Raw genomic sequence first — 72,089 nt, forward strand, 5'->3', positions numbered from 1 at the left:
CCATAAACAATGCATATTTACCCCTCGTAGATGTCATTTTTTTTAAATTATTTATTCCATTTGAGCTATGCGTAGAAAATAAAATACAATGAACTACGATGTTTTTTGTGGTTTATGATAACAATATAAATGTTATTACCATTTTATTCAGTCGTAACGCCGTGAAATCTTTCGATAATGGAAAATAATGAGGAAATCCTCTGAAAATGGATGAATATTCGATAAAAAAATTTCCTACAGATTTAAATTACAGTGAAAGCCGCTCATCTATTACCTGCGTATTATCCGTAAAATTCCACTATGAGAATTGTATAGTAATCTTGCGCTCCAAACAACCCATTGCCATGTTTGATGAGCGTTACGTCAGTCCTATATGTTTATGTGGTGCCAGTAGACTATTCTCTTCCAGACCTTAGGAATGCTAAGTAAATTGGCGTCAAATATATTCCGCTGTATTTTTCCAAAACTTTACATATTCCTATATTGCACCCGGTACACATTAAAAGCAATGAGCTTATGAAAATAGCTAAATAAAATACAAAACAAGCTCTAGATTCCTAGTGAACGAGATTGTGGACCTAATTTATCTTTCGCGGCTTCTCAAATTTGCGCCACGAAATCTTCATTGCCGGAGAAAAAATAAGTGATCATGACTTAATCTACCTTCAGAAAGTTCCCAGAATGCGCCTTTACGAAGTCAGAGTCTTCCGTTGCGCAATATGTAGGTATACCGTAAAATCTAAAATGCTAATCACAACTGTTTACGACACACTCTCCAAGTCATGAATCAATATCGCCGTTACTGTTTGTTATTGCCATAGAACGAATCTGATTACTCGAATTCTGACTTTACAGGGCGTTTTTGTAGAGCGAAAGAATTTTGTAATTTCGAACTTTGAAGCTCAGCAGCAACAAGAATATTGAGAATTATAAAGTCATATTTTGCATACGTTTATAAATTTAACTTTCCTATTGATGATGATACTCGTAAAAATACTATTTTAATTTTATGAGAGCACCCTATTGTATTACATTTCTTAAGAATCTCTATTCATGTTATATGAGCTCGAGCCGGATTTTATGACGAAGTGCTAGTCACATCTTAGAAAATAGATAGTCAGGTACACCGATGAGAACCCAAGGGTGGGCTCTTAGAAGGATACAACGCACCCGAGCCGGGACCCAGTAATTTAACTGACACCCCCGCGCTTCCGGGGAGGGGAGTGGAATGGGAAGGAAAGAGGATTAAGGTGCCGCCGCGATAGGAGCCCGACGAAGGCTCTGTGTAGGGATAGGTGTAGAAGGGTAGGATAGGGTGTACCCTCGGCGCTAGGAAAGGGACCTGGGGCCACTACTAGCGCAACCATAATTTATTGTGGAACGATTTTTGAAGATTTTACCATAAATAAATAAAATCCAAAAAACAAATCGTTGGATAGATAGATAGTGAGCACCAGGAAGTGCAATAATTTTATTTCCATAGTTAATATTTACTTAATAAGCGGGTCCAACAAGTTAGTAGTCACCCTTAGACACCATTATTCTTAGCTCCTAATTGATATGCACTCTTTTATATTATTCACGATTGAGAGGACTTTGCTCTCTTTATGCATCTTTAAATAAATTCCTCTATGAGTCTTTTGCTAAATTGATCAATCGAGCTTAAGCGGACGACATTGTGTGTACCACATCTACTTACGACCACAATACGATGGAAAAATTATTTTTTGCGCAGTGGCTAATGCAACATCACGGGCTGTGCACCAGCGTATAACACACCCGTCTGTCTACACTGAGTCCGGGCGTCAGCTGTATCCCATGGCGCACGCATCAACTCATGAATGAGCGAACCTGCGGTGTGTCTGCTTCCGCAGAGGGTGCGGAATATATGGTGACTGGTTGTGTCTGAATGTGTTTTAATAGCAGTTGGTGAAGGACTGGAGTTGAGGATAGGGATCGCTGGTGAGTTCTCGGAGGGTAGTCGCCGCAAGGAAGTGGGGCAAGGAGCGAGCGTACACGGAAGCGAGGCACAAGGCGAGGAAGTGATAGACAAGATTCGGTCCATGGTGGACCGGAGAAGTGGTGCATGCAATGGCTGCTACTCTTTTGTGGACTATTATAGCGGAGATCCCAGTCTCAAATTGAGGAGGGCCCACGAGTGCATCCCTTGCATCATAGAGGGGAATTTGCTCAGCACCTTATGGTGAATTTAAGCACACTGGTGTGAGATAAGAAGCCTGTCATTGACATCAAATTTGCAAAATTTAGTGCTAGGTCATCGAATTTGTATTTCTATTCATTTGTATTTATCTTTTTATATATTCTTTTTGTATTTGTATTAATCTGACAGTGTTAAAATGAAGTGTAGAGAATGTAAAATAATACTAAATATCAATATTTAAAATAACTATTGCGCAAGTGGACGCATAATGGACACTCTATATTTATGAAAAATATAATCAAATACCAAGGTGTATTCTCCAAAAGATGATAAACGTATTTTTTTTTATTGTAAATTTCGTATTTAAAAAAGCCTGTTCTTTAAATATAGACTATTTAATTTTTCTTTTCCATGCTTTAGCGGTGAACCATGTAATCGATTAATTAAAAATCGATGAAAAAAGACGATGGTTAGTGGGCATAAAGTCTATTTCTTCGATGTACCTCATTTATAAAGATTTTCGAATCATCATATTTAACAAAAAACACGAATACCTTCTTTGAAATTTTAACTCATTCAAACTGGAGCAAATGGTTCGTTGAAGCGACCTTATTACGTACATCTAGTCTTTTTTGAGAAAGCGACTGTCTTTAAGTAACGGTCTAGAGAATGCTGGAAAGAGAAGGACATCAAGATGATTTAAAATCAAGGGACAACAAAATGGTGAGAGAAAAAACTTGTCAAAGGACTCTTGGGATGAGATCTTTACCCATCAGGCTGATCTTAATCCTTGCGAATCAAGCAAAATAAAAAAATGAGCCATCGGCATTTTTCTACTTGCTCTTTTTTAAAGTTTTCAGTATTTTTATAAATTTTCAATAAATTTTTTTCGCATATCGATTTGGCGTGTGTGTAACTGCCTCTTCATGCGATCGTAATGTGCCCTCTGGATGACTATCCCGTGCTTCTGTTCACTGTCTCCCACCTCTTATATTTTTTTTCCATTTCCATGTACCTACTTCTCGCCTCTCCGATGGGAACAATTGGACGTTGGGGTGGGGTAGGCGGGGTATAAGCAAAGGCGCGGTGTATATGGGGTCGAGGCTATACTGCTCTCTCTCCCCCCTCCTTTGAATCGATTTTCGAGCGTTGACGGATAAATAAAACGAATAAAAACGGGACGTGTTGCTCATGAACATCGCAGCTCTCCGCCTTTCGTAGTGTCATCCCTCTCTGAATTCGCTCCGCTACACGTTAATTTGGAAAAATTCTGCTAAGCCCCTCTCCGCCACTAAAGAGCCTTGCATCGACTAATGCGCGATTCTGCTGATACGTTTTTTTCTTCGGTTTCTTTTATACCGTAGAGGGATTCATGGATGTTTTAAAAGGTAACAGCTTTAACGCGGGGGAAAATCTTTGTTTTCGTGCCATTCTTTTCATTGAGCATCTAACCCAGATAAGTCAAAGTGTCTATTTTTAAGGGTTGTCAATAGATATTATCTATTATGATATATTAGAATATACCGGTTTCGTGTTTTAAAATTTTGATGTATTCGATTAAATAAAAAAATTCGATAGCAAATAAAAAATATTTCTTGGAAATACAACATTAAAATTCTGGTAGGATCAAATTTAAATTCATAGCATTTTTACCGTTTTCTCATGAATTCAAATTTTAATGTTACTAGCTGACCCGGCGAACTTACAATAAGTACCGCTTTTAACAATCAATGAACTTACAGTTTAGTTACACAATTTATAAATCAAGAGCGGCTGTATCGTTTTTAATCATGATTAATTTATTATAATAAAAGAAAGATGTTTTCTTTATTGAATCTACATTGGGTGGATCGGAGCACGTTTACGCGGATTTTTTTCAATGAATTTTCTTACGTTTTAGCTTAGGAAATTTTGGGCATTGTATTTTTATAAAGCAGTTAATGAAATAAAAATTATACGGATTCAGTTGTTGGCTTTTTATTTATTAACCGTAAAAAAAATGCTTTTAGGTCCAAGTCTGTTGCATAAAATTGGCCCGTTCACGGGGCAGGTCAACACAACGCCAGACCGACGCATGACTGATGCACAAAATAGTGTAAGAAAAGCCCCTATGAAGCAGAATTTGTGTCAAACGACTTTAGGCGCGCCAGTTATAGTATCTCTGTTTGGAAAAAATGCACTGCGTAAACGTGCTGCATGCGTAAACGCACCACGGTGTGCCCTACACATTCGGATTTAATATCTTGCGTCAAGCACTTTCTGATAAACAACAGTTTTTGTTTTGTTATCAGGCGCAAGATAAAGCCGATGAAGCTAAATAAATATATCGAAGCGAGCCAGTGACGCAACGAGGGGGGTTTTGTGGGTTAAAAACCCCTCAAGAGTTCAGAGAATTTTTTTGTAAAAACTTTTGTTGCTAATATTAGGGGAACGGATGAGTAACAAACAGAACATATTTAACTATTCACACTGCCACAAAACCCACTATTTTGAACCATTAATCTTAAAAAATATCTGGGGGAGGGCCCCCACACCTCTCGCTTACCTTAGCGAGTTTTCTATACCCTACAGGCCCGAAGTATTAGCTGCGCCTAAAACCCCCCGCGAATAATATAATTCAGCGGATGGTTTACCGACTCGTGAATATACCACGTTTAGTTGACCATGAGAAAATCATGGGTTTTCATTAGCACAAGAGTACAAACATCACAAAAACTGAAAGACTGACCATGCGATTTGTTAATCGTTATCACGAATGCAACACGAATTGGAAATTGAATACGTTTAAGCTCAAAAGGGCATATAAGTTGGGATCATGGTATCTCAGGAATGAGAACTTCCTCATCTTTGAATTTTCCTTTGAGTAAAGTCGCGTGAATCATATTCATTATCAATTTTTTTAATCACCAAACGCGTTCCGTTGGATAGTTATGGTTGGTTTAGGTTTCGAGAGATCATGAACACAGAGCCTACATTTAGCTGTAAATCGTGCCTTGGTAACCCAGGTACGTCCTAGGGATAAAAATATTCAGATAGATAGTTGGTGATTTCGTCTTCGTTTGTTACACAGTTAAAAGATTTGAATTCATGCAGAGTACCAACTATTTCATCCTGATTTACCTAGTTTGAGTAATCCAGATCTTCGTTCTAGTCCGTCAAAATTGTTCGCTCAATCAACTATTTTTGATTTTTGTAGCGATCAATCATATTCTGGAGCACTTTGTTGATGAGCTCACTTTCCGATGAAACTAATTTGCCAACATTCTGAGGAAGTGTTCTTTTTTCTTGATTCCTCGACAGGAACACGGACATTACCGTTTGTCAACAAATGCTTCGAGATTTGTTTACAAACACGGTAATGAAGAGTAAACTCGAGCTGGGCTTTCAATTAGCTGGAATTTAATTTTTTTAATGCAATTTCAATATTTTGAATATATTTAGTAAATCAAATGTTATATTGCTACGAAGTTCAGTTATTAAATTGGTAAAAACAAAACAAATAATTTAATGCGTGGTTTTTACCGACTTATCAATTGGTTTTGCGTTAATAATTCCTAAAAACATATCACTGAGAAAGAGATGATTATTCTGTGAAATTATCCTTTTTTAATGTTCTTTATGTTATCCGGGGCTGAGACGAATCCAAAGAGCCTGATGCCACTAAAATCGGTGCAGCCGTTCTCGAGTTATAAGTGTTCTAACTAACACCATTTTCGACTTTCTTTAATATATATATATATATATATATATATATATATATATATATATATATATATATATATATATATATAGATTTGTCCTACGCCTAAACTTAGTAAATTTATCTTCATTATTTATCAAATGTAAAACAAGTTTAATATTAATGGGAAAATGCCCACAGAAAATTGATACATGATAGCACAATTTTTGAACGAGAAATTCGTCGCGAAAATAGACAAAATGCCGCCGGTCGAGCAAGTTAAATGCATCCTCTTGAATTATGGTGCCTTGACGTCCCCAGCCACAAGCCTATTGTGGGCCGACTTGCTGGACTGCGTTTAGATGTAGTAGGAGGCTGTTTCCAAACGATAGTTCTCTCCTTCGCACGAATGTATGTGTGAGGTCGAGTCTTCTCTTTTTGTGAAATTAGCATAGCATAACCTTCTCTCCCCACCCAGTGTTTGCGCACACCTCTAAGGAAAAGGTGGAGGGTTTGTTTGGAAAATTAGGGAGCAAGGAAGGCGAACCAGAAACATACTCAACTGAAGGAATTGGTATTTTTTCCCGCGGAGAAATTGACTTGTATGAAATGAATATTTTTTTATAATCTGAACACACTTATGCGCTCTTTAATTTTCCTTGATAATCATAGGGATGTATCATTTGTGGTCCTCTTTCGTGATGAGTTTCTGGCTTAATAATAACGCTATCATCGTCAAATTGCAGGAGTAGACCATCATTTGCCTTTATCCAAAATTTGGCTTTGTTATTTTCTGAAATGTAAAATATTCAGCATAGGTTAACGAGGAAGTGTTGAAAATGCTGTATTAAATGGGTACAGAAAATTAAAATATTATAGCAAAATTTTTAAACCATTAATTTGTCGCAAAATAAAAAGGACTCTACAAAATACGACCGTGCGATGCGATTCTAAAGTGAAGGTTCCTTAATGGCTATTGAGGGACAGCTTTCGGAATACTGTGTAGATGTAGTAGAAGTTTATTATTCCGAGGTATATTTTTCTGCCTCCGTAAGTATGTATGTACGGGGTTGAATATTTGCTGTGAACGCAGCGTGCATAGCAAAACCCACTCCCCATACTTAGTGCACACACCCAGAAGAAAAATGGAGGCTAGGGTACGGAAATAAGGGAAGCATGACATCGAGTAAGAGAGATACTTTAAAGGAATTAGAATTCGTTTTTCCTTAGGGCAGGAAGGAACTTATATAAAAAAATTAAGGACATAAACATAACTCTCATTTCGCACTCTTTAATTTTGCTTAGTGGTTGAAGGGACTGGGATCACTCTCTCTTCTTTGGTATTTTCTGATGACGAATTGCTTGCTTAATAATTATGATATCATCTTGGATTTGTTGGAGTAGCTATATTAGGTCTAGAGCATTTGCCTTTACCTAGAGTTTGATTTTGGTATCTCCTTAAATATGAAATATTCAGTCAAAATTTACGGAAAAATGTTGAAAATAGTGTTCTTAATTCACGTTGAAAATTTCAGTATGATATCATTCTATTCTAAGTAATTTATCGCGAAAAATACCTCTGTAAAAAATACGACCATACAAGCAAGAGTGATGCGTTGTGCCCTGACGGCACCTGCTACGCGGCTGTTGTGGTCCGGCTTGCGGGATTCTGTGTAGATGTAGTCGAAGGTTATGATTCCAAGCGATGTTTTTCTCCCTTCGCAAGTATGTATGTTCGAGGTTGAATATTGGCTTTGTGTGAGCGCAGCATACATAGCATAACCCTCCCTTCCCACACTCAGTCAGTACACACACCCAGAAGGCAAAGGGGAGTAGAGGGGCGAGAGGGATAATTAAAGAGGAGAGAGAGGGGGTAGAAAGTGAGGGTTTAAGGTTTGAGGTGGCCGGAATCCTTTTTTTGCGAACCACCCTGCGCAAACTGCGGACTCAGCCCTGCTCGGACCCCCGCGGACCGGTTGCTCTTGTGAAGGGGGAGGAAATTTAAAAGGAGAAGAGAGGGATACGGGTGGTGGGTGGGCGTAGGAGACTGTGTGGAGAGAAAAATGCCGTTGGGAGATGAAGGGCCTGAGGTTATGTATTCATGCGAGCGTGGACGTGGATAGGATGGTGCGAGGGCGGGGCAGGAAGGCTACAGTGTGCCGGGTATCACGCCCGAAGAGGCGGTTTTTTTTTCCAACCTTGTCCGAGGGGGAACAACGGTGTTCTTAGCCGCGAAAAGCGGAACGGCCTCCGGTAGAGTGTGTGCCTACCACCCATTCCCTTGAGGGGCTTTAAATCTTGCAGACTCGAGTTTTGGGTGCTAATGTGCCAATTAATGCTCCTTTTAATTTTCTCCCAGGTCTCATTGCCAGCTTTATGGCCGGGAATTTAAGTGTATATTGCTCGGGTGTTAGTACTTGACACTTTGATAGTAATTGAGGGCGTGACAAGGCAAGGGACACAAGTATTTCGCTGATCTCGTTTGTTTCCTTTACCAATTTCCCAAATTCTTTACCTGACTGTGTTTTTTAAAAATATCACTTGTACACCTTGGCATCTCACCCCTTCAATTGTAAGTAATTGTAGTCTCAGTTGCAAGGGGCTAAATTCCTCCCCTGCCAAACAGATGGCCCCGGATTCGAGTCTCGCCTGAGTGGGTTGCTCCTATTCACGTCATGGATGTTCCTGGACGCTTAAATGTTACATGCTATGAAAACGCCGCTCTAAAAGCCATTTTTTTCTGTTTTCGGTGGTCTTAAAATAGTAAAATAAAGAAAAACTGGTATAAATTACGTTATCGAAACTAAAATTTCTAGGTGCAGATTGTACACCATTTTTGACGTATTCCAGCGTCTGTATAACAAGAAACTACGTTTGAGAGAGTACTGAGGTTAATTTTTGAAATTGTAGATGCTGGAAATTGTTGTATAGCATCTACACTGAACATTTCAAGATTATAACGTGGTATTCAGCTTGAAACTAGTCGCAAAATGCCCCGTGCTGATTGGTTTGAGTTTCTGCTCGGTAGTTGGTATAGTCCATATTCTTAAAGTATGAGTATTTGCCATCAGTAAACCGAAGGAAAAATATCCTTCTATTCTGCTCCGTCAATGAACTTCCTGGAAGTAATGTGTTTTGGTCTGCTCAATTGCTATTGCATCTAATTATCTACGCGTGCCATAAATCTATGCTGCAGGGATCATGATCACTAGTTAAATTTCATTCAATGTTGACGTGTAACGAAGTTTTCACTCGCAACAATTTTTTTTTACTTCTTGCACAAGAAAAGCAAGTTATTTTGCGTTTTTAAACTTTAAAGTTTTTTTACGGGTGTAAATAATCGCTCGATTAGCGTTTCACGTACTTAGTTGTGATTCTTGAGGTTTATTTCAGTTTTCCTTCATTATTGTGAACCTAGCCATAATAGATTTTTTATGGAGGAAATTGAAAGACTCTTGTCCCGAGATTTTACCATTATAAATGTTGCCTACGAGCTACGGTGGAAACTTCAGAGCCACGCCTCGGAAACTTGGCGGAATTCCATTGGGACAATATCGTACCTGCACGAACCGCTTTCATCACTATCATTAACCAGCAATGCGCCGTTTTGTTTAACGCATCTCTTCTCTAAATTCATCTCTCTGCTCGTCTTTTAACACTTACTTAATTCTTCTATTCTTCATACTTCACTACTTGCTCTATGTATCTCATTCGAATATTTCCTCTGCCGTTTCTCTCTTCCGCTTATCTTCAACAATTATTTCCTTTTGACCATTCTGTCTCAGTTACTTGGCCAATTAAGTTTTTCTATCTTCTTCCCCAGGATTTCAAGAGACTTCTCTCCTATTTGTGTCGAAGAACCTACTCACTGACCTTATTTATCGATTTGATCATCATCTTTCTTCTTCAACTCAATATTTCGACAATTTACAACCTTGGTATCTCCACTGCTGCCATCGTCCAAGTAACAGGGCTACAAATGTAAGTCATAGAGAATTACACTTCATAGCGTGGTCACTTATTCGGCTTTGTTTTAAAAACGCACTATTTCTTTTGTTTTTATGGCAGATAATGTGCCATTACTTTCCTTTGCTGGACAATCTCTATTAGATTCATCCAATATCGGCCACCAAATTTTACTTTCTTTCTGGAATTTCTATGTGGAAGTTTTGGAATGAAAGGGTGGATCTCTCTGTGGCTCCTCAGAACTCCAATCGAACCTCATATTGATTACAGCCCCCGGTATACGTGGCTTTGTCACATATTCTTTACGTTTCCCAATTATGCGTGTATTAGTTTTTAAATCTTCAGGTACACGACGATTCTAAAAAAAAAACATTTAAATTAAGTACATGCTTCTTTTTTTAAAATAACGTGTCAAAACTTTCCAATATCCCTTTGGCATTGGGTTTAAAGTCTGAAATTCAAGTAAATGTCTCCACATTTGATTCAAAAACGAGTTTTACTTGTTTAATTTTCAAAAGACACCAATAACGGCCAAAAATCTTGATTGAATCTTCACAGAGGCAAGCTTCAGGAGCATGCTCCAGCGGCTAAATATCCTCTCATGATGATGGAATATTTTAATCCTTGCAATATAAGTATTCGCAATATCAACGCTCTGAAAAATAAAGGACTTAATCATAATGGAACTAAACAGCCAAATGTCTCCAACGCGCACCTTGTTCACTTATTTTTTTACGGCTGGTGTCTCAACACGCTCATTGAGGCGACTTCCTGGGTGGTATGTAGGTGAATATTTTATCGCAAAAATCTGTGAATACTTCCAACCCTCTGTAGTTTCGTCGTGCATCCGTCTGAATTGCCAACACTTCACGCATTAGCCACTCTAAAGAGTCGTTAAGGGAATTTCATCCTCGTTTACCGGTACTTTGCCCACCATCAATGCGGGAGAAACTGTGGTCGAGCGTGGTGAGACCAGCCAGCGTCCAAGCAAAGGAGTTACGGAGTATGAAGACTCGAGTGTGGTGACGGCTCGGACGATAATTCCATTCCCCCAAGGCCGACCCGAGGCGTGGCAGCAGCAACTCCCTTTTCCTCGCACTTCCTTCCTTCCCCTATCTGCATACCGACTTGCGAAGCTCCATCCCCGTTCCACTGTTCCCAAACCTTCAGAAAGCGCCATACTCCTACTCCTCCGTACAACCAGAGCAGCCAGCTCTACCTCGCTCCTTTTGTTTCCAGAGCGTCTGTATTTCCCGTCCCTTTTAAGCAGGGGCGGCAGCGTTCTCCTTTCCCAAACCCGGGCCAAACTGCCGAAAAACCCTCAGAACGCCCCCGTAGTACTTTTTATACTTCCACTATTGCACCCCTTCTCCACACAGTCTCCACCCCTTTCCCACGGAGCCGGCTCGGACAAACACCTTTGACTAAGGGGCGTATCTCGGCAAGTGTTCCGGCTTCTACCTCGCTCATACCGCCTCTTCTGTAAGCCTATCCTCCTCTCGCCTCAACCTTCTATGTTCTATCCTCCGTCTCTCCGCTACATTCTACACGCATGCTAAATCTCTTTTTGTCTATCCATGGTGGCGTCTAGCTGCATGAAAGAGGAGCCAGCTGTATCCCCTTTCATGGTGATGGAAACCGGAATGATATTTGCTGGAAAACTTTCTCGTCTGTGAAGAATCAATCGAGAGTTATGGCTCTTCATGGTGTTTTTAGAAAATGCATTTAGTAAAAATCGTTCTTGAATTTAGTGTGGAAAAATGTACTTGAATTACAGTAGTTAGATCCCGTGCCAAAGTGTTGTTGGAAATTTTTACAAATTATTAAAAAAGTAGATAATACTTAATTGTAATAATAATTTTTAGAAAATCGATGTATCAATGAAGAACTAATTAAGTTCCTTCTAATCTCTTCTTTATAATTTTAGGGTAACTCATTTTCCTGCACAATAATCAGAAAGGAATGCAAAATTAAAGTTAAAAAATTCAATTCTACTAATAATCCTTCTAATTGTACTAAAACCAAGTTTTAATCACATACTTTAAAAAATGTAATGCTTTATAGAGTTTATAATGTCTTCATTGCTCACCAAAATTCATTTTATTACTAAATACTTGAGGTCAAATAAGTCATGTAATCATTTATATGTGTACCGTAAATACTCAAATTTAGGATTAAAATCATGCTTTATAACTTGTTAAAGATCTAACAAAAGTCTCTTTCCGCAATGCAAAAGCGATGGGTCTGTAAAACTATTTGAATAAATGTTTGATGTTTATTTGCATGGAAATTTAGGTGAAAAAATTAAGAAGGTTATCCTTATGGAAGCTCAAAAATAAAGAGGGAGAATCGAAACACCTTACAATAATGAAGGTGTTTGAGTCAGATGCATTTTTTTCCGCCGGTGATGTAGGAGTAATTTTAAGGAAAAACGTTCGAAAAAAATCAACATGGTGTCGAATTGGTTTAGCCACTCAACTGCTATTCTGAGGTTTGAGATGTATATCTCAAGGATTGCACATTTTATGTCTTGCGTCTCCATTATTTTCTTTCTTAGCTGTTTTATGATCCGAGAGCACGAAAGTCTAGTCGGTAGACCGCCGGCGTAAAGGGTTCTTGGATTCGAATCCCGGTGAAGTATTCGGACACCCTCTTTGGAATCGGAATGCTAAAAGGAAGTAATACCTTAAAATTAAATTACGAATGGTGTTCATCCATGCGATATTTAGTGATAATATCATCATTCATCATTTGCAATGAAGAAACCTGTTAATCTCAACGCAGTTCACCCGTAGTTCCCCATTTTATCCAAAATAGGCCTCTCATGATTGTCTTTCACGAAAAATCATTACCAATTTTTGCAATTCCGTTGCATGGGTTTTGCAAGGATGATATTGCTGGATTATGAGTTAAAATATAAGAACTTTCCTCAGGAAACCAATCAATGAAAACTAAGACTCTAAATAACTTCATTTAAAATTGATGGTTTGAGACGTAACTTTGTGAAAGCGATTCATTATGAAAAATGAAAAAGAAGAAACTTCGTGCTTTTGCGTGAAAAGTTCATTCACACATTTGCACGACCATGGTTACAGCGTAAGACGTCATCATCTGGTGAACTCTACAGAGGTCCATCACATCATTTTATACCAGGCTTGGAGGGGGAGGGATGAATGTAACTAGATCGGATTGGTAAACAGAAATAAGGGAGGGGGGAAGAACTTGATCATACGGTAGAAAGAAGTTTGGGGGAGGATGTACCTTAGGGAGGGTGGAGGGGGGAGGTTCAGGTGAGAGAGAGGCCGAAGGGTTCGTCACATCGTTATCCCAGGAATTTAGGAGTGGGAGGTTTTAAAGAGAGGAGTGGGAGTCATGCAAAAAGTCATTAGCAATGTTTTCATTGGAATTGTATGTGCGTTCCAATGACAACATTGTTATGCAATCAACCTAAAGGTCAATAAAATATGTGCGTGGATATCGGCTGTTTAAGTATTAATATCGTAAAAACAGGATAGGATAAGTCACTTTGCCTGGGACCCCAATATGAATTCAATGCTCTGTACGTATCTTACCACCTTTCACATTATAGGGAATTAAAGTAAAGTTTACAGATAAGCATGAGCACCATATTTTGCCAACTAGCATGGCAAAATCTACTTCAAACGACACCAATTTATCTTTTTCTCAGAATGAAACATTATTTTAACTAATGGCGTCATAAATTTGAAAGGACAACAGAGGTTAAAGACTAGAGAGTGCGTAGAGCATTATAAAGAAGTTTATAGATCCTTGTAGAGTAAATGATAATCATATTTTGACAACTAACGTACCAAAATCAGCTTCAGACGTACACCAATTTCTCTCTTCCTCAGAATCGAACATTATTCCAACTAAGTGAGTCAGCAATTCGAAAGGACACCAGACGTTATCGAGTAGAGAGTATGTAGGGATTTATAACAAAGTTTACGGATCCACAGGGAGTACCATATTTTGACAATAATAATGCCAAAATCACCGTACACCAATTTATCTCATTCTCTGAATTAGACATTATTCCAACTAAGAGCGTGAGCAACTCGAAAGGACAACCAGTCGTTATAGGCTAGAGAACATGCTGGAGACGTGTAACAACAGTCAAAACGTTACAGAAAGATCAAAGCGAAAGGGAAAGGAAATAAGAGGAATATAAAAGTCAATTACTAACAGCAGGCGACCGGAAGGAGTAGTATGAGAGATGATTACGAGTCCGGGGGACTATGTATGATACCGAACGAGAGAGAATAAGGAGTGGGGGACAGGTTTGTGAGGACAGAAAAGGCACTACTGGGACCGCACAAACACATAAACTCCGGGAAGTGAAAGCTCTTTATGTTACGACCACTCTCTTTCAGTCTACGCATTTAATTTTTTTGCCTCGGGGAGAGGGAAAAGTAATGAACGGCTAAGTGTTAATAAATGAGGAATTAAGCAAGAGAGAGAGAGAGAACATACGACGTATAGAGAGAGGGCGGATGGAGGGATGTTAGAAAGGAGACGGAGGAAAAACGAAGGGAAGCGGGTTACGTAGCATTACAATATAACGCCGAATAAGCGAAAGTCAAGGGAGGCACGGAGAGGAGCCAAAGGGTGGGAAAAAAGATGGGGAGTTAAAAGGGACGATATTTATATGAAGGGGTAAAAAAAAAGGGTACGAGTAAGGGATAAAAATGGATAAGGGAAGCGAGAGAAGGGGATGAGGGAGTAAAAAAGGATTATTGCGCTTCTTCGTGGTGCAAAGAAAGGGAAGATGAAAATGAGGTAGGAAAATGAGAAGGAAGGGAAGAGGGATGTAGCAATAGGAGTTTTAGAGGAAACATAGCTCCCACTCAGCCAGTCAAATTTCGTGGCAGATTACTCATTTCATACTTATCTAACCGTTAAATTATCAGGGGTCTAGACTAGGCCCCTTTTCAACGATTGCCTGTATTTTAATTATTAAAAAAAATAACCTCAATATTCTCTCAAAAATTTTTTAGATCTACAGAAATGAAAAATGTGTCAAAAATGGTGTATACACATATGGTGTAATGATTTCCCATTTCAACGAATGCCTGTAGTTATTTTTAAAAAATGTTTAAAATAATTTTAAGTTCACGCAACATGAAAACATAATAGGTTAAACTTTTTACACTATTAATAATCATACCATATAACTTAATTCACTGATAATAAAATAAATTACCGAAACAGTCAAGGTCGGTTGAAAGTCACATACAAAATACTGTGCAAATTCATTATGCCGCTAACATCGACTATACCTGTCCGCGGAGCATTTCCTTTGGTGAGTTTATATTTGTGGAAAGAAAAAATTAGGATAAAGATAAAGACTAAGCGAATATTAGGCGGGATTGATCGGAACGGGGAATGGATTACGATATATAGCATGATAAGAGGAGATATTAATTTTAAAAAAGCCATTGATCTCAAAGCTGAGCACAATGGATAATTCCATCATGACGTTAATGCAACGAAATAAAAGTCGTGTAACGTTATCACGGATACAAGGCGCAAGTAGTGTATGCGATGTATCAAGTATCATACGATACATGAAGTATCATGTGTGAGGAATTTTTCAGCATTGAATACGTTACTTATGACCTTAGTTGCTTCATTTTTCGCATCAACACCGTAAAGTAACTTGGAAGCGAAATAGTTTTTTTTCCATTTTTGTCTTTTTGTATTCTGGGTGGACATAGCATATTCTCCGATTAAACTCACGTGGGATGAAATAAAATTTTTATCGTTCCTGTAGAAATACAAATGCGTATGATATTAGATTAATGGTCTCGGAGAACTCAATGGGGAGCCAATAACACTCCTGTGGGTGAACATATGGATATATAAATTTCAGTGACATTACAAAAGGTGAAGCAGGATAAAAAAATGTTCTTACTGTCACAAACAATTCCTCGATTGCCCCTATGTGTCTCGAGTGTTTTTCATGTATGTACGTAATAAAATCAGCTAGTGTTGGCAAGATAACCGTCCGCGTAATCCGAGATAATCCATCACTTTATTCTTCTCCTCATAAGCTCCCCTAGCCGTTTTAAAGATTTTCGCCGCTCCTCATTTCCTCTGCGACTTTCTTCTCTCCGCCTCTTCCACGGACCTTCCGCCTCTTCGAGTCTCTCTTCGCCGTCTTTTTGTTCCGAACTAGAATGGAGTGTTTACCGCCTGTGGAACCCCTTCCCCCCATCACGGGCGGTCCTTCCCTTGCGGTCCCTTGCATACATCTCGATATAGACGGGTTAAGGGCGGAGCTCTTTTCTGTTTGGCTTTCCTCTCTACCGTATCCTTTTAAAGAGCGGGGCTTGCTTTGTCGCTAATTCAAGGATATTTGAATTGCCTGGCGAGGAATGGAGTGCATAATCTTATAAATATTTGAGAGCTCTTTTGTGTCTATTTTTATTTTTGTAGCTATCTCCCTTTCAACCTGAGAACGTATTAATAACAAGCGAAAGAAAAGTTGTAGTGCTTTTGATAAAATAGCAAAAACTTCAACATGTTGTCTGGCCGAGGCATTTGAGTGATTTATTGAATTTACATTAGGAAAGAAATTGGGGAAAACTTCTGATGGAACCATTTTGAAATATCGTGATTCTATAGCTGATGCTCGACTATTATTTCAGAGTAGGAAGTAGTAGAGGGAGAGAAGGAAGAAGTATGATAGAGTGGGAATAGCTCTTCTTTTCTAACATTCATTTTAAATTTCTCTCTGGTTGCTTCTCTAATTATTTAAACATTTTTTCGCCAATTCCATTCTTTCTATATTCTTGTCGTGCTAGATTGTATATGGTGCTAGACAATATCATGTCTCCGAATCACCATTTCCGTTTGTTTATAATATATTGTAATTATTTTATAAAATGATCGTTTAGGGTTATAATTAAACCTCGTTCAGTACAAAGTAGCATATCCCATGGATTCAGATGTAATAAAGTGCGATTTATGCAAAAGATTGCAATAATTGTGCGACGCAATATATGTACCGTACATTTATATAATATGCGGTGAGTTGTTTGCCACGAAATGATTAATTGTACATAATTTCTTATTTGAACATAAATATTTATTAAGATCTGTCATTTTCTCCATGCCTCTATTCCTCTCGATCAAATTTATTGCGAGAGGTTACTTTCGGATCGGAATTTTCCGTCCAAATATCCTTCTTCACTTGATAATATTATTCAATATAAACGAATCGATTTATCTACATGCATCTGATTTCCTTGTAGCATGTCTTTCGAGCATCCACAACTACCGTAAACCACTAATTTTCACAGCTAGGTACTTGAGGAATAAGGCTAGGAGCTTTACTTGATAGGCTCTAGATTGCTTCAGAATAGGGTGGTTTCCTATTATTTTTTTATTGCCTTAATCGAAAGATTATTACTCCTGGAGTACGTATTTCACGCTTTTAGATTTTTAAATGATAATATCTATTTTTCGCGATTAAATGAAAAGTGAAAATTTTCAAGCGCGCGAAAACGCGACGCGTTAGTAGGAATGATGGGAAATCTCTCCGTACGTCGTATTTCTGGTTCCCCCTCCGCCCGGTGAGGTGACCTTGAGGCGAGGCTTAGCGCTGATACGTCGCAGGCTGCCAGCGGGTAGCCTAGTGCCCTGCCGCCTGGTAGCGCTTGGCTTAAATAAGGATTATTAATACCTTATCAAACGAGGAAAACTTTCCGACCTTAGCCAGTTTTAATAAGTGATTATTAAGACATGTTTCCCTGAGCTCTGCGCCTCATGCATGCATTGGTAACCTCAGACGATGTATAACTCCTATCTTCTCCTATAGAAACTAGGTCCCTGTGACGTCACGTGGAGTGGCATCGCATGGGCGCCAATCTGGCCCTTTTCAAATGAGGATAAAAATGGACCATTGCCATTCGTCTAAACCGGCATTTATAAAACGAAATAATTTGTATATTATGAATACACTAATGGTGGGTAACGAATCGCAATTATTGCCTTTTGTTTTCTTTGATGAAGGAAACTACCCTATTCAAGAACAAATATCTTTCAGAGCGACGCGGAGAGCATCGTTTTGAATCCTCGATGTGTCTCTATGTCCGAGAGAAAAAAATCAACAAAGGTAATTATTTTGCCGAACACATAGATGCACGAATTCTTTTTACCCCCGAACAGTAAGGACTTCAATAAATGATAGGTGGGACTTAGCTGTGAAATATCTCCAGTACACACCTTTTATTAATGTAAGTTAGTGCCCTTTAAACCCCCATAGAACTCCAGTTTAGGGGAGAATTTAGATGTAGATTTTCACTCTTTTACCCTTCCGGTGAGAATTAAAATCGCCTCTGCGCTACCTTACTCTTTCCTCCATCCACCCTTCAGTCAGCGAAACAGGCCCTTGGGCCTGCTCCCCGCCTTTGTCTCCCCGGCTGTTTCCGGTTCTCTCGCCTGGTTAGGGCGCTGCCTGCCAGCCAGCCAGTCCGCCTACCTTCAGGCCTTTGCCTTCAGATCTGCGAGCGTGTGGGGAAAAGTGATGGCCGTCTACATTCCCATTTTTACCCTTTCTCCTAAGTCTACACAAACTCTTCCACCTACTCCTTTTTTGAATGTGCCCAGAAAATAATGCTATGTCAGCGGGAAAGGGTTAGAAAGAGAATAGGATTTATTGGTAAAATGAAAGGGAGAAGGCCTTACAGGTCTGTATGTCGAATTAAAAAGGATAACTGTACTTTCTTCGAATTTGAGGAGTATAGCATTGAATATTAATCATCTCGATAGCCTTGTTTCAACTAATTTTAATATAACTCTTTGCATCTATGTTTGGAGTTGCGTTCTAGGTGTCAGCATCCCTCTTAGGTCGTAGGATTTGCTTTAAAATTATTATTAATATTGGACCTAATTTACAAACTTTACACGCGTTCATTAATCGATTGTGAAAATTCTTTAAAACTTTACTCTTTTAGTGCATTTCTGTATGCAGTGGATCAGGTTTATCTTTGATAATTCGTGCAGTTCTTAACTTACTCGTGGGTAAATGTTATATTGATCTTTATGCTCGTTATATTCCAATGAGAGATATCCTTGATGGCGTAAGCATCACTACGATGAAACCTATGCATTGAATTTTAAGTAGAAATATAATGGATTTATATAGAAATTTGTAGCACCCAAATTCACTATGTCCCATTTCGAGGTATCCATGATGGAGCAAGTATCATTACCATGGCTTAACTATGCATAGGAGAAACTATGGACACATCATTTGGGAGGGGAAACGGGCTGGTTAAATTCACAAAATTCTCCTAATAAACCTACCTTAATCCCTAGAAAACTCGGATTACATGAATGCACGAAACTTAATATCATGAAATTAAATTGAAACTGAGAAGCTTGAAGGGCTTCAAATTTGCAATTTCATAAAGTGTCTTTTATTGCTAATCATGAAATTATACTTTCTTCTATGTGCAATGATGAACAATCTGCAGGTATAATTCACGCTTAAATTAATTTCTGATAGCGTGAAATAATATTGCCCATCTATTTGTTTTAAAACTGTTCTAACTACGTATTGGAATTACCGCATTTAGATTCTTTTATACTTTAAAATACTGAAAAATATCAATCTTGCATTCGTTCCCATTGATCGTTTGATAAAAACTGATACAAATATTTGAACTCAGTTTTTTTTTTTTTTAATCGACCCTGGGTCAGTCCGAGAGTCCGGCATGGATTATAGCCTATCCTCTTTACACCAACCTTCTGGCTGAGTCACTGAAAGAGTGATGTTTTTGAGGGTTTTCATAACTTCATTTCGTTGCTCCCTCAATATATGACGTTCAGAATGTGTATGAAGACTCATTGCGAGATATTTGCGTGAAAATGAAAGTTTATAAGGGAAAACTGGGGAAAAAATTGGGAATCCCTCTGTTACTGAGTAGCCCCCCAGCCTATCCACCAGTATTTTCCAGCCACTCTCTCTTTCAACTCACTTTCCCTCTCCCTCTTTATCAGCTGCATTAAATGGATTCAGATGTGATAAAATCTAAGTAGGGCTTATTTAAATAAAATGTAACTGTATTTTTCTACAATTCCTTACTCCACATTCCAATATGCTGGCTATCAGTGACTAAGCGCTCTCTGTTCTACCGACTTTCCGTCCGGATAAATTCTCTCCCAACTGGCATTGATCCGTTTTCACGATCAGTTAAAAATTTGACTCACTTGGCATCATCTCATAATGACCGTATAACTTGCTAAATACTGAGGCCGTGTTCCCTTTAATCGATTTGTCGTGTTTGTTTTGTTACAGTTTTATTTCTAATTGTAATTATGCAATTTATTTCATTTCTATTTGTTATATGTGCACTTTAAATTATGAGTCTTGATTTATGTGGGCCATTTTATTTTTTTAAATAAAATAATTTTAATTTGTACCTACTTTGCGTGTTGACTCACAGAGGGTTCAGGGTTCTACTACCAGATGATGGCTCTGTGAGCCGAAACCCGTCTTGCGCATTGAATTGACTGTGGAAAAGTGCAATCACATTTTACATTAATTTAAAGCGTCTATATTCCTCTCTCAGTCACAATCCGCTCCGTTTCCCTGCAGCCTCTTCTTCACACCCCGTACCCCGGCTACCCTCCTCATTACTACGCTTCATAAATTCCGTTTCAGCCTCCGCCGCGCCATGTAGCGGCGTGATACTTCTTTATCCTTAGCCTCTACTCCCCAGCCTCGTTTTGCACCCCCTTGACATTTCTTTTTTCATTTTCCGCCCCATACAAGGCTCAAGCATGGTTATACTCAGTGCCTTTAGTCACAGAGATCTTTCTTTTATCTGCCTTCTGTCTCTAAGGCCCATTGCTGGTAAATGATATACTTCATCGTTCTCGAGTGACTTATGAAGTGGTGGTCTCAATCTGGTTAAGGCAGCTCAGGAGAATGAAAAGGAAACATTTTGGTGGAAATGAATGGAAAATGGAGATGCATGAGAATAAATGTAGGCACAATTGCACTTCTGTAGCCAGTGGATCAAATTTCTCTTTGATAATTCGTGCGGTGCTTTACTTACTCGTGCGTAAATGTTATATTTATCATCATGCTCTTTATTTCCTATTGAGGGATATACTTGATGGAGTGAGCATCGTTACGATGGCAAAAACTATGCATGGTCTTTTCAGTGGAAAATTGATGGATATTTGTAAAAATTTGCAACGCCCAAATTTTGTACATAAGCTCTTGTCCCAACATCTATTGCTTTTATTTTATCGTAAGGGCTCTCCATCAATAAGTTCTTTGATTTCCATGTTACTTGTTGTAAAGTTTCTTCAACGAAATAATTTTTTTGACAGTCTAAGAGAAATAATATCTCACGCATATGATAAAAGAGCCAAGATTAATAGGCATTCTTACTTTTATGGTTATGCAGAGTTCCTTATTTCCAGACCTTTTCTCTCAGTGATGCTCCATTCCAGCGAATGATGTTTTTTCTCTGCATGCCAATGAGCTGGTTTTGAACTACTTTGTATGAAATGGGGAACAAGAAAGAACATAAGTCTCGATGAAGTAAATGCCTCTCACCTCTACCATCTTGGAAATTGTACAACCCTAAGCAGCTATTTATAACTCCTTTTATTATATTATTTGTGTGCAAAATCGTAGGTCTTTATAGCACTCCAGCTATTTTTATTTATTGAATTTAGGTTCCTTATTACCTTGCGTGGGTAAACCGAGAGGAGAAAGAAATTGCAAAACAATTCAAGTGGAAGCGTTCTAATAAATCGCTATGACTACGCGATGATACCAAGGGTGAAAATTCGGTAAACATCTTGAGCATCGAAAACATCACGGGATGGTATTTTTCTCGTTCTCCGGGTTCGCGCTTTCACCGCGTAATATCAGTCCCGGAAGATTGTGGGGCTGCAGGCGCGGTGGAAAATATGGATGATGCTCCGATATGGAAGGGGCGGAGAATTTTCCCTCAAAGAAGGGAATCAACAGCCTTTTCTGCTACCAACTGTGAAATGTTATTCGGGCACGGGGATACAGACGGATGTTTATGATAAATTGAGCGTGAAAGAAATAGACGCTAGGGGGGTTGAGGAAGTACTTAAGGGTATATCAGTGAGAAGATAGGGTAGGGGTCACTGAGTATGTTATGGGAGGCGCCATCCGTGGACCCAAGGGGACTGCATAGAGGATGCCCTATACCATTCCATAGAAGGCTGATTTTTGCTGCCACTTCGGTCGCATTTAAATCGGCTTTCAAAAATGTCCGCTGCGCGGTGATGTGTACAATGTGATCCGCTTTTTTCCAATATTTTGCAGTATGGTCAATGCAATTGCGAGGAATAGCATTGAAGAGTTGTCAATTTGAATATATATATATATTTTATATGATCAAGAATTTAAATTTCGGTTAACACCATTAATTATACCTTAATTCCCCGAGAAACTCGGATCAATTTGTCCGTCAGCGACGCGAGTGGCGACTTCTGTTAACCCATTTAAATGCGCGGTGGGTCGCAACACTTTTAGAGGCCGACTTGAGGATACTCTTTTTTAATATCTGTGCTTATGCTTTTCGCGAATTTGGAGGAAACAATGGCGAATCAAGGTAGAGGTTCCGAGGAATGAGAAAACTGAAGAGGAAACTGAAGCGGAGGATATCAGGGAGAGTGAGTCTTTGCTGGAAGGAGAACGCTGTAAAGGACAAGTTGATTGGATGAAACTAAGAAAGAGGGCGGAGGGAAGTGCAACGTAAAGAAATTGCTAACGACAGATGCAATAGTATACTCCAAGGAGTTTTGAGTCAAGCATGCTCGAAGGGAAACATTGATGGAGTCGGGAGATACCTAAATGAGAGCAAAATTATATATCGCAGAAAAAAACAAATATTTCGTTGAAAAAATAAAAAGGAATGCCGTGAATGATTACCTTATTCAGTTAAAATTAAATAAATGGAAAAATGTAAGATTCTCTCGAAAAATGGATCAGGAAATGTGGAAGAAAAATACCTTAAACGCTGAATCCCTAAAAAGGGATGATGAGTAAAGTAAAATATCTTGTGGAAAGTAAAATAATAAAAGTGTGCGTAAAATCAATATTTACAGTTAATTATAAGATTAACGGCCAATACGCCGTCTTGCATATCATCGTCATTGCAAAGGAATCCTTTGAGTCGGAGTGTTAGAGGATAGCAGCAAATTACGTTAGAAGATGAAAAAATCAATCCACTTTTCTTAGAAATGTCTTTTGGCATGGCTGATAATTGTAATCTTGCTTCCTTTTTCCGTTCAATTTCCGTCAAATCAGCATAAAGTTTTCAACGCTCGAAGAATTTTTCGTAGGACCCCAATCCTAAAATTGGAAAAAATGTAGCTGTAAATTTCTTCCTTTCCGTGGCGAATTCCTTTAGTTCCTTGATATTCTTTTTCCTGGTATACTTCTTTAACAGTCTCAAGCACTTATGTCTAGGCTGCATTTGGAGAATATACCGTCTGCTGTATTCCTCACGTAACTGTTGTATCTGATTGGATGGCGTATTAAAGGAATCCTTCACTGGGCTGGGGTGCTCTACTGTTCCTTTTCTTACCTTATTCTTCGGTATATCTCGGTCTAACCCTATTTGTCCATTTTATCTTCAGAATCATGTCTCGAAGGCATTTGTTCTTGACTGGTCAGCTTTCCCGATTGCCCAAGTTTCTGATCCGTAGAGTGCCACTGTCGACAAGAATATTTTAAAATACTGTTAAGCTTCCACCATTATAATGTTTTGAAATCTGAGATGAGGTATTTTTCCATGAATTTTGAGGACAATGCAACAGACAAAATTGCTAACTAGAGTTGCAATAGTATGCTCCGAAGAGAGCGCTCTAGTCGGGGCAAAAAAGAAGGCAAACTTTGCATTCGGTGCGCAAATGATAATATGTATTACCTTTTAAAAAGGGATGTCGTGAAATATTTCCGAGTTATGTTGAAATTCAAAAAAATTGGAAAAATATGAAGGCCTAGGTTCTCTGAAAAAGTGGATTATAAAAAGTCGGGCACGGAGCGTGGGCTCTCAGCCGCTTTATGACTGCTATGCTTTTTCTTCCCATGTAATGTTGCTAATGATTCACAAAGAAACGAATGATTATCCTGGCTCCAACATCTCTCCTTCGAGGACGATTATTAGTGTCTGCTTTCTCTCTTCCGCCTACCCACCCTACCGAGATGCGGGCTTCCAACAGGTACCTACTTAAGATGGATAGCGATATTTGGTGGAACTGTATAACTGGACACATAATCACACATACACTAATATTGTATTTTGCACACATTTGTAGTGGCCTAATTCAGGGTCCACTCCATGCACTATTTAATTCTCAAAGGTTTTACAGATAGACATTCGCAAAGACATTCCTTTGACAATGATACAGTATACATACACTGCCGAAACCTGGGTGAGTTCATTAAAACATTTGGGGAACATACAATATTAGTGCGTGTATGATTATATTTCCTATCCATCTTAAGTGGCCGGCAACTTGTTAACTTTTTTATTTTTATATTATGAATGGAATGAGGATTATGTTTTGATCTAAATTATCTGTCCCTTCAATCTACCGAAATCCGTTAACGAATTGCAATTCCGGGTTTCAGTGAATGACTCCATTGTAAGAAGCGATGAGGCTGAAGAATACAGGTAACTTTGAGCACGGTGCGGGCTTAGTTATTCTCTTTTATCCTTTGAGTGGGAGAGTGTTGATGAAAATAAATGATAAGGCCTCCCCCCTTCTCTTATTCACCTTCTGTGGTAAATGATGCTCGCGGAAGAGGAGAGGCGTCGGCTGTGAGAGTGAGTCGTTCACGGAGAAAATGAGGCGTTGAATCCGAGTTAAGATCGTCGGGTGATATGGAGTAGATATGGCGAAACGGGTGGGAAAAGAGAGGAGGGGGTTATTTGTTCCTTGGTGGTAGGAAGCTTAAGTGATGAAGAGATATGGGCAGGGGAAAGGTCGCAGAATGCTTTCCTTGGCGAGAGAGCAAAGGGTAATGGGAGAGTAAGATCATAACTGAGTTTTTTTGATGGCGAGAGTAGTGTGAGAAGTAAGGTATAAGGAGTGAGGGACATGAAGTGGAAGAGATGGCCTTAACAAAGGGTGATTGCGCCTTCGTAATGGCGGAGGAGAAGGAATATGAGGGCGACTATGGAATAAGATTGCTCCCATAACTGAATTAAGGAGAAGACGAGGCCGCGAGAAAAGGTAGTGGACGGAGTCTCGGTCGGGATTATGATCGACAATTAATGCCTTTTTTCGGACTTCGTACGGCGAATGGAACATCATGAAAAGAAAAAAAGTAAGCTAGTCGGTATTCCGCGTTGAGTTGTCGGTTATTTTGTAGTTTCTCCGTTAAAATTTCCTCCTCTAATATTGGAAGGAAAGGCTCATTATGCCAGGAACGATACGCTCATGAGCGTTAATGTTTACAACGGGTCTGTTTTTTTCCGCCTGGCTTATCTTTTACCTTTCATTAGCTGATGAAAATGACAGTTGGCGGAGTATATTTTGCGATTACTGCCGTGTTTTTACTACGAACAAGTACGTACAGGTACTTATAGAATTTTATGCAGATTTTTATTGAATGTTTTGCTTCATATTGAATATTTAACTCAGTTATGCACGATTCTCGTCACTATGCTATTTTCTGAAAGTTATGAGTTGAAAATTTTTCCTCCGAGAATAATATTCTATTAAAAGTTATTGCGTCCTATTACAGTTCTAATATAGATATCATTGCTGCGATTTATGAGCGACATAAAGTACGTCCTCGGTGTTGTGAGATTGGTTGCATTAGGATCATTTTATCGTCCCGCGCAGTGAGAATTTTTACGTATTTTTTCAGGAGAGCTTTGCAAAAAGTATTTCATATGACTACATTGCTTCCTTTTAGCATATTAAATGATAAAGTAAGTGGTTTGGAATATAATAAATATTTGATCATTGCTCAATGCCTTACTTTTTAGATTGCAAGCCAATGTAACCTTATTAGTCCCAACCGATGGTGATGTGAACCCGCCATTTCAAAGAGGATACAAGTATTGTGGGATGAATGGATGATAAATGTGTACTACTTCATACTGTAAAAAGGTACGAGGTTGTGAAGATTTGCTCAAGTACCTAGTGGTATTAGCACTCCGTATGACTTGATCTAAGAGTACAAATGATAAGCATGCCAAGCTTCATCGCATGAAATAAAGTGGGCTGATTAAAAAAAGTAACTAAATTATTTTGTATTTTATCCACCCTTGGACTGGGTAAAGTTAATGGACATTCTTAAGAAAATAGAGGCGTATACGGAGGGATCGGTGACTCATTCGTAAGTGAAGATAGCTAACAGAAAATCGGGATGTGCAAGCATTGGCCCAGGAGCCCAACGTGTATGCTGAGGAGATGGTAAGATAGCCGTCGATGAATTGAAAGTTGGAGTAAAAGCGGGGGCAATGATGTTAAAATCAGTGAGATGTGGGGATGATCAAGTGTTGATAAGCCAGTCAGCGAGGGGGATGCAGGCTCCAGGGGATGCTTTAGGCAAGCGTTGACAGAAGTATGGCGTGAGGGTTAATCACAAGAATACCAAGGTTATGCGAGCTTGGGATATATGCGACTCAAGCTCGCACATTCCAAGCTCGCGAATGTACCCAAGTAATTGGGAAAAACTTAACCAGGTAGAGCAATTTAACTATTTGGGACTTGAATTAGAGTAAATCGAAGACAGAAGTAGGTAATGACATCATAAGAGAATTGCATTAACAAAGGTGGCGTTATTAACGGGGAAGGAGATTATGATAGGATCGTTATGTAAGAGTTTAGAGAAAAGGTTTATGAAGGGTTTCATTCGGAATGTAGCGCTTTACTGCGTGAGAAAATGGAAATTTGGGAATAATGACCAGAAAAGACTGAAGGCGTTCGAGATGTGGGTGTGGCGAAGAATGGAAAAGGTGAAGTGGACGGAGAAGCATGGTGGGTGAGGAGACGGAGCTTCTTGGTGAGATGCAGAGGAGTGGGAAGGTATGGATGGAGCGAATACTTAACGGGGAGAGGATGTTATATACAGTGTAAAAGGGTAGAATGTTGGGTAGGCGAGTGAGAGGAAGGAAGACGAGAGGATTTTTAGATGGAATGAAAGAGACTAGGCCTGATTAAGAATTGAAGAGGGAAGTTCCATGATGGGAGGGAAGACTGCCCTGGATACTTCATAAGTACTCCTTGGAAAACTTATCTTAAAGCGGTAATCGATAGAATAATTTTTTAAATAATAATAAAGACACGCTTGGCAGTTTACCTGCAAATATTAGAGGAAGATTTATTAATTTAAATTAGTATAATTTTTTGCACCCATAGTGCATTATGACGACAGAAAAATAGTAAACCATTAATTGAATGATGAGTTATACTGGGAAAAATGAAAACCTATTATTTTATTCTAGGAATTAATGCTTGATTTTTTTCTGAGATGTTATAAATGTTATTTTTATGAGGTTAATCTCGCTAGAAAGATCGTTATTTTTTCATTTAGATTCCTGATAGCCACGGAAAGCAATCGAGATAATCTATATCCTTTTCTTCTCGATCCTGCCGCTTAGTGAAAGCATAACTGTGAGTATGGTGAAAGTATTTGGGCGTGATTTGATGGTAGAAGAAAATGGAATGATAGGGAAAGGAATATTATGGCGTTCTTTTGTGCGGAAATTGCCCATACTTTGCGGAATGGCTCAACGGAGTTTTTTTGAGTGTATGATGGGTCGGAACAAGAGATGGGGCTGAAGGAATCAGTAGTTAGGCTCTGAGTATTAATGTTTCGGATGCAGGCTAAAGGGAAAAAATTATGATTCTTTTTTTTTCGTTCCGGATGCACAGCTGGGAGAAAAATGGGGATGTAATCGGCATCGGAAGGCCACTGAAAATCTGGGACTCGGCTAAAAAAATGCGCATCAATTATAATATGACAGCAAGGTCAAAGTAGGAGTCAAATCGGACTCTGAAAAGGAGAATTCCTCGTAGTATTGTTTTTTTGGGTGCGTCGACAACTATGGTAATTAGCGCAGGAGGATACGGTCCCCCGACGTATTAGAAAACTGGTGAATAATTACACTGTGGATACATAAGGAAAAAATCCTATTTGACAGACAGTATTAGCTTAATATAGATGTCCCTTACTCTTTCTTTCTACAAGTTGATTGGAATAATTCATGTATGTAAATAATTCGTGTATCATCTCCTGCTTTCATTTAGCAAATTATATCATCATCATCTAGAGCTGGCGCTTCGTAAACCCCTGTTTTTCACTTCATCATCACTGGTTTGGTAGGTTCTTTAATATATCTAAAAAAAGCTCAACTCGGGTTCATAAAATAGTTAAATCGTCAGGTTCATCTATCCTGCACGAATCTCCGTCTTGTGCGACAGTAACGACACAAACGCCGACTTTTATAGAAACGTACTTTGGTGTTACCCCAAGTTTCAAGCACTCGTTTTTGAAGTTTATGTGCTTTCTGTAGCAACTCACTTGATATAAAATGAGATGCATGCATGATAGATGCACCTAACGATGTAACTTTGTTATGAAATCTGGTTCTTGCTTTTTCAAATATATTAGTGAGTCTAACAAGGCTTATTCTTTCATTTTCCAAAATTGGAACACTTCTAATTTGCATGTTTCTCGTAGAAATCACGGATGCACGTAATTTTAATCACTCAGTGGCCGCCTCCACAAAAAATAAAGTAATTTCAACCTCGCCACTTCACTTGCACTCCCTTCCCACACTTTCTTTCGTACTTTTACTCCTTCCGCTCTCACACCCTTCCGTGCTTTATCTCTCGCGAATGTGAAACAAAAAAAAACGCACAAAGGGCACCGCTGTAATGGAATCAATATTTCCAGTTTTCCCCAGGAGATGGAGAGAAGGTGGACCTAAGCGAAGGGGGTGTCGGGAAGGCCCTAGATTTTTGAAGATTGTCTGGTGTGGGATAATGAATTTTCCCCGTGTGTGCGTGTGGAAGGAGCATGGAGGGCTGAAAAGGACGCATGACCACGTGCGTACGTTTTTGGGGGGTGGGTATCCGGAGATGAATGGGCAGAAAGAGAGGCTGATGATGCAGCAAGATATATAAGTGCACGGGCGTCCAGGGGACGAGACGCCGCGCGCGTTGTAGGGTGGGCAGATGGTTTTAGGAGATAGTGCTTGTGGAGGCCGGCAGAACAGCGATCGAATGTCCTAAAAGACCATTTCCTGCGACACAGAGGAAGTGACATGCTTTGCATCCTTGTCAGTGACGTAGGTTTTATAAAAACATATATTTTGCTCGATTCCGGCTTTTTCATCTTCTATTTTCAATTTATAACTCTCAATCATTTTATTTTTCTATAACTGATGGTCCATTCACACCAAAAACTTTTGCAGATGGCACTTGACAATGAAAACAGCTTTGAGTGATACGCTTGAGCAGTCCCCAAAGTTTAATTTATTTCACATTGTATATAGATATTGTTTTAGATTCCAACAACTTTCTTGATTTTTTCATTCATGATTACCATACTATTATGATTTTTTTTAATATTCGTAGAAAGCACTAGACGTTAGAATAAACCTGGTATTATACCGCACCTATGGTACCCGATGTAAGTTCTTTTCAAAGTATTTTTTATCGGAACACAACAGTATACAAGTTTAAGAGTTTTTTTTATTTAAAGCTTTCTTGAAGTGCTTTATAGTTTATGATTTTTTGACAGGATGCAAAATCATAGATAGTACTAAATAAGGAAAATTATCTTCACACTATATCGCTTTTCATTATTAAGAACTACTTTAGGTATAATAACGATGTAGAAATAAAGTGTCTCCGTATTACCTACTCATCGAGCTTCATAATGGGGAGACCGATTTTCAGTTTTGTGAATGTCAGCTAGATATTATAGGTAATTCACAATAATTGACAACTATTTCACCTGTATAGGAGGGAAAATACGCAGCATTTTTCATTTTATTAAATTGGAATAAGGTCAATTAAAATTTATGTTGGCTCCATAAATTTAGTCTCATCATTTTATCATCACACGAACGCTCTTCATCGCATAAACTTGCATTTTGACGCTGAAAGGGCTGAGCAGAAGTATTCCCTGCTTTAATTTTTCTATTTTTCTGTAGTCCCAGCGTTATACCACCATAATCATAGAATAGGATTTGAAAATTTACTGTTTCTTCTTGGGTTTCTTTTGAGGGTAGCAATTGGAATGAAAAAAATAGGTCAATTTTCTGAATTGGTACTGCAATAATGTCCTTTTTGTGGATGATTACGAAGATGAAAACACATAATAGGTTTATACCAGTATGTATTTCTCCTCGGCTCGGTATGTATTCGTCATTTGTGCTTACATCTAATTAATTTCACGTAGGGATGGTGTAGGAAAGCTAGCTAATTGTCATTTGTTGCTTGTGGCAAATTTCTTAGAAAGATCTGGATGTTGGCCGCAAAAACGTGCTCAAATGGAAACCCTACGATGGATAGCAATTTGAATGAAAAAATAGGTCAACTTTCTGAATAGGTACAGCAGGAATATCCCTCTTATTTTTGATTACGAAGATGAAATAACGTAATAGGTATACTCCAGTATAATATTCTCCTAAGCTCGATATGAATTCGTCATTTGTGTTTTTATCTAATTGATTTCACATAGGGATGGTATAGAAAAGCTAGCTAATTGTCATTTGTTACTTGCGTCAAATTGCTTAGAAAAATGTGGATTTTGACCGCAAAAACGCGTTCAAATGGAAACCCTACGTTGGGGGAAGAAATCCCTTCTCATTCTTCTCTTCCAATGGAGGTTTTCATTCATTTTTTCTTCCCAAGAGATGAGGCTCGGGCCCTAATGAATCGTATCAATTCCCTCCCTCTGTTATTGCCGCGGAGAAATTTTTTTACCGTCCTACTCCATCCCTTCAACCTCTTCGGCTTCGGTCTGGCCCCGCCCGTAGTTGGAATAAAAACAATAATCCACGTTCGCTACGTCCTTCTCGCAGAGTTACACTTCTCTCTCATCGAGCCGGCTTTTCCTCATCTCGCTTCGGTTTTACCCTATCTACCGTGCGTTTATGGTACAGTGCGTGGGTGACGCACGCATTTTCGGAGCGGCGGTCAAGAGGATTCAATTTGAGTGTTTTTTTCCCTCGCTTTCTACTCCCATCAATAAGGCCTCGCCCTGCTTTTTACCCGAAACTCATCCCCATTGAACCTTTCCAATTTGCTGAAATAAAACGTGTGAGGTGTTGCTAAGCAATGGATCACTGCGAGATTTCGTGGCGATCGTCTGTGGAGATTTGCAATTATTATGGGATTTGATGCAGGATTGCATGGATACAATGAGTGTTTGAATAAAAAAAACCGCAATGTTCTTGGAATAAAATTTGATGCTTTCTCCGTGAATTATATTGACTAACATTTCTCGGGATTCCCATCGGGTTAAAAACTCCCTTTCTGCGGGCGTTTCGAGCTCCGACTCGGCGCTCATCTTCAGGGCTAATGAAGTACATATGCTGTAATTGCCTTTGAAATTTCAACATCGTCTCCATAATAATAGATAGAAGATATAAGCTTTTCCAAAAGCTCCTCACGTTTGTGCATATGAATGAAAGTTATCCATAATTTAGTAGTCATCTATGGGGATAAAAGGTTATCAATTAAAAAAGAATAGAAGGTATATAATGCAAAAAAGTCATTAAAAACTTTTGAAAGCTGCATGAAAGGGGTATATAAATATAGAAAACGAAATTTAATGCAGTAAATATCGGATTCAGACAGCACATGCACAAAGAATATGCTGCTGATGTAGCCCGTAATAACCTTTAAAATTCACCGTCGCCTCCGCAATAATAGATTGAAGACAACATACTTTTCATTCAACATCCTTCTGAATGATCCCTGAGTCTGAGCTAAAAACATCATTAGAAAAAGGGTTATAACCCGATGGGAATCCGGGAAGAAGTTAACCCACCATCATTCTTGCTATTCTTAGGTTTTATTTAAGGGAATGGGACAAAATGTAAAAAATAATTGTACGTTTGTTATAGGCTCTCGAAAATAAAAAAGGCCAAATAAGCCTAAGAGCTAATTGTTAAGGATGCCTTTCTAAGATATATGATAAATAGGTAAATGGGGTATGCGTAAATTGCTTTAAAATTTAGAAACTCAAATTAAAAACAAACGAATTTTTTATAAGTACCTATATTCTTGGTGGATGTGCTGTTTTCATCAGAGATATATAGCATTAATTGTCATTTTTTATGTTATAAATCCCTTTCTTGGGATAGTCAAAAATTACAATGAGTTTTATTAGGGATGGACGGATCCAGGACTTTTTTCGGAACCGGATTCGGATCGGATCTTTGATTTTTGGAGCCGGACCTCTCGGATCGGATATTTTCGGATCCAAATGCATTTTCAAATTCCTGCTATTAAACGAAATTATTATTCAAGTTTATTCTGGGTACATACAATCTAAGGAATGCTTTTTAGATTTTCATACAAATGTTAATATTTTTATGAAGTAAAAATCATTTCTTTTCGCATGCGACGGCGCATTCGAAGAGAGAATCGGAACTCTTTCCACCCTTAGAAGTTGCATTTACAGAAGCTATTATGTAATTAAAATGTCTTGTCTTCCGCGACTTTGTATCCGATGAAGGGCAATATCCGCGGATATTTGGATGCGAGGTCTCCGATCCGAACATCCCTATTTTTTTTCATTATAACTCTCTATGCCTCACTAGATTAATGAAATTTTATCCCCAGTGATGACTTATTAAGTTGGGTGTTAAATTTCAAGTTATTATTCATAAACGTGTAGACCCTTTGCGTTGAAATTTAAAGCACCTTTATCATATCAGTAATTAGACCTGCTTAGGCATTATTTCTTCAATTTTTATCATTTTATAAGTCTAGTTTGAATTATATTACCTTAAATATAACGTTGGCCAAGCCCACGTTGGTTCCTTTTCTGAATTCCAACAGAGAAGTAATTTTATCATAGATATATATAGACGCTATCCTAGTCTGAAATTCATAGGAAAGTTCAAAATATAACATTTGAACTCAAATTCAAGCTGGAAAGGAGGCTATTTTAACGTGCGTTCTCTGTAAGCGGTGTCTGAAAGTCTTTCATTCTTAAAATCTAGTTCCCCGAAGTTAAACTACTAACTTGCAGCGCCGAGATCAAATTTCTTGCTTACCCCGTGATTCCAAAATTGCTTCTATTTTGTTTTTCCTGGTTAGATATCCATTATTTAGGCTCTCGACTTATTCCCTATGCTCGGAGAGATACCGGGACTTCTTGATTCAAGGAATTAAGAAAGAATCCGTCCAAGTTCAGGTTTTATGGATCAAATGCAAATTTGGTGGCGACGTTGCTTGAAAGTAGCATCCCGCTATCTATTCTGTTTGTGTTCAGTTCCTGCGTAAACAATATTTGAGCCGTGCATCTTATGGAGTTTACTCAGCGTGGGTCAGATTACTAGTTCTAAAGTGAGGAGACGCTGTGCGATTGGTTTGGGATTTTTCAACGCTTAAATTCCGTGAACAGTGAGGTTGATTCCTCTGTATACCACCCTCCCTAAGCATACTTTACCCGAAGGCAGTGATAAACTTGCGTTTAACTTTAATCTCTTGCAAAAGGGTCTTTTCACGACGAAAAAAACCAAACAACATTTTTCTCATATTCATGATTCTGAATGCGAAGGTACTATAAAAAATAGTAGAAAAATATTCCAGATTATTATGAGGGATCTTAAAACTTACAAGAAAAATTCATGTTTGTAAGTGCAGCTATGTGCTAGCACAAAAGTACTTTACATAGAGGTTTATTAAATAGTTCCTGTCAGTAAAGTGCATTAGTTGTGTTGAAATCCTCTAAATAAGAAAACTTCTTGAAATTTATTTTGAATAATCTTGAGTGTCTATACTTGCTTTAAGTTGTCGAAGTGCAAATTTCGTGAATGTTGGAGTTTTTTTGATTCCACAATTATGAGTGGACGTAAGGATTTTACTTTACCTAAAATACATTCGTACATCACATGAATGAGGTAATTAAATTGTTCCTATGACTTAATTGCACTAGTTGTATGAAGTTATCGACATAAATACCTACTCGAAAAAAAATTATGGAATAATCTTGAGTGCGTTTATTTATCTTAAGTAGTCGAAGAGCATATTTCGTGACTGTTTGGGTAAAAATGCACTGAGTCTTAGGTTTTGCATTGATTCAACAGTGATGAGTGGACTTAAGGATTTTACTGTACATAAAGTACATTCGTACTTCACATAAGTGAGGTTAATTAAATTGCTTCTGTGAGTAAATTACATTGGCTTTATCAAAGTCCTCTGCGTGAACAACTGCTAGAAAAGATGATGGAATAATCTTGATAGCCTTTGTTTGCCTTAAGTAGTCAAAGTGCATATTTCGTTAATGATGAGGTAAAAATGTACGGATTCTGAGGTTTCGAATTGATTCAACAATAATGTGTGGACTTAAGGATTTTCTTGGAAATTCAGTGATGAGTTGAATGAAAAGCGGATCGAAAGAATAAGAAGACGAGAGAAGCAACTCTGAATCGCACGTAGAGAGTTGTATGTGCCTCGGTTCTGCAGGCCGACTCTCCCGTGGCGGTAATTAAGCAAACTGGGACGGAGCCGCGTCGAGAGGCCGCCGGCGTACTACTCCACCGAAATAAAAAAATAATAAGATGCCTCCGTAAGGAAAGGGCGGTTGGAATGGGGAAGATATTTCCTTCCGAAGAAGAGACCACATATGTTCTGCTTGCCGGACGCTCTGGGCTACGTCGCACTTTAATTTAGGATTCCTGGTAGTTCGGATAGGTCGTAATATAAGGCACGCGGGCGGGTTAAAGTAATGAAAAACCCCTCGTTTTATATTTATTAGAAATCCAAGCGATGCAGCCAGAAGCAAATCTAAGCTACGGATTACTCTGGTTCCTAATGCAGTTCCTTTTCATCCAGACATATACTCCGTGATAAGAATATATTCTTAAACCTTAATCATATTTTTCTCAATGCAGGCTTACATGATGAAAAAGGCCGATGTTATTGATGAGATTATTTGTTGGGTCACTTCGATAGCAAAGGTCATTTTCTATAGTTTTTCATCACTTCTTATGTAGCGTTCTAGTTTTAATGAATGACATTTTTAGCCATTATGGCCACACCATCTAAGAAAATAGGTGTTTGCTATAAATATTCTCCCACCCCGTTTGTTTTGGTTATATTTTTCGGTTTTCTATATGTTCATTATATTAAGGAGACAAAACATTTTATATTTCTTATAAGTGCTTTTTTTCATCTTCGTCATTTGCCAACAATCCTAAGATTAATTTCACGCAGCCCTCGATTCCGCCATTCTGTCTGCTAGCCTTTTCATTGTGACTTATTTCTTCTTATTTACATCCTTTAAATAAATATCCACCAATAAAATTTTCTTTGACTGTTGTTTTCATCGGGTCATCATGCCTCATAATTCGACCTACCAAGATGTCCAGTCTTCTACTAAAGGTGACCAAAAGACTCATATTTTCCTTCACTCTTCTTTGCAGTTTCTCATTACTTACTCAGTCGTTTTACAATTTATCTTCTTCATTCTTAGCACCACATTTGCTCTAAGATTTCTCGAAAGCCGTCAACATATAACCTTCGGTCCTATAGAAAAACATGCTCCAGATGTAGCATTTGATTGTTTCCTTATTTCTATACTTGTGTTCTCAGTTGTAAGTAGATTCATCTTTTTCTAGATAGCCTCCGCCCATAATCCGATAGAGGCGATACAATCACTACAGGTGAAATGAAGTCCCATCATAACAATTAATTAACATTCCCCGTAGCCCAGTTATTACAACGGGAGATTCTTATGTGAGAGAGTCAGGATCGAGTACCTCGGGAGGTCGTTTTTTCTCGTGTAGCCGTTTTTCTATCTTTTCTAAACTTTGATATTTGAATTATTATACTAATAAAAATATAATTTTTATTTAAACAACATTTAATTAAAAAGAACAAAACTGTTTTTGGTTCCTAGAAATTTACTACAAGTTTAAGAAGAATATTTCAGTTATCATGAATGAAAAAAATTAGTGCGCATGTAAGACTATATGATCCATGGGCCATTAAGTAATAATTTTATAATCTTACATTTGCACCATGTTCTTTACAACAATTGATTTTTGTTATTTGTTATAATATATTATCTTGAGGTCGACCCGCCATCCGTAGCTTAGTGGACGTATTTGGTTTGCTCAACTGGGAGTTAAGCTTAGCCACTTTTTTTTTAGCAATGTTGACAGCAATAGCAATAAACAGAAAAATTGCTATTGCTGTTTAAGAGCTATAGTAGCATTGTAAGTAAATTAAATATGCTAAAGTATCTATCTATAAATTATTATTGGTACATGGCAGTGGAATAGCAATGGATTTGGATGATTTTATGCTGCCTTATCCTGACGACGACGGATGCGTTCATTGGGATGGTATTCGTTTTAGTCCGCCTTGAAAGTCATGGATTTTCCGTTCAGCTTCCCCGCTGTATTGCTCCATTACCGATGTTAATGGATTCTCCCTTAATTCAGTCGTTGAGTAGAGAACGTCGGTCATCATGTGTTTCATTCATTAAAATCTTGCGACTGTTGGAAGCTACAGGAGCTATGCTAGCGATAAAAATATTGGTTAAAACTGGCTCCAATGTTCTCTTTCGCTAACTTTTTAATATAGTCACTGATGATAGAGTTTGAAAAACACAGAGACAGCATTTTTCCGCTTATCGAACGGCGCCTACTTGTCTAGCTGTTCGCGACGAAATATCGACAACGTTCACAATTTTCCAAATGCTTTGATGAAGTAACAAATTCTTGTAGAGCGGGTTGCCGCATCTCAGCTACTCCTCGGACTCGAGCTTCAGACTCACGTAGTCCTTTGTTTTTGACACTTCTAAGAGCGATTCGTTCCCTTGGTAAGCAATTATCCTTGAATGAGTTAATGAATCAAAACTCTTAATAGCTCATGAAAAAAGTTTTTTTTCTTATGTTCAGATTACGATTAAATAACTGATCTATGTAGATGAGTTTATCGTTTTAGAAACTTATTTTTACCATGCATATACCGTATTGTGCTGGACATGGCGGGTGTGGAGGGGCAGCTTTAAGAGGAGACACGAAGAAAACAGAAAGTATGGATGGAGGGGAAGTTGAAAAGAGTGTTAGAGGGTAGAATGTTAGGTATGTGGTGTGCATGTGGGAGTCCAAATGGATGCTGCATGCTGGTAATTGATCACCCCCTGCCAAACACCCTAGAGGTGGCTCGCAGGGTATTATGTAGATGTAGGTAAACGAGGGAGAAGGAGGAAGAGAGTAGGATTTTTAAATAGAATGAAAGGGGTCATACTGCGAATTGACGAGGGAAGTACAAGGAAGGAGAGGCTTATTAAGTACTCCATTGAAAATCTAGCTTAATCAGTAGAATACTTGAAACATTGTAATTTTAATATACCGAATTATTTTAATGGATGGTAAATTCGGGTCTGACGGTGAGTAAATTACTCCATTCAGCTTATATTAAATGCTTTGCCCCCTGTTATACCGAGGAAATAATTTTCAAGTGTGTTTTTGATAATATTTTTTTCTCTCTTTTATCGACGCTCTCTCGTATCGAACAATAATTTTACCCTTGGGACTCTGCCGCTCGTCGTTTATTTCTAACCGTCCTCGATGACCGGTAGCACACCGTGTTCGTTTTGTTGCTCTTGTGCGGACATCATTTTTGTCATGAAAATCCATTTTTTTTATTTCGAAAGGTCATTTGTGAATTTTCTTGTGTATCTACTCGGATAGTTCGTTTTTGTGAGCGAAACGCGAGAACAGCTGCGGAAGGTGTTTTGCAAAGAACATAGGCATAAAAATGCTCGCATGCGTGCGCATAACTTGTAGTAGCCATTGAATGTTCAATTTCATAAAAAATACTCGGCAAATGTTGTTAGCACGTGACGGTACTTTGCAAGGAAATTATTTGGTTGTTGATTCTTTTTTGCCCATAGTTTTATGCTTTTTCCTGTGGACACCAGATCGTTTGCACCCGAGGTTGGTAGCATCCGCAACTGCTGATATTCTCCCAGAAAATGTGGAAGAACCCCCCGAAATTAACCATTGCACTCCACCACAGTGAACCCTTTCCTATAAACATTTAATTCTTTAGAATTTTGGGGGAAAGAAGTATTTGCATCGCCATTTCGCATTACCTAAACTGAATTATACCTATTTCTGTACTTGAAAGAGATATTTTTATGGTATTGAGGTAAGGAAAACATACTCATGTATAAATGCTGAGTCATTTGTTAGGCCGGAGGTACGTGGAGACCCAGAAAGACTTAGATCATTACCTCGCAATTACACTCTATGTAATGGTGAACGATTCAGCCAGTTCAATGGAATTTTTTTATTTGTGTAATGGCCGACCCAATTTAAGTGGCATTTGCCATTTGAATTGATGTTACAGCTTCCTTTAACACTGATATAGGTGTATTCTTCTCAGAGATGCCCACGTACCATAGCTTTGTACCATGTCTATAGAGTTAAATCCACTTGTAATTTCATTTACCTTTGTCATAAAGCTCTGCGTTTTATCCCATTCCCCTTTAATATCACTAGGATACTAAAAAAAGTTATAATCGTGAAAAAAGTACTTCAAATATTCTTAATACGTTTCATAGTTGTCACCGAGCAATATACTACAGAGTAAGTTCTCATCGTCGAGTAAATTAATCAGACTCCGCAATGCTAGTCTATCTACCATGCAAAGAGAAGTCAATCGACCGTGCTGGGGAGTTGAGGTTTTCTATTGTTCAAATGAAAGTTCTAATGAATTTCGATTTATTCCTGTAGAGATAGCCGTATAATTTTTTCGCTTTTTTTCAATTGAATTACAATGATTAGGTTCACAAAACTTGAACTATATGGTGTGGAAGCAGTTGCGAATGATGAAAAACTATTTTAAACGGAAGAGTTACTCAGAGACAATTTTTTTAAAGTTTCCGATAACTTTCTTGTAAGGGGGGTTTTTGACATGTACTTGAACCAAGCAAAGTGAAGGATGCCGCGGATGAAGCTGATGATCTCTTAGCTTTGTGAACTAGAATCTATACGCTTAAACCTACCGATAATATAAATCGGTGATGGTGCGGGGCCCCATTCATCGGGTAAGCTTGATGATCAGCTTGAGCTCAATTGAAGGTTCATCTATTATCGTACGGAGTGAATGTGCGTCAAATCTCACCAATGTGGCTTCGTTGCGCCCATGGGTCCTCTATATCCTTCCCTCCGAATCAATTCTACTTTCCACATGAGAAAACTTCTATGCCACTAAGCGTCACAAATGGGTTCGCGGCCTGTGTTGCCGATGGAAACCGTAAAGCCGTCTTCCGATACATCAGCCGTGTAGCGATGACGGTCGCACGCGGCTGACCGTGTTGTCTGCGTTTTGCTACCCTGGGCGCAAATTGTCCATGGTTCTTTCTCCAGAATTCAGGATAGACCAACCCTTCTTTTCCAAAAGGGGAAGTTCATCTTCGCCCTCGCAAATCCACATGTTGGGAAAGTACGTACAATTAGACGTCATTTCGAGCGGGACCATACCGCGAAAAGGATGTGGGACGTATCTTTCGTTGTCTCAGAGCAGCACCAATCAATGCATACGCGAAGAGATCCCATGCACTCCGCATTCCTATTTCTTGACGCGAGTAAAGCGGGTTTACATACCTTAATTTTGTCTTTCCCTCTCACAACGATCCCTTTTTTATAGAATACCTTCGCTTAACATTGTATTTTTAAAACATTACTTCATAATAATTCTTATTATTAAAGAAAACATGTATCGTAAGTAATTATATGGTATCCTAATCTCAGGGATTGCATGCGAAATATGCATGGCATTGTGCAAACGGTCACATCTTGTCTTAAGCCCTACATTACACTAATTTTCCGTTAGGTTCTGAGTTTTGCTGTATATTTTCCAGTAATCTAAGCATTAAGGTAAACGAAGTATTTACGTAAGGTAATGAAGTGCCGAATGAAGCCAAATTTAGAATTTAAAAGCGAAGCTGCATTGCTTATTACCCCTGTTGCCATTTTCCAACTTTGAAGCATACCATTCATTGTTAACTTGTTAGTGAAACTACGCTTATGTCCGCGTTATCTTCACAGTCCACCAAAAAATTTGAATACTTTTTTATTAATCTTCTCTCCTGCTCTTTTGAAAATGGTTTTAGAACTACTCTTTTCTTTTTTCTTGGGACTTATCATTTGAGCCTGGCTCTTGTCCAATATTTTACGAGATAAATGTGATATTTGTCTTGGAAGTTTGCAGTCCATCAAAATATTTTAATATTTTCCTATTATTTCCTCTCTATCTTGATAATCTTCTCTATTAATTGGGTTTTGGAACTATTATTTGCTTTTACTTGGGGATTAACGTTTGGCCCAGGCTTCAGTCTAATGCTTTTCGATATAACTGCCTTACAAGTTGGTCTTTCGCCTATCTCTATTGCATTTAAAATAGCATGGTGGAGGATAGCGCAGCCTAGAGGTAGGAGGTTAAGTTTCATTTGATGAGCCTCGTCCTCACTGCAATACCTTTCACCGCGACGACGAAATGAGCTTGCCATATGTGACTCAGAGGAATAATTTCCCAAGGCTTTTAACCGCTAGGATGGTAGATCAATGGTCTCCCGGTGGAGCGACGCAAATGGAAGCATTGCGAATCTAACTGTCAACGCATCCCGGCGATGCCGATGGCGGCAGCAGAGTCCGCGACAATGGAATAGGTGATACGGCAATAGCTCATTAAAACTTGAGTTCATTAAAACTTTCCCCCGGGACTTTGGTCACGATGAGCCAAGGAGACGTGGTCGCAAGTGCTGCGGTTTCTCCTGCCCCAAGGTAGGCTCACCTGACTCGCGTAGTCGCAACCAAATCCACTGGATGCTCATCGTGGGAGTCCAAAGGCTTCTGCATTAGTGGTCGGTTCTTTTTCTTTAAACGACAGCATGCAGTGAGAGCTCAATTCAGATCTCTTGGGCCCTCTCCATCACTTTTCCAATCAATATGTGTAGCGTAATTTTTAACCTTTTTATTAAGACTATGGAATTAACTTTTTTTCTTATTTTCGGTAGGTGCATGAAATTATTATAATCCTGCAACCCAAAGAATTCCAAATAAGTTGCTTGCAACACGTTAGTTCCTTAAAAGCAATCATCGCATTACCGAAACACTTTCAGCGAAGGGTTTATTCAAGGTGCTTTGGATGATTGATTAGAAGTAGTAAAGAAGGCTATAATGGTATATGTTATTTTTAAAGGACTTTATTTTATGTCCCAGCTTCAATATAATTTAATGATTTTGTACCAATTCATCAATATCGTACCCAGTTTTCTAAATTCCTTGTTTTCTAATCCTCCGAAGAGATTATAAATTTTTCCCCTCGTTAAGTTTCAGAATTTAGGTCTTGATTCTGCCTATACAAGCGAATTACGTAGAGGCAGAATTCGGTAATTTAAAAAATGTTATCGTTGTTTGCATTTAAACGGCTTTGGTTTATCTGTCGAAATGATGATCTTTTGATATTTACCGTATCTGATAACGGCGCATCTTGTCACGCACTAATGCACCATAATGAGATAGGCAAAGATTAATCATCTAGGTTAAGAAATTGGTTATTCAAATGCATTCCATTGGTAACTATAGCTTTGATCGAAGGCCAAATTCTATGAGTTAAATCCGAGTAATTGTCGCTTTCACCCTTGTCCATCGCAATGCTTTCCCACCCTATTCACGCTTAAATTCAGGGCTCGGCCCTATCTATCGGCTTATTTGAGTTACGGTTTATCCAGAGTCATTTCCTGCGTGTCATACTGTTTTGCATACCTATCCTTCTCAGCCCCGGCTTAGATCCTTTCAGTATTTGCTTCTCGAATATAATATATCCATAAATAAATTCAGAGCGCTTTTCCAGCAGTCGTTGTTGTTTGTGAGATTTGTTGCCTAAAATCACTTCTACCTGAGTATGATAATTTCCAACCAATTTTTGGAATGTTCTCTTATGAAAATTTGGCCAAATGCTGAAAATGGCTTCTATTGAATATTTCTACTCTAATTCATATGCATTGATCCCAACTTAGCGTTTATGATTGATTTCTTCAGTGAAAAGTATCCCTTCAATTTCATTTTAAGTAAATAAATTTTAATGCATTATATTGCTTTTATGTTAAAAATTAAATTTCTCAATGCTTTTTCTCAAAATTTGACCGAAAATCCAAAATATTTCACGCCGTGTAACTGATTGAAATGTATACCTCACTCTGCCAGCAATATCGCATTCTTCAGTCTGTTTTGTCATTTAAAATTCTAATGCGATATGGAGTAGCAAATATTTCTGTGATCCTCGATTCTAAAAACCCTCCTCATAACTCACTAAATTTGAGAAAAGGCGCCTGTTATCTGTCACTGATTGTAAGGCTTGCCTGCAAGCGAAGATTATTTTGGAATAATTATTTCGAGGCTTTAGTTCCAGACATTATTTCACTCGCTCTTCTTGCGGAAAAAGAGATTATATATTTTTCCCCTCGTAAAGTAAATTTTCTAAATTTAGGTCTTGATTCTGCCTATACAAGAGAATTACGTTGAGGTAGAATTCGGTTATTTATGGCGGAAAGCGTGAAGGAATAATATAAATTTTCGCAGGTGAAAGGGTGAATTAATGCTAAAATCTTTAATTTAAGCTATACCCCTCAAGAAATGAAAGGAAAAATGGATGTCTAGAGGCTTTCTCCAACCCGTCTCTTTAATCCTCCGCTCTAAAAATTCCCGAAAGGGAAAAGATTTCAGGATGGAAATTTCCTCGAGGCTTCGCGTATAAAGCACGGAAAAGAGAAATTGCCAATGTTTGTGGCGAACGAGCGAAGGAGACAGTGTGAGACTTTCGAAGAGAAAGGTACAAATAATCAGCTTGGTAATCAACAGTAGGTGTACGTAAGAGGTACAATGAATACGAAGTTTCATGCCGCATATAATTGGATTTAAGAGCAACAGATCCTCTTCTTATTTAAGCTCAGTCCTTCGGGATTTTTCTCTGGTCTCTTGCCTCATTTTATCCCATAAATCTTCTTGTATTGTGCTTGGTTTAAGGAAAAGGTGACATCGCCTCTTGCTCCTCACTTTGGTTTTGCTGAAGATTGCAGCTAACACCCTTCCTAAACGTTTAAAAAATTGTTTTTCTGTAGCTAGTTTTTAAATGAAATGTTGTATATGTTATTTTCTGACGAATAAATATTGTTATTATAATGCACATTTTAATAACTTATTAGTTGTGCTTGCATATTTAATATTAGTGTTTAGTGTAGTTTTTTATTGTTAACTCAAGGAAAACAAATATATGCAGATGATTTGAAATAATATTTCAAGAATAGTTTGATTTCCGCCTTAATTTCGCCTTATTTTATTCTCAATTTTTTATTGCTCTCTTGTTCCAAATTGTTCATTTTTCTCCTTCATGTCGGCCAGCTATATGTACATTATATTTTTAAAGGATACAGCCCCAGGAAAAGTAATAAATGATGCATTGATTCATATGACCTCCCCATAGTACCATGATCTCAATGTCAGTTGACAAATCCGTCATTTATTAGCAGCAATCAAAAGTTCCTGAAATACTCAAAAGAGGGCTGAAAAGCTGGGAATCGAGAAGAATGGAATCAAAAGAAATTAGTTCCGCGCGTACATGTTGGAGTCAGCCCGGATGAATTTCAACCTAGCTTCGACAGCTCACATGCACGTTGCATAGCAACCAAAATTCCATTCTTTTAAGTCCGATGAACCATCATCACGCAAGAATTTACCTTCAATGTCGGCTGCTGTAGCAGTCGAATCTGATGGTCGATTCTTGAGCGTGAGCAAGTGAGCAAGGGTTTACACTTAGGCTAGAGCGCACCTCAAATATGAGTCTCACGAGATGCACCATTTTCTTGAAAGGGCTCGAGAGTCTTCGCATGGCTGATGTTCGCTCGGATCTCACTCCTTTACTTATACTCCCCTTTGCGCCGCGTCTCAAACCTGCTTAATGTGTTTGCATCCCATTTCGCTATCTCATTCCTGGAAAATTCTTTTCTACGGCGAAACAAGAATCAGAAGCATACGTATCAATCCCGCTGCCGATAAGTAGGTGCCCTGATGTGTTTGTAGAAGTGACTCTTGCCTTTTTTCCCTTTCCTGGTCTCCAACCCCGTATCCAATCCTAATCCACATTCATCGTCCATCGTTCCCTTTTTCTGATAGGATTCCCCGTTCTTTACCGAGCATATATATTAAACTCGGGGCCAAAAAAATCGGCTAGCTTGCGTTGAGGCAAAGCGTGGAATTTTTCGCTTGATTTAAATAAAATATTTTGTGGAATTCAATGTAAAAAATAACAATTCGGAATGAAATATTTTCTTTATATACTTCTTCAGACACTAGGGGATAGAAATTGCACTGTGGATAGAGCCTGGGGCTCCTGAGGTCTTGGATTCAAATCCACAAATAATAGCCTTGTGCTGTGATTTGGCTAAAGAGCAGAAAATGGCCTCAATACCATGGGTGGTTTTGACTTCCATACCACATTTGAAGTTCGAGGTGAGCTCTACCTGCAGCGATCTAAACCAGTCTTATACCTTAAGGGCTGAATCACCGGGTTGGTGCTGAAGTGACGAGTAAATGATTAGTTTTCATCCACTCTCTCAATTCATATTTTGTGCGTATGTAATCACCCATAGTCTGCATACTAAGTAAGCAAACCTCAGAGTATTGCCATCCCCATTCTGAGGGCTGTGTATCACCCTACCAACACAAGGAAGTTACTCCTACACCCTCTCTGTATTCTTCTAAATATTTTACACCAAAATAAACCCACAACATGAATGAAGTCACTCATTACCTGCATACTTCATAAGAAAATCTCAGTGCAATTTCTTTCCCTTGGAGAGAGCTCTGTTTCTCCCTTCCAACGCAAGGAAGCTACTCTTACCCCTCTCTGTATTCTTATTTCCTCTCTAACCCCATGAGCATTCCATCCAACTTGGTTCTTTTCCCCTCCTCGTAGCTGTTTGTTGATTCTGCTGATTTACACTCCCTTGCGCCGCCTTCCCCAACCCAGTCTTCCTCGTCACCTCCAACCCTTGCTGCGACCTCTCGTCCATCCCCTTTTTTACCTCCATTCCCTATATTTCTTCTCCACTCTCGGAAAAACAAGGCGTGAAATGAACGCTCGTGGGATCGCAGGACCTGGTCAGAATAAGGATGGAGATGTATGGTGCTAGTCTGGAGAGTGTGCGAGGATATAAGGGTTTGAAGAATTATCCCTATTCGGTGTCTTGGGGATGCGTTACCCTTTCGCACCTAATGAAGTCCTGTAATTTATTCTTGTGCTGGTGGAAAAATTACCATTGAAATGGACTTGGGAATATGAGCGCCTCGTCAAAAGTGCTTCGTCAGGTAAATTCAGATCGATTGGCTAATCAAGCAATCGTATGACATAAAAAAATAATGTATGTCATAGATTTGACAATTTCAAAATGTGGATAGTGTTTGTTTAATATAGCAATTTTAACTTGATTGTTTTTTAGTAATAGAGTTCATTAAGCTGCGAGACTCAAATTTCTCGGCCAAAATGATTGAACATAGATTGTAATCCATATTTCTTTATCTTACCTACCTAATGTGTTGTTAATAATTGTTATTCAACACACCTGGCGTATCATAGTTTATATTACCTAACCAGCATAAATTGAGATTTATCTTATTAAGTTCCCATGCCACAATGCGAATTATATGCCGGGATATCTTTATACTCCTTGATATATTAGCTTTAAAATAATATAGATTTCCTTACTCAATTTTTTCTAAGACCAGTAATCTGCAACATATTCTTAGCTTTGAGCCGTACGTTGCAATTGGTATAGCTATATGGGGAGCTCATAGTTGTATATTTACGATAGCCTTATACGCTTCCACAATTACTAAAATGAATATGTACCTATCTAAGAAGTAGTTCTACTTACATTATCAGGGGTTAAAATTATTTTACTGTCATATGTTTTGTGTATAGTTATGGAATTATTTCGCGCGAAAATGGAGACGGCACGCCGTAGCGTAGACAGCGGTGAACCTTTTTGAAATCACCTCTAAGAGCATATAAAGTGCGAGAATTCATAAGAGGGAATTAATAATTATAAATTTGGTAGATATCATGTCGTGACTCCAGATTAAGTTTTTTATTGATTTAATGTACTTGAAGTAAATGGTTTGCGAGTATACTTAGTGGAACTGTGACATGACAGAATAAAAAGTAAACTTAGAGGTATTGCTCACATTATTATAAAAATACTCTACCGGTTTCGACCTTTTCAGGTCATTATCCATGAACCTTGACTGTCTTAATACAACAAAGGAGTGCAACAAAGTGAGGAATACAACGAAGTTTACTTTTTATTTTATCTTTATATACTTCTTCCATGACCATTTTTATGCATTTTGGAGGGATTTTGAAGAAACCCTTTCTTTAAAAATGCGGATAGACTTTATTGGAATATACACGCTCGAATGCGACTCGTTGATAGAGGTATTTCTTGCACCACCGGAGATGGTGGAAACCCAAACTCCAATCGCCCGAATTCCCGACCCCTTCTCCGCAGAGACCCAAGCAAGAGGGAAGAGGCAAGCTTCGGACGTGCTAAGGGGGTGATAAGGTGGAGCCGAGAGGGTTGTAAGGGAGTCGGGGTTGTTTGGATTACGAAAAACAAGGGGGGAGGGAGCGAAGACGTTGCTGAAGCCCTTGCTGCGAAAGGGTGGGCAAGGGCGAGAGTTTTGGGGAGGGAAGGCATCGGACCCGTAAAAAAACAAGAGGTTGATCTTGGCCCGAGCAGGTTCTCCTTGGGAAAAAACGTCAGAATGTAATTGCTTCGTCGATTTAAAACTCTCAAGAGGTCGGTTGTTAGGGACTTCCCATCTCTCTCCCGTTCCTACTGCCCTAACTCCCCCTCTCCTATCTTGAGGAAGGAGACCTTCCCATCTTTCTCACGGGCCGAATCCCCTTAGCCCCACGACACGTATTCTCGTGCCCCGCGTGCCACCACCACCACCCATCGCCGATGAGTCCTCTCAGAGCGCATTTCTCTGCTCCTTTGTTTCTTTTTTTCGCGGCTACCAATTCCCTTTATCATTCCGTCCTCTCTCATTCCTTCTCTATCTCATCGTGCCCTTCCTTATTTTACTTCTTTCTTTGATATTTTGCTCATCCGCGCTTCGACATCTTTCGCTATGGCTCATTGGTACTCTTTGTTTGGAGAGTACAATTGGCGTTCGTTTTCAGGGCTGATATTTTTTATGGTAACCTACGATTCACCGATTCTTCGAGCATATTACCTCTCTCGCGGTTTCTTCCTTTTATCCTTTATGAAGCTGCCTCTCTACCTCTCAGCTCGAGTATCTGCTAAATGTCTGCTTTTTTACTTGGGCCTTAGTTAAACCCTCGAGCAGTATACCTCCTGCACTCCTCTTGGAGATGATATCACGTAGGACCCTCGCTTTTATTCCGGGTTTCACATCAGCGAACCCAAGCCTCCGTGTGATTGTATATTTTCTTTGTTTTCAACCAACAGCGACTCAACTGATCATACGTATAAGTCATTGGCTCAGGTATAGAGTTTAAGTCTAAAATGCTTCATTATGTCTCTTATACTAATTAACTGCTACAGATTATATTGATAGTGTGAGGGTATCTTGTTTATAAAAAAATTGGAATCTAAAATGAGAAAAGGGAACAGATTAAAGAAACTATATAATATACAATTACATATAGCTTGTTATCTCGTAAAATTGCCTATATCCCTAAATTTGCGGTGATAACGTAATTATTCATGTGAAATTGTTGCAATAATTTTTAAACGCGAAAGTGATTGAGTATAAAGAATTACCTGTCCTCATCGACCTGTGGACTTCGTTTTTCAATTGTGCAAATAAATTGGCTATCATTAAAATTATTAAAATCCATATAAAAAAATCAAAATGTGACTGCATTTTAGAACCAGAGGGTGGGAAGGCAACACTCAATCCTTTACACCAGCGGTTCCCGAATCTTTTTTTCCTCCCGTACTCCTTTATACGTTTGTATGTATGTAACTAATATTGTACTCCAAAAAATGTAACGTGCCCAATTTATTACATAATTTCACTTCGGGTAGGTGACACTTCTAGTTATAAATAATTGTATTAATAACGACTTTGTTTTAAATACCCCATAAAATGTGTGCATAATTCCTGGTTAAGAGATACATAGCTGTTGGCGTCCAACATTACCGATTGTTTTCGGCGTACCCCCGACCTCAAAGGGGTACGCGTGCCACTGGTTAAGAACCGCTGCACTATTACAGCCTGATCCTCTTGAAAGACCGGTTTCCTTGATATTTTCACTTCTTTCATTTTCATCAGCTATTTCTTAATAATACATTTTATCCGCATATCCGTCCCTACTCTTTGCCATCTGTCTTTCCCTTTTCAGTTTTCCTCTTTCTTTTCCATTCCCTCACACTTTTCCCTTTCGGAAGACTCGTTCTATCCTTTCACTTTCCATCCCGTCGGCCTATTCGTATTCCTCAGTGCCTTCCTAACTCATTCCCTCTGGCCTCTCTCCCTACCTTGTTCTCGCTACTTTCCTTTCCAACTCCGACAACTGCCCGCGTATACATCTTCCTTTCCTTTCTGGACTCCCAAGACTCCGAATCCACTACATGCAGTTGGATCGTGCACCCAAAGCGCCAATTCCGACGAAATCTCTCGTGAGGCTCGGTATTTCTCAATTTATGTGTCTAAACTTTTTCCAGGTTACCATTTCCGCTTTCACAATATGACCCATGAGAAAAAGCGTGGATTATATTCAGTATCTTAGTAAGAATACGTGGACCTTTCGGCCTGATATATCAACGCGTGGATCCTTTTCGGTCAACTCTTACTGACCTCATATTTATGGTATCACACATACTTATACTTCACCCATATTGTCATTACTTTAATTCTGATTGTATTTTTATGTATGGGCATCATAATTATTGCTGTTTTTATGACTTATTTGGCTCGGATTAGAAATTCATGTGACAGGTAACGCAATGTTAAAAGAAGGGTTTTTTGTTGGAAGAAATTAAGAACAAACCGTTATGCTTTTTCACTACAACTTGACTTGTTGTAAACCAGATCAAATAATGACATTCTTTCAATCCCGGCCCTTAAGTCCGAATGGATCTCGTAGTTCACCATAAATGATATCCGATATTTTTATTTCCCTTGATAGATAAAACTATATTCCTTGCTAATGGTTAATTTCTAGAGACCTTTGAGCTTTTTTCAGCTAATGACTATCTTAAGTCAAAATACGCGCTTTGTATACGTTTTGACCATCGTACGCACTTTTTCAGTTATAAATCTATGTCTCTCTGGACAAGGCTTTTCGCTCCAATAATTTACCTAGTTAATACACTACTATGGACTATTTACTGTGAGAGACTAACCATTTTGATCATAATCTGTGTATATTTTTGTTGGTTATTTAGTCACAACTTCGTAATCCGTCAAAATGGAATGTTTTTTTTAATGTCTATTTCATTCTTATTTCCACCGTATTAATTCGACTTGAGAAAAAAGCGAATGCTCAATCTGAGTCTTAGTCATGCGTGGTAAGAGTCCTGGTACAGGAATCGTGGGAAAATTAACGTCATTACAATTGTGAGGGGTATCTTACACCTGCTTAAAATGGTATCTTACAATATTTGTAAATTTTGTATTGTTAATTTAGTTCTGTCGGGCATCAAACCAGTTAAGCAGTTTTTTACTGCCAACGTTATTGTATGAGAGTTCCCCATCGTTATCAGAGCACGGACAGGTGCATGAAATGTTTTCAGAAACTGTTTAACCTGTTGCGAAGTCCGTGAGAATTTCATTTATATGATTGGTCAGGAGAGTCCAAAATCATATGATATACAGTAAACGGTTTCCGTTAACTTGTTTTGGAAACGTAATTCGTCACACAAGTTTCCGTGGCGTTCTTCCTTATTTCCCAGTGTGGAATTGAAACTTATTTCGGCCTAGGGAGAATGACTGGATTTCTCTCTTCAATTCATAATAAGGCCTGCTCCCTTTCATTTTATCTAAAAATCCCATTCTATTCCTTTCTCTCCCTCGTTTAAACAAAATTCTACCCTCTAACACTGTTTTAAACAACCTCTTCCCGCTCATTACTCGCCCCATCCATATCTTCTGGCTCCTCCGTATCTCTCTGAGTAGCTGCCACTCCTCAACCGCCATGTCCAATAGTTCGTCGTCCACCAAGTCCAGCACTTCTTCCACTTCACCTTTTCCATCCTTCTCCTCACCCACATCTCGAATGCCTTCATTCTTCTCTCGTCCTCCTTCCTAATTTTCCACGTCTCCGTCCGCACCTAAAAGTTCCAAAAATTAAAGAAAATATATATTTAAAAAATCCTCCAATCCACGTATGGGATAACTGCTCGTTTTCATCCTTGCAATCTTGAAACTCATTAATGTGAATTCTTCCACCCTCTCGTCAAGCCTAGGTTTTGTAAAGATTTGAATTTTCAATCCTCCAAACCCTTCCTTTCCTCTTCCACCATCTTCACACCAAAAACCCCCTCGTCCTATCCTTCTCAGCGCCCAATGCTTCCCTCGGTGGAGAGAGGGGGCGAGGTCTGGGGGCTTAAAGTTTGAACACGAGGATCCAACAGGTAACTTTTGCTCGAGTAAAATCTTAAATGCGTACGCTCACTCTCTCTTCATGGACGGAAAACGCCCCTCTTCCCCTTTCCTTATTGCCTCTTCCATCTTCCTTACCTCCAACCTCGCACCTCTCTCTCTATATATAAAGTACCCTCCTTCGCGATCCCCTTCCCCTTACTTGCTAGACCGTTCGCTCTCTTTGCTTTGTTCATCCCTCTCTATCTTGCTTGCCCACGTCCCTTTGCCTCCGCCACGGTATAGTACTCATTTTCCGGGTAGAGAACAACAGGCACCTTTCCTTCCTACTCTGCGTTTCTATGATGAGGTGAACTCAAGAGTTTAATTTCATTGTGCGCAACTTCCGATTTTCTCCTTTTGTTCTGGCATTACGCCTCCTATTTTGTGTAATAGTACGAGTACCTACTCAGTGAGTAGATACTCATGCTTTCACTTAATGGCTCCATAATATATGAATATAAGCTCTAGGGCAAAATTGAAACCTGTGGCATGGCTACATACTGCTTTTTTATGTTCATACCGTATTTCATTTTCCCTCAAAACTCCTCAATATACATTTTCAGTGAGCTTTAAAGCTCTCTTTCAGGCATCACTCAATCACGCAAAAGTATAAAGGACAAGTTGGTGGAACGAGTAACTCCTCAAATATAAGTGAATGAAATAAATTTGCTTGTGTTTGTTTTTCAACACAAATTTGTTGCTAGCCATAGTTTAGATCTTGAGAATAGCAGCTGAATTCATTAATTATCAGACAAGTCATGCCGAGTGAAATTAAATATTATTCAATTATTTAGTTTCTTGGTACTATCAATAATGTACCAAAATTACGAAGTAGATGATGACAATAGTGTATGAATATACGGCAGGTATAATCTATGTAGAAAATTTCAGTTCTTCGAATGATTTATTTCATTCCATACGTATTTTGTAAAAGAAGAATGAAAATATAGAATTGGCAAAAATTACAAATAAATAACAAGTTTTTTAAATAATTATTTTCACGTACATAAAATTTTCACTAAAATTTCCGTAAGGTCCCAGTGAATGATGTATTAAAATACGTGAATTGGCATTGCTGGCGGGAATGCTACGATTCAAGAGCTTCATACTGAAAGTAGCGTTTAAGAAGCTCAACTGTCTTTCTGACCAAAATTAAAAGTTGTTGCCATTGCTATATCTCTGTTTTGCATTTTTCTACTCAATAAATTGAGGATCCTAAGACCCTTTATTCGTAAAAGGATCGATATTATTCTTTCAATATTATTTTAAATTCATTTTATATTTACTTGTACTTTTCCTGGTAGTATATTGCTTTCGGTTTGCAGGTGTTTTGTGAGAAAAAATCTTATTATTTATACCTGCACGTAAATACATGATCCTTGTCAACAGAAAAAAAGAAATTGGAAGTCCCTTATTAGATGAAAAATATTTGCTATAGTTCAAAAATGCGTTTAATGTGATTTTTTCCGAACATAATTGCGCTTCAAATCTATCTCCAAACATTTCCCTATGTGTTGTGGATTTAGAAGAGTTTTTTTGGGTTATCATTTTCTTTTTTGGTGCTCCCTGAGAGCTTAATGTTGGAAAATCATTTTCTGTGATAAAAGATACACTACACATATTTTTTAATAATTTTAATGTAAGATTAAATATTCAAATCATTCTATACCAGTTTCCAGGGTCAAAATGTTTTCAGTCATGCTTAAATCCACCTTCCATTGTTAAAAAGAGCGATTTTATATTCAACCATTAATCATTCCGAAGTGGATTATTTCTGCTTTCCCGATTCATCTTTATCTGGATTGAGTCACCGTCGCCTACTTCAGTTGACCATTTGACCCAGATTCCTTTTCCGTAGTTTCCCAAAACTTCTCCTCGGCGTTCCAACCGATAGATCTTCCCGGGCACCACTTCCAGAAAACAATTCAGCATTATTATTTTCCGCTAGCTTTCATGATTTAAGGTCAGGAATCCGGTCATAAATTTGAACCCCCTAATCCTTCCGACCATCAATGATGCGCAAATATCCTGGTCTACCTTTCACGTCCCTCTCATCATCTTCGCCGTCTTGCTACAGAAGGCATTAAAGAGGAGGATGAAGCTTTGATGTTGAAATTCGAAAGTGAAACACTTGAAGTTAAGTAATGGCATTTATTACAGACTTTTGACGATCAATTTTGTTGTGTGCGTAACAAATTGAGGAAGCAAGAGAGGTGATGTTTAGATAAATTTTTTCAATGTTAGAACTTAACAACCCAGCAGCTCGGGTAGGGGCAAATGCAAAAAAATACTAAAAAATTGAGAAAGTATATAGAATTTTATTCAAATTTATTTGCTCTTGATGGAATCGAGGAAAAATAAGTTGAAGTATGTGCAACATTACTAATGAAAGGAGATTTCATGAGATAACAAGCATACTTAGGTATCTATTTTTACGCTTTTGATGGAGTATATTACGGCGTACTCTTGAAACAATACACATACCTTTGAAGGTTTAACCTTACAACATATTTTAATGCATAGATAACTTCATTGGCCTATGCTCTCTTTATTCAAGCCTAATAATGTGGGGAGTACCTTCCTGACAAGTTACTTGAAAGCCACGAAGTATGTATACCTTCAGTAGTATGTTATGTCTCATTATTATCAGAGCAAGAATAACCCCATTTCCTCGCCAATTATAATTGTTACTGTATTCAAATTTACTTATTGGGGCTTTTTCGCATTATAAGATATTAAAAATAAGGGCTATTTCCTTAAATGTAGTTTCCAATACTGGACTAATATTAACTAATCTCTGGGGCTTTAGCATTGACGTCACCTAATCTCATTTGAACCCTTTTTCGCGACCCGTTCTTTGCGGATATCACACCCCTCCATTCTATATTTGGGAATGCCAATGATATCTATTGTACAGTATTATTTACTTCTTACTAATCAAATGCTCTTAATTTTTAATATAATTATCATGGAGGAGCATTATCGATTCCGATCGCTATTTTTATATGTGTAAAGTTGCCTCCCACTTTCCATGAGTTGGTGGCATGGTTACAGTTCTGGTTCATTAACTCGTTCATGAAGGACATTTAAAATAGGGTAGGAAGTGACAAAATTCGCAAGAGTGTAAACAGCAATGAAACAAGCGAGGCCCATGCAGAAGAAAGAGGCGTAGCAGAGAAGCAGCGGCCCGGGCTTTAGGAGCTCGTTACGTCATCAACTTATCGGTGATAGGGTTAAGACAGGCAACTTTTCGTCGTGCAAAGCTCGAGCAGTAGATGAAGGATCGACAATTGGATAAATTCGGGTCTCTTCAATTTACAAATTCTATCACATTTGGCAGTCTTCCGTCAGTTTCCTTCATGTATTTTTTGGTACAACTTCCGGAGAGAAGTTCATACCCGCCTTCGATTTGTATCGGTGTCTCGTCCTTCACATTTCCCAAGAGTTTTAACATCATTATTAAAATGATAACAAATGCATCATTTTAATAATATTACGAACTTCCACCAAATCGTGCCTAACACCATACAAGATAGTTTTAACATCACTTAAATTTCAAATTGTTGGTAGATTTCCTGATCTTACCGGTCGTTACATTAAATACCGATATAACCTATAATACAAATACAATATAAATAAAATCAACTGATTTGGGCGTTACTTGGTGGAACGATGAAATGTTTCACCATGAATAAATAATATGAAATAAATAGAAGCATAAATTACTTATTTTTTTATAATTTCCATTGAGTTAATGACCAGCAGTGAGTCGCGAAACGTTGACCAAGTCTCTTGACGGGCATCACGCGGCTTACACTCATATGTGTAGTTATCATTCCCTTTTGTCTTATATGCATCGCCGCTCAACCATAGCGTTCCTTGGGGATCCTTTCTTCTTTCTTTATTCCTCTCCGGGTTGCATCCTTTGCTGACTCCATCCCTTACGTACACACCCTTCCACTCGCATTCACCTACGCACCCTTATCCATTCAAGGGTCGCTTTCCTTTCACTCTACATCTTATTATCCTCCTTAACCCTGCAGAGAGCAATTATAGGCCCCTTCTCCGTGCTACTTTCCAGAGAAAGGCGAAAGTAGTTATTTTTTGCGCCCTTCCCTTCAATTTCTTTCACCGATCAACTAGTACGTATTTGCATATGCATAAATATCCATTATTCTATCTTAGCTCACCTTTTAGTTCTTTCCTATTTATTAATATATTCTTGTATCACCGGAAACAGCACCATTGGTCTTTTACATCGGAGTTTTTAACTTAATTGAACGATCGTGAACATCCATTCCCTGGACAGGGGCAACCTACCCAGGCGAGACCCGAACCCGGGACTCTTCTGTGGCAGGCAAGAATTGTACCCCGCCGCCACTAGACCTGTGAACTACCTATTCCGGCATCTGCATCTAATTTTTGTGGTCGTGAACGAGACTTGCTTATATGTTCCCGTATTAAATTTTCTGAAATCCATAAACCTCATATCCTCGAAAATGATTTCAAATTGTGTCAACGGGATAGTTCCATCTGATACGGATTTGCAATCTATTAAAAGAATCTAGTATGTGGAAGGGAAAGACAATTTAAAACAAATATATTCCACTCATTTCCACATCCCACCACTTCCAGTCAATCCCACGAACAACTTGAATAATATAACTCGAAAGTTGCCACCCTATTCTCATGAGTTGATGACGTCATAAGAATTCAAATTCATGTACTCGTCCACGAAGAACCTTTCATTGAGGTATTAATCGTTCATAAGTGCGTAAACAACCTTGAATCCTGCCAGGCCCGTGCACAAGGCTGAGGGTTAGCTTTTAAAAACTGTGATACGCTCAACATGTGTTCATCATATTTATCAAATTATATGCGAAAGGTATTACACCGTCTTTTTTCCATCACAAATATCACAATAAGCAGGGTATTCATCGAAGCACGAAGACTTTTTGTCCTCTTCATTTTTCAAACTATCGTAATTGACGATTTAATAAAATTGGAGATGAGTCCATTATTTACTGCGAGAGCAGTGTACTGCAAGACTGTTATTATATATTTTATTATATTACTGTTAATAATTACTGCGAGAGCAGTTTACTGGCTCGAATCCAGTAGAAATTTAAATTCTAGTGATGTGTCCCTTTGAATCGAATTCTTGTGAATACATTCGATCCCTTTGACCGCTCAAGGATATCAAAGAGAAAAATGGTCCTTTTCTTGTGATATCCTCTCAAATGAAGGTACAAAGCGCTCTTCTGCCAACCAAGATGTCGATTGTGTGCACACACGTGTTTGAAGCCAAAAAGTGTCGTTAACCGTTACATGCTGACTTCTGTCACTTTGAGGGACGAGGCTGTCTACAAAAAATTCTGATCGCATACCTCAAACGAGATGGCCGATGGCATTCTGTTTTAATAGAGCTCCCTCTTTGATCAAGAGTGTGCCTATATTCGCCTTATTTTTTGTTATCAGTCATCGTTTACCGGTACTATTCTACAAATACGATGATATATTTGTAATTATTCCGGATTGAGGTGTAATCATGCGTACTCATTCAATTTATTCGTGCCATTCTTTGTCTACTACCTATCTTAAATACTGCGTGTATCACTTTGTCCTCTGTATCACCAAGATTCCTTCTATATGTTCCAAGTCTTTCCTAAGCAAAAAAGCTAATACTTCGTGCTCTTCCAGTGATTATGATAAACTATGCGCAGGTCATTACATTGAGCACTTTGTATTCTTTTATTTAGTAGTCCTCACTTTGTTTGCTTTGCAATCTGGTTGAAGTGCCTATTCTCTTGAAACTCGCAAAATCATTGCTCCCATCCTTGAGCCTGAAGTCGCTCGGTGTGCATTCAAGTTTTAAGTTTTTTTTTTGCACCCCACAAAGACGACGCGCGGTTGTTCCTCATCTTCCTTTCTTCCGACATAAGGCTCCTCCCAATAAAAAAGAAGACAGAATACTCTCAAAAAGAAGAAGAAGGTTTGAAGAGTACCATCCCTAACCCACCTATCGCCTCCAGCCTTCTCTTCCTCTCCCAAAAAGGGGATCTTTGCCGACAGAGGGAATATTTGATAAACGCAAAACAAAACGCGATTGGGGAAAAGCCCTCTGTGGCGGTCGGCCCGACCCATCCTTTTATGCAGGTAACTCACCTCATCCATTCTTTATTTCCGGCCATTTTCTTTTATTGCCCTCAGTTCCCTAGCTAGCTCCATCTTTTTTATGTTAGCTCCTCTTGGCCACCAGTCGTGAACGCGGAAGTTATCATATGTCTTATCTCAGTCGGAGGCTAACTCACAGGAAGGTTAGGTAGGATCAGGTATTCTCTTCCTTAAGTTCTCGCATTCCTTGTATTAAGAGAAAGCCTTTGGTAACAAATGGTTCTGGTGTCAACCTTTTAAGCTATTGAAACTCGCTGTTTCCATAATTTTTAGGTTGAATTGTTTTATAGGCTGCGCGAATTCTCCTCGTACTTCTTTAGAAAAAGGCTGAAGGCCTGAGATACTGAAATTAAAATGCTGTAGAAACGACTTATTATGAGTAGATAAAAATAGAAAACTGGATACGAGGAGCCAGTTTTGACAAATTGAAAGAAGGAAAGGAATGCTTAATGATTTTTTTAGTTAAAAGCGGGTGTGAGGAAGGTGATAAATGCAGTTTGTCTGTATTCGGATTGAAAGTTTGATATTAATGTTGTTCTCATGAGTAATTGTTTCAGGCGTTTCGATTAGTTAATGGTGATTCCGTTGGGTAGAATTTGAAACGGTTCGCTTTGATTTCTTCACTTCTTTATCTATCTCATTCTATGTTTTTCTTTCAAAACCTTCCTTTTAATGTAAAGGTGTAATACTCAGACGGAATTTCGCTCCGAATCCCACCGAGTTTTTTTTGTTATTGGGTTTTGAATTAACTTTTGCATCTTCAGAGTCTGTGACTTATGTCACGTTTAAACTGTTGCGGTTGGTATGCGCTTAGAGCATTTCTTCCGCCTTGCCCATATCTTCGTCCACAAATAGTAAATTTATATAATCGATATGGGAAAAATGCGAGCAGAATTTTATTTTGAACCTGAAATGCGTTCCATGTGACCTTACTTTAACGGGGAGAATACTTTTAACCCATTACAACCTAATATTGCTTCCAAGCAGCATCAAAAATATATAAATTTAAAGTTCTGTTCATGAGATATTTTAACTATGTGTTCATTTGCACTGTCAAGTTTAAGGACGAAATATGTGGCTGCCACAATAATTATGATAGAGTAGAAAAAGTTCACATTTTTAAAATGGGAAGTCTTGAAATTAAATTTCTCTGAGAAGCAGCTCTGGGTTAAATAGGGTTAATAATGAACAAAACAGCTTCCTGATTAATCATAGAGTGATATAATATCCTCGTATTCTTCCCTAACATTTGATCTTCGGTCGATATTTTATGCTATGTATGGCGTTAATTGACATACCGTTGCAGATGATAGCCGTACAGCAGTTTTTTTTAACAAGTGAAAGTGACTTCTTATCAGAATCAGTGGCATCGCGTTATGTGATTGATTTTTTAAATTGAAACAATTGTATCCGTTTTCAACATAAAATTGGCTTTGACGGGCAGATGAATGTTTTTTTTTTTTCGTAATAAAGGGTCCGACTCATATTATTTTCCTTCCGCCTGTTATTACCGGCTCGATTCCTCAACATCGAGTGGAGCGTGTATTTAAATCTCATCGCATTGCCCGAAGCCAAAGCATACAGCACGAGGGAAGTACGGAATGATTTGGCGACCAATGCTTTTATACTCTGGTGGGGTTCGCCCATTTTTGTCACTCAAATAGATGTAAAACTATGGCAATCTCCAGAGTTGGTAAAAAAAATATGGCTCATCCAATTCCATACCGCACGTTTTGTTTCATTTATTACGTTTATTAAACCTTCTTAGATAATCAGAAAATAAATTTATTTTGATTTATTGCATGGTAGGTGTTATGTAAACAGCAATAGGCTAGTGGTATCATAGTATAAGCAGTTTCAATGAAAGAATGCTGTCTACAGCAGCATTTTTCATTAAGACCATGCAGCGTAGAAATTATTTAGAAATGAATGAATTCAAATGCTAATTTATTCTGTGTTTATCGATATTAACTTTAACTATTTCCTTTGTCCTTACCGTACCGTTTTACCGTTGTCCTTGTCCCTTTTCTATTCCATGTTCCTATCCCTTTCTTTCCTTACCTGTGAATTTATTTATATATATATATATATATATTTTGACGTCATTCGTGAGAAAAAACCTAAGAGAGGGTTTGTCAGGCATTAATCTAGTCCCATCTGAATCAGCGAATACAAAAATCTTAAGTAAGAGCTTTAACCCGAGTCTTATCTTTTAGTATGGCATTGAGCTAATATCTAAAAATGCAATCAACATTTGAAAATGGCCATGGCTGAGATCTTCAAGGTATCGGATACATTTCAGTGGTTGTCTTTTTATTATAACAAGCAAATTTTCTTAATACTTTTTAATCTTGCTGTATTTGAGTATTCCTGCAGATTTCCCTAAAATCCGCAGGATTCGATAGATTGCAATACCAGGGCCCTGTTCGAGTGAAGTTAGCAAGGTACACGCTCGTCGAAGTAGCAGAAGTTATTATCTAACTCATGTTTTTTGTTTCTCATCGCTCTATGTACGAGGGTCGTTGTATAAGTCCTTAGAATCTGGGAGAAATTGCTTTCTTAGTATGAAAAATTAATGCTGACCGTAAAGCAGAACTTGTGACTAGTCACCCGTTTAAGTTTAGCTGTATCCATCCCATAGTTAAATTTTCATTACTGATTGTATTTAACAACTCTCATTCGTTTTTAAGAATGGATAAAAAGGAGAATCGTGCGGTAATCAAACACTTGTATTTGAAAGGGTTAACGCTGAAAGAAATCAAAGCTGAGTTGCATTGAGTTCATGGCAAGTTTGTTTTTGTGTTTACCACTACTTATGTTGTGTTATTGAATATAAACTAGGCTGTACAGCCTAAAAAAATTAACATTTTTCCGGATGCCCTGTGGAAGTTCCTACCGTCGAAATGATTGACAAATTTCACGATGTGGTTGTATGAGATGGATGAATCAAATTGCGCGATATAGTTAAGGCCACAGGCACATCGCAATGCGCAAATGTTTTAATCTTTCACGGAAATTGGGGTGTGAAAAAAATTTCGGCAGGATCGCTGCCGCGTTTGCTCACAGTGGATAATAAACGCAATCGTGTGGTAAACTCAGAGGCTTGTTTGGCGCTTTTCCTTCGCCATCCTGAGGATTTTCTGCGTCGATACATTACTTTTGATGAAATATAGATTCATCACTAAAGAGACAAAAAAAACCTGTAAAACGATGCAATTTTGAAGATGAGCGTACTCCAAAGCAGGCGAAAAAAGTGAGACGGGTCAGGTCAGGTAACGATATTTCGGGATGCATGCGGAATAATCTACACCGATTACTTGGAAAAGGGAAAAACGATAACAGGCGAGTATTATGCATTGCTAACAATAGAAATCAAGGAAAGCGTCCTTATCTGAAACAGAAAATGCTCTTCCTTCAACAAGACAATGCACGGTCAAAGGTGTATGTCTAAAGAGGAGATCGTCACCCAAAATAATGTTTATTTTAAAGATATCCGGAAAGTATACTTTTAGGACGGCTATAAATAATTGGAAAATTACTTAATAAAGTTTAAAGAGCTGAAAAGATATCATTATGAAAAACAATAAAAACATTGACCCAATATAATTGGCTTTTGTACCTTTTTCGAGACTTATTGAACGACTTTCGTATCAAGCTGCCCCACAACTCCCCAAATAGAAAAGCCATTAGAATGTTCGTCAGGAAATGGTGGTTATGCGGATCCTGTGTTTGGAAGTATGACGTTACTAGTGAAGATGTGTTTTTTGTTTTGCTTTATCTAGGTGCTATGCATTGTGTAATAATGAATTTATTTATTCCATGGTGTTGAAAATCCGTCTTTATACATTGCATCAAGCCAAATAAATATTTAAATTTCTTTGTTTTTTACACTATTTTCTGAACTGCAAACAATTCGTACCATTTATGGTAAACCCAATACGAGATATTGCACCCTTTCGGGTGCAAAATTTCTCTCCTTCTTTGAATTATTTTTTATTAATTAATTTACATTTTGGCGTATGAATTATATAATTAATTATTATCTAGCAGGCAGAAGATCGGAACGAGGTCCCGTGAAATTTTATGTGGCTTGGAGTCAACGTAAGGGATGAAATCTACGTTTCTCGCACTCCGTCATATCAGGCGCCCTTTATAATTGAATTAACTTTCTCTTTTAACGATCTATGTTCGTCTTTTGCCTTTTGTCTCTGAGACCAGATAAAATACATCTATCTGCGTTCGTAATTTCCACATCACAACAGAGAAGAAGAATAGATTTCGACGAAGAGTTCGCAGCTGGGGTAATTACCTTGGACGCATAATTTGAATGTTTTCGGGCACTCTGCTATAAAGCTCTTTCGGGAGGAAACATGACAGAAGTTTTAACCTCTCTAAATTTCAGTTTTTGTGCTGTTGATTTTAATTAAATGCTCGCCTGGTTGGCGATAAATTTCAAACCAAATTATTAATTACACTGCTGTCCTTAATCCAGTGATACGCGCATTACTCGGAATTAGAAGTAATTAATTTGTTAAATCCACCACATTTTGAAATTAATTATCGAAATTCACGGCATTTCTTGCCGCATAAACGCTGGAGGTGATCCATGTGACAAAAAAAACAAACACATTTTTGTTCCTCTGAGTTTTCTAAGTTTTCTTTTTTCATTGCTAATCCGAGTAACAAATGAAGACATAACAACAGGAAATTTTCTCATTTCGATATATATAACTATGCAGATATCCCCGGACGAATTTTTCTAATATTTTAGTAGCTAAATTGCCTCCTCACCACGATGCATATGGGATGTTTTGATGCCCGCTTACCAGTAATTGGTGTTAGTAAAGATACATTGTGTAAAAGCATTTTACTGTCTATATAGACGAGCTTGAAGTTGTAATGTTAATACTGCCGTGATGAGGAAATATGAATTTGATTTTGACCACACCCAAAAATTAAATGTTCCTATATTTAATGAAAATGATAATATTTCTTCCAGGGTAATTGTTTGAATAAAAATAATATTCAAATGCATGGGTGGGTGTTAATTTAGGCACCATTTGAAAAGAACTTTGAGTGCATCAGAGGATGATGCATGTTTCGAATACCCATATTAACCTCTTACTTATCGTTAGTGATTTAAGTGTCAAGTGCTAAATGTGGTATTCGCTGAGATAAGAATTTTTAGCACAAATAGAAAGCCAACGTACTTCATTCCTGGCCTGTACAAATGCTACGAATGTGACGTACACTTGTCCCATTATGGCTCTTATGATCTCACACGTAGTGCTGTTCCCTCAATGGAGGACGTTGACTTCTTGACCTGTCCGATAATAAAAAAGCTCCTTAGGCTGTGCAATCCCATTTCGTAGTGGCATGGTAACTCACAAATGACACCAGGCGAGGGGAGATTGGGGGTTGGGTCTTTGACGAATCATAAATATGGCTGAGCGCCATACCCTTTAATTAAAAGCTTGGGGCGAAAAAGCGGAAGCGTCCTCTGGCATCCTAAACAGCGAATCATCCCACGCGGATTTGCTCAATAAAGAACGGGTCGGGGTGAGGAATGGGCACCGAAGCGGGATGGAAATAGCTACGAAAAAATTAACTTTTATCTTCAGCTATATTCGCTGTCAAAACGATATTTTGTCAACGATTACCGAAGCCCCAACGGTAGAAGCTCTTTCTCTAATTCTGTGGCATCGTCTAATCCATTGACTACTACCTAATCGCGCTCTCATTTTGTAACCCACATCACTTCAAACCTTTTCGATATAACTATCCACAGGGTTCTTCGTGCTACTTCTTCACTAGAAAATCTATTGGCAATCCTAGTTCTGGTCACATTTGTAGATGAAAATTCATAACTCTATTCTTAAAGGAAAGAAAGGATTCTTATCAGTAGCCTTCCAGAAGTTTGTGATGCATATAAAACTGGGTACTAAGCTGTCGTTGGTACTGTTTGTAAGTAGTGGAATTAATGTTTTTTACTCAGCGAGAGATAACCCCTTCCAGGTAATTATACTTGCAGTTTTGGTAGCACCTAAATGTAGCTGAGTGCATGCTAGGGAAAACATATTAACCCCCTACCACACAACCTAAGGTACCTCGTAGGATATCGTATAGATGTGTGTGCGTGAATCTCATCATTGCTCGTCATTTATTTTAATGTTTTTTTACACCTTTCTTTTCGGCCTTTACGATCGTGCTAATCAGGCAAAACCTCCGAGAAGTTTTTATTCTTCTCCTTAAAGGAAGCAAATCGTAAGTGGGACATGACAGTTCAAGCTTGAACCCGTATGATACTGCGGTTTGGGAGGAAATGGTTGAGAATGTTCGGGTCATGGAGTATCGGTTTTATTCATGACGTTTTCTCCCTGGTTTTCCGTCTTAATCTACTGCCTAATAGTTTTGAGATTCCGTGGCGTCGTCTTATATATCGAGCTCTCATTTTGTAGCCCACATCGCATTTCGATGAAATACCCCCTGATCTGTTCGTGCTACTTCGTCATCAGAAATTCTATTATGGAATGCTATTTCTACTAATATTTGTGGACGAGAATTCATAAGTCAATTATTGGAGGAAATAAAGTGTTTGTTATCTGATCAGTCTTCTGGATTCTTCTGGTATTTAGCTATGTACTTGATCCAATCGTCTTATTCTTTCTTTTATTTTTATGCAATGTCTTTATAAAGAATAAATCAGTACAGGCTCATGTGAAACAATATTTAAAAATTGCTAATTATTTGCGAATTTTAGCTAAGGAAACAGGCTCAAGGATCAATGGAATATTAGTTATTTTAATTGATTCTTGAGACAGGTTTGAGAAAAGGTACCTGATTAAAACCGTCACCAGTTCAATTTATGAGGACAACTTCGGCCGTCCCTTTGCTAAAGTACTAAAAAATAAGACTGCACATTTCTACCGTAATTTTATAGCGCACCCGGTTGTTTTTCACTTGACTTGCCCTTAAAAGTCTCTTAAAAATGGTGCATATACGTTGGAACAGTTGCTGCAGTAAAAACCATCTTGGAAAGTACAAAGTCGTATTTTTTCACCAGAACTCAAGGAGAAAGTGGGAGCTCATCCCCTGCCAACCGTACTTGCGCTGGCCTACAGTGCTCTATGTAGACATATTTGAACCGCTTCTAGTCTGCTAACTCTTGATAGATCCTTTCATTCTGCCAACCGAAGGCCACATAAGCTCCGCGCTTTGCATTCCATTCTATCTCCCTCTCTCTCTCCCTGTAGTCTTACGTAAGTAGGCGATCCTGCAAATCTACGGTCCCGTCCCCTTTGCCCTCAACCGCTCCTCGAGCAGGAAATGCAAATGGACGGGGATACACGGGATATCTTCACGGAGGAGACGGGAGTAGCTGCTGGAGGGGCGAATGAGGAAAACGTGGGAGAGGTCGTCTCGAAATCGAGAGAGGGAGGGAATGAGAGACGAACGCGTCGCAGCTAAGGGAGGTTTAAGCCGCAAAAAATATCCGCCTCGAAAGCTTCACCCTTCGCTTCGGTAATTAAAACTTGATTTGTTTGTCGTTTGGCGTGGTGTTTGTATTCATTGCATAAAATGCTGAATCGGCGGTTTTGGTTAGTGGTAGTTTTCTGGGGCCAAAAAATAGCCAGGTATAGTGGACCGAAGCAACGCTCGAGAGCAACCCTTTTTTGACCCTTTTCTCGGGCTCCCAGGGATAAGCCGTGCCCTCGATGGACGGTCGTCACAGCATGAGGTTACCCTTGCCGATATGACCTGTCGTAGTACATTTTTTACTTTACTAATGCCAATACTTAGAGGTAAACAAATACACTTATCATACTCATTGCCGTTGAGCGATTAAATGCGTCTTTTGATTGAGGTTCTACGATGAGAAATAAGGATTTTACGAAAAGTGATCAAATTTACGCCGATGGCCTCCACTGCATTGGCAACGCCGAAATTTTGTACGTGGAGGGGGGAACGCGAAAAGCTCCTTTTTCTCCCCCACTCCAATTTTTAGCTTGTCCACGTGTTCCAGGAATTCTGGTGACGAGGTTTCTCAAAGGTGTTTGGCAGGGTGTGAGTTTTCACCGACCTGCACTACTTCATTTATTCTTCTACATCTGCTAACTCCATGCGAGCAGCCTCTCGGGTCTTTGGCAGGGGGTGACCAATCACCAGCATGCAGCATGTAAAAGAATCCCCACTAGCGCGCTCCCCAATGGAGCAGTGGATAAATAAAAGCATGCAATTTACTTCTACGTAATACCCTGCGAGCCAAATCTAGGGGGTATGGCACGGGGTGATCAATCACCAACATGCAGCATGCAAGAGGACCGCAACATGCACACCGCACGGTCATAGAAATATTACGCATACTTCCAAAATATTCATGCGTATTAATAAAAAAAACTTCTAATGGTTAGTAATTCCTATAGAAAATGAATTCAAGGTAAGAGCTATGGAAAAAGATATGTAATGAGTCATCCTAGCGAGTGTCGCCATTAATCCTATTAATTGAGACAACGCTGCTATCCTTAATAGTACGAGGGAAGAATGACATTTTAAAGCTCTCTGTTTTGCAGTCTATTTCTTTTATTTTCTTCTCGTGACCATATCTACCATAGTACGACGGTAAACGAAGGATATGATTCACGTCGTCCGAAAGAATATCTACTCTGAATTTCCTAAGTAAGTTAACTCTTTAGTTCGATCTACGCTCCTGTAAAAATCCCCATCCTAACTCGTGTAACATACAGAAAAGGCAGCACTTTTTGTCCTAACAACTCATCATAAATCTGTCCGCCCTGCACAGTACTCGATTGATTTCTGCTATTAGTCCTATTTCATTAGCGCTAGCAGCATATTCTAAGTGAGGCCTCACTAAAGTCAGGTAGCTTATTTCTTTCACCTTTTTTGGGCATTTAACGAGAACTCTTTTTTCAAATCCCAGTTTACGGTTAGCTTTCCCTGGTACTTAACGTAGGTATTTACCCCACGAGAGATACCGGATAATGGTAACCCCCAAGTATTTAACGAATTCGGCATTTGATAATGGAATCCCGTCAGCGGTGTAGCTCCTTATTGAAGATATATCCTTTTCCCAAAAATTCATCACCATACACTTTTCAAGATTTAATTCTAACTCCCAAGTACTGCACCAGTCATTTACGGCAACGAGATCCTTTTCTAATGCTAATCTATCGCTATGGTCGTACACTTCTTTGTATACAACTACGTCTTCTGCGAAGAGGCGGATTTTGCTAATGACCACGGTGGTTATATCATTAATGTAAAGAAGGAATAAAAGAGGGCCGATAACACTTCCTTGGGGTACTCCTGACGTAACTTGAATTGTATCCGAGCTAACACCATCCAAAACAACCCTCTGTTCGCGATCGTTTAGGAAATCTTTGATCCAACCAATTACGTGTGTATCTATGCCGTATGCTTCCAACTTTTGAATCAGCTTTAAATGCGGAACCTTATCGAATGCCTTTCTGAAGTCTAAAAATATGGCGTCGACTTGAACATGTCTGTCACCTGCGGCTAAGATATCGTGAACGAAAAGAGCAAGTTGAGTTTTACAAGACCTCTCTTTTCTAAACTCGTGCTGGTCTTTTGCTAACAAATTTTGGCAATCTAAATGGCCCATTATCGAACTGAAAATATTATCTTCCAATATTTTGCAAGAAATGGAAGTGAGTGAAATCGGACGGTAATAGCTAGGCTTTCCCCTATCCCCAACTTAAAATATAGTCGTGACGTTCGCTGTTTTCCAATCTTTAGGGACTGTGTTCTGCTACAGAATTTTCGAACACTATCTTCATGTAAGGCGATATCTCTGATGCTGATTCATTATACACTCGAGCTGGAACGAGATCAGTGCCTGTCGATTTCTTTGGATTAATAGAGGAGAGTTGTTTTTCTAAACCACTGCTTTAAATACAGATAGACGGCAATTGTTCTTGGTAAAGTCGAGGTAGAGGTGTTGATATATTCTTCGTAAAATTAGAGAAGACACTATGGGAAAAGTTATTTAAGGGATAAGCTTTATCTCGATTGTTCGTAACTCTATCGCCACGTTCATTTATGAGTGAAGAGACTGTAGCGCTATTTCTGTGTACCTCCCTTACATATGACCAGAAAGCCTTAGAGTTGTCGTCTAAATATTCGCCCAATATTTTTGTTTTGAATACACTCAACGCCTCCCCAAGTGTTTTCTTCGTCTCTTTTTTCAATTAGATGGCTGTCTCTTGCCTCCACTTCTGAATATGGGCGTTGCATTGGCCATTTTCTAGTCATTAGGTTCATCGTAATGCTCAATGGATTTTCTGAATATTAGCTGCCAGTAGGAGATACATTTTGAGGCTAGTTCTTTACAGACACGAGGGCGACCTCGTCTGGACAAGGTGATCTATAGGAACTGAGCGATTTAAAAAAAAAATCCTCTTCGTGGGCGCTAATGTGAAGAGGCGGAATCTTTCGTATGCAGAGATGGTCAACCGTCTCGGGTGAGTCATAAGAAGACTTGGTGAATTCGCTCTTGAATAAGGAATTTAAATAATTGAATTTTTCGCATATGTTTTGCACATCTCCATTAACGTTTATTTGGTAACATACAGTAGATCATTAACCTTGAACATCCCTAACATAAGGCCAAAATACAATTGGGTTATCCCGCATTTTCCCGCACCCAATTTTTCTTAATTTCAAAAAACGGAGAGTTATTAATAAAACTGAAATCTTACGGCGTATATGATTATATAATTTCCTGGATACAGAACATTGGAGCGTTCGCGTGCAACGAGTAGTAGTAGACGGTGCAGTCTCCGACGAGGCTAGAGTAACTTCTGGTGTCCGTCAAGGTAGTGTCTTAGTCCCAATCCTCTTCCTTCGCTATATCAACGATATTGGTGAAATAGTAGACATTAAACTTCCTCTATTTGCAGACGATGCTGCAGTTTACATGGAAATCCGTTGCAGTAAAGATTGGGATGATTTAAAGAACGACCTTACTGCAGTCCAATCATGTTTCGATGCGTGGATATTAGAGTTATATATGGAAAAAATGCGCAGTAATGAGTTCTGGAGAAAACCCTCCCCGCAACAAAGATATTTCATCCAGGGTACCAAATTTGATACTGTAAACTCCATAAATATTTAGGAGTTAGACACAATAATGATCTATCGTGGAATATTAATATTCGGGGAATAACAGGTCATGATAATCGTAAATTGGGTTTTGTTAAAAGAATACTGGGAAAGTGTGGCGGCAAAGTTAGAGAAATAAGCTACTTCTCCCTCGTTAGACCCATTTGAAATACACCATCAGTGCTGTGATCCTCATGAAACATGCTTAAAAACAGAGTTAGAATGCGTACTAAGAAGAGCTGTCAGGTGCGTGAAAATTCCTTACTGTGGTCTCGTTGTTGTAACTAACCTCTTAGATAAACTCGGATGGGAATCTCTGTCACACCATTGATTAAAAAATAGACTAAACCTTTTAATAAAATCCAGAGCAGTGTCTTTTCTTACGAAGTTAGCTGTATCTTACGAACGCCAATATACTACGGTAGATCAAATCATACGAAAAAATAAGAGAGATAGACTGTAGAACAGACAAATTCAGAATGTACTTTTGCCACGATCGATAAGAGATAATAACGTCAGCGTTAGAACTAACAAATGGATTAAATGACTTGCAGTGTAGCCTAATAGCATAAGTACACCTTAATGCATGTTTCTTCATTTTAATATCATTTATTCCTACTTCAAGAGCGTGTTCACGGAGCCTTCCGAAAACTCACCCGAGACCGATGACAATCCCTGTGTACATAAGATGCCAGCTATTGACATTAGTACGCTCGGAATAGAAAATATATTGAAATCGCTTAGTCCAAATAAATCACCTGGTCCAGACGAAATCCCTGCTCGCGTATATAAAGAACTAGCCTCAGAAATTGCCCCTTACTTGCAGTTAATATTCAGTAAATCCATCAAGCAACACGAAGTACCTAATGACTGGAAAATCGCTAATGTAACGCCAATATTTAAAAGTGGAGACAAGGAACAGCCATCTAATTACAGGCCGATATCTTTAACGTCCATCTCTTGCAAAGTCCTTGAACACATCGTAGTCAGCTCGGTAATGAAACACCTAGACGCGCAAAACTTATTAATGGGAACTCAACATGGATTCAGGAAAAGCAGATCGTGCGAAACTCAGTTAGCGCTTTTCGCCCACGATATTTTAGTCTCCGGGGAAGACAAAATTCCAGTAGACGCGATTTTTCTTGATTTAAAAAAGGCATTTGATAAAGTACCCCACGGAAAGTTAATAGTAAAACTGAAATCTTATGGTCTAGACGAAGATGTCATTTCCTGGATTAGAGAATTTTTGAGTGACCGCGTCGAAAGAGTAGTTTTAGACGGTGCAGTCTCCAATGGGGTTAGAGTCACTTCTGGCGTTCCTCAGGGTAGTGTCATTGGCCCACTCCTATTCCTTCTTTATATAAACGACATTGGCGAAGTAGTGCAGAGTAAGTTACGATTATTTGCAGACGACGCTGTAGTTTACAGAGACATCCGTTCCAGCAAAGATATAAATGAACTAACGAATGACCTGGCTGCTATCCAAGCTTGGTGCGATGCTTTGCAGTTAGAATTAAATTTGGAAAAATGCGTCGTAATGAATTTCTGGAAGAAGAATAACTCCCTACAGCGTAACTATATCATTCGGGGCACCCAATTAAAGGCAGTTGAATCCGTGAAATATCTAGGGGTTAGACTCAATAATGATCTATCGTGGAATAAACACATTCGAGAAATAACCGGTCAAGCTAATCGTAAAATGGGTTTTGTTAAAAGAATATTAGGAAAGTGCGACGACAAAGTGAGAAAAATTAGCTACTTTTCCCTCGTTAGACCACATTTGGAATACGCTGCCAGTGTTTGGGACCCTCATGAAAAAGGCTTAATAACAGAGTTAGAACGCGTGCAAAGAAGAGCTGCCAGGTATGTGAAAGGTCGTTACGATAGTCTTGTTAGTGTAACTGACCTCTTAGATAAACTCGGATGGGAATCTCTGTCGGACCGTAGATTGAAAAATAGACTAAACCTTTTAGATAAATTCAAGAGCAGTGTCTTTTCTGACAAAGTTAACCACATCTTGCGGACGCCAACGTACTACGGAAGAGCAGATCATATATAAATAAAATAAGAGAGATAGATTGCAGAACAGACAGATTCCGAATGTTATTTTTTCCACGATCAATAAGAGATTATAACGGCAGCAAAAGACTCGTAAATAAATTGCATGACTTGTAGTGTAGGCTACTAATCTATGTAAAACTTAATACATGTTTCTGAATTTCTATTCTATATTCTATTTCTAACAGCATATAGTAGTATAGTTTGTTATTATACGGGACGTTTTTTGGACGGTGTGGTGTGCATGTGGGAGTCCAAATGCATGCTGCATGCTGGTGATTGATCACCCCCTGCCAAACACCCTAGAGGTGGCTCGCAGGGTATTAAGTAGATGTAGATGTATAACAAAATATGGTTGCATAATTTTTTAGCATGCATAACGTTTTTTGGGCCGTGTGGTGTGCATGTGGCGGTCCTCTTGCATGCTGCATGTTGGTGATTGATCACCCCGTGCCATACCCCCTAGATTTGGCCCGCAGGGTATTACGTAGAAGTAAATTGCATGCTTTTATTTATCCACTGCTCCATTGGGGAGCGCGCTAGTGGGGATTCTTTTACATGCTGCATGCTGGTGATTGGTCACTCCCTGCCAAAGACCCGAGAGGCTGCTCGCATGGAGTTAGCAGATGTAGAAGAATAAATGAAGTAGTGCAGGTCGGTGAAAACTCACACCCTGCCAAACACCTTTGAGAAACCTCGTCACCAGAATTCCTGGAACACGTGGACAAGCTAAAAATTGGAGTGGGGGAGAAAAAGGAGCTTTTCGCGTTCCCCCCTCCACGTACAAAATTTCGGCGTTGCCAATGCAGTGGAGGCCATCGGCGTAAATTTGATCACTTTTCGTAAAATCCTTATTTCTCATCGTAGAACCTCAATCAAAAGACGCATTTAATCGCTCAACGGCAATGAGTATGATAAGTGTATTTGTTTACCTCTAAGTATTGGCATTAGTAAAGTAAAAAATGTACTACGACAGGTCATATCGGCAAGGGTAACCTCATGCTGTGACGACCGTCCATCGAGGGCACGGCTTATCCCTGGGAGCCCGAGAAAAGGGTCAAAAAAGGGTTGCTCTCGAGCGTTGCTTCGGTCCACTATACCTGGCTATTTTTTGGCCCCAGAAAACTACCACTAACCGCGGTTTTCCCTCTAATTAAATTGCCGGTTTGATTATTTCTACGTGATTTTCTTCCGTCTTGCGAAACATGATTTCCAGTCACGCCAGTGGTGTATTTTCTTTTATTTTTAATCTCTTCTGAAGAAATCTAATTTAATTTTATTCGTATGATGCCTTAGGGAACGCTATTCACGAGGAATAGAAAATTCGTGCCAATTTATTATCCTATAGCTATCAATATCGTGTTATTCATCCTGTATCGAAGGAATAAATAATTTTTAGCATTTTACCAAACTTGTGCAAGGTCAGACTGTATATACTTACATGAAATAATTACACTCAGAAACTATAAGGTCATGTATGAATTTTACCACTCAAAGCACAGCTTACTAACGAAAGCATATGTATTTTTTCAAATTATGTGTGATAAAGATACGATCACCAGTATGTATTGTTTCTTATAATGGCTTTGGATAGATTAAGGTTGAAAGAAACATAAAAAAAAACGGCGTATGGATCTATAATAATCTAAGCTGCGATGCTTATAGGTAAAGTCAGTTTCAGAATTTCAAACAAAAACTTGAAAAGTATCGCTCGTTATATATTCCGCTGAGTAACTGCATTTCGAGAGTACCTCGTACCTTTAACAAGTGCGGTCGCACAATTCTTTGGAATATAACTTATGGACAAGCAATAACCTCGTCTAAATATTTGAATATGCATCGAATTGATTTCGAAGGTATGGTTGCTGTTTTTAAAAATACACTTGTATTTCTGAAGTTCACGTTCGTAAATATGTGGTACTTTCAAGTTTATTCTCAATTTTTTACTTTCTTCGGTTTTGCTTCTCGGATCTCTCTCTATATG

The sequence above is a fragment of the Ischnura elegans genome, chromosome 7 (genome assembly GCF_921293095.1).
Source record: "Ischnura elegans chromosome 7, ioIscEleg1.1, whole genome shotgun sequence".
Classification (NCBI taxonomy): domain Eukaryota; kingdom Metazoa; phylum Arthropoda; class Insecta; order Odonata; family Coenagrionidae; genus Ischnura; species Ischnura elegans.